General features: G+C 44.0%; 1 protein-coding gene across 1 annotated transcript; it reads left to right on the top strand.

Annotated features, from left to right (window-relative positions):
• Positions 1–40338: 40338 nt before the first annotated feature.
• On the top strand, positions 40339–52645 carry LOC118374412 (adenosine receptor A1-like). The gene is made up of 3 exons (XM_035760824.2): positions 40339–41451; positions 49491–49785; positions 51469–52645. The coding sequence occupies exons 1-3, from the start codon at positions 41111–41113 to the stop codon at positions 51850–51852; spliced, it is 1020 nt and encodes a 339-aa protein (XP_035616717.1). The 5' UTR covers positions 40339–41110; the 3' UTR covers positions 51853–52645.
• Positions 52646–72089: the final 19444 nt, after the last annotated feature.

The following is a 72089-nucleotide window of genomic DNA, read 5'->3' as shown; positions in this document are numbered from 1 at the left end:
TGCAACGATATGCCATCCCATCTGGTTTGGGCTCAGTGGGACTATAATTTGTTTTTCAACAGGACGATGGCCCAGCACACCTCCAGGCTGTGTAAGGGCTATTTGACCAAGAAGGAGAGTGATAGAGTGCTGGATCAGATGACCTGGCCTCCACAATCACCTGACCTCATCCCAATTGAGATGGTTTGGGATGAGTTGGACTGCAGAGTGAAGGAAAAGCAGCCAACAAGTGCTCAGTATATGTGGGAACTACTTCAAGACTGTTGGAAAAGCTTTCCATGTGAAGCTGGTTGAGAGAATGCCAAGAGTGTGCAAAGATGTCAAGGCAAAGGGTGGCTACTTCTAAGTATCTAAAACACATGATTCCATATGTGTTATTTCATAGTTTTGATGTCTTCACTATTATTCCACATTGAGGCATGAAAGAAAAACAGCAACACTAAGCTTGATTATTTTAAAATAGATTATCAATATAGTTATTCTTTTTTTTAACAGTATCTGCTGGTATCATTTTCATTATTAAATAATAATTACTAGAACAAATTATTATACTGTACAATAATATATGCATGTATTTGAATTGGAGTCAAAATAATGTACATTTCAGTGCAGTGATGAACCGTCAACAACAAATCCTTAAAAAGAAAAACATTAAAGATAGATCTGTTTGATTGGACAAGATACATGACATGAAAGAAAATTAGAGTCATTGAAATTCAGCTGTCAGGAACGGGTTAGCGACGTCTCCATAGCCAGGTGTAACAATCTCATCTGTTGAGAGATGAGATGAAATGAGTTTGTCATACAGGCAAAGTAAAAACAATCACAGCACAACCACCAATCACAGCACTACAAGTGCTACAGCACAACCACCAATCACAGCACTACAAGCGCTACAGCACAACCACCAATCACAGCACTACAAGCGCTACAGCACAACCACCAATCACAGCACTACAAGCGCCGTTCCAGCTACAATAGTCATTTACAACATTAACAACACTGTATTTCTGATCAATTTCATGTTATTTTAATGGACCAAAAAAAAGTGTTTTTCTTTCAAAACCAAGGACATATTTAAGTGACCCCAACCTTTTGAACGGTAGTGTGTATGAATTAACCATTGATACTATGGATCACATGGATTTTCTGCATCGACTGGTTGGGTTGGTGTGTATTCAGTTATACTAAGAATGACAGCTGGGGTCTGTTCTGTACAGAACAGTCAGAAAATCTGTGGAGGGAGCTGAAGGTTCGAGTTGCCAAACGTCAGCCTCGAAACCTTAATGACTTGGAGAAGATCTGCAAAGAGGAGTGGGACAAAATCCCTCCTGAGATGTGTGCAAACCTGGTGGCAAACTACAAGAAACGTTGGCAATCACAGAGGTCAGACAAGAGTTTTGCCACCAAGTACTAAGTCATGTTTTGCAGAGGGGTCAAATACTTATTTCCCTCATTAAAATGCAAATACATTTATAACATTTTTTGACATGTGTTTTTCTGGATTTTTTTGTTGTTATTCTGTCTTACTGTTCAAATAAACCTACCATTAAAATTATAGACTGATCATTTCTTTGTCAGTGGGCAAACGTACAAAATCAGCAGGGGATCAAATACTTTTTCCCCCTCACTTTATGTACACAGATGTATACAGTAGCAAGTACCTGCAGAAGCTAGGACACTGTAGCAAGGGGTTGCCCCGACAACGTTACTATAAATCAGCCATGCAGAGACAACAGGTGTAAAATTATAATGGCTTCATTTATTATTCTATCAATGTTTCATGGACCTTCTGATGAGGCGAGGCCACTGGGGTTGAAACAATGTTCCCAAATAATGTTCCACATGGACTGCTAAGAATGTACTACTGGGCAATGTTGCTAAGTACAAACAGCATGCAGCTATTCATTGGATATTCCACAAAAAAAAATCTAACTGTTTGAAGAAATGCAAAAGCCTATAGAAGGTACAACCTCTGGGAGCCTTCAGGTCTTAAGGAACGCAATACAATGACAGTAAACAACACATACTGTACCAAGCAATCTTAAATCGCACGCACGCACGCACGCACGCACGCACGCACGCACACACACACACGCACACACGCACACACACACACACACACACACACACACACACACACACACACACACACACACACACACACACACACACACACACACACACACACAATCTGTATGATGCTGCTGTGGTTGTAATAAATGAAGCATGCCATGCTGATTAGCTATGCTGTAGTGTCCAGTATGATGGCTAACATGCTGGTCGCTAGGCTACCAGCAACCCCTTGTCACCAGGCTAGCAGTAACCCCCTGGTCACTAGGCTAGCAGTAACACCCTGGTTGCTAGGCTAGCAGTAACACCCTGGTCACTAGGCTAGCAGTAACACCCTGGTTGCTAGGCTAGCAGTAACACCCTGGTCACTAGGCTAGCAGTAACACCCTGGTTGCTAGGCTAGCAGTAACACCCTGGTTGCTAGGCTAGCAGTAACACCCTGGTCACTAGGCTAGCAGTAACACCCTGTAAAACCCTGGTCACTAGCCTAGAAATAACAGCTGGGAGATCCAGGTTTCTTTGTTCTGGCGGAGCTGATGTGCTGTAAACACAGTCTTCTCTGTGATCCGATGGCAAGTGTGTGTGTGTGTGTGTGTGTGTGTGTGTGTGTGTGTGTGTGTGTGTGTGTGTGTGTGTGTGTGTGTGTGTGTGTGTGTGTGTGTGTGTGTTGTAAAAGATGACAGTTCCTGTGTACTTTATGTTGATTAGTATTCTCAGCACTGCGACACACTCCACATCTTCAACGCTGCAGCATTCTGGATGCTCCTTCATTTCACAGACCATCTGATTGCTATAAAATGATTTCATTAAGAGTCCTACTGTACGTCTTTGCTTCTAACGAGAATAGGAGGCTAGTCTGAATGTGAAAACCTTTTGGCCGCAAACACACACCACATTCTACTTCTCCACACTTCTCTCTACTCGTCTGTCTTTTCACCAGAACAGCCTGAACATTTCAGCAATGCAACCTTTGCCCATTTCACTGCTATTACATCGTTTTGGCAGGACCTCTACTGTTAGCACCACAGCAAAGCCTTTCAGAGGCTTGTCTGTAGCAGATAGTTGCTGTCAGATGCCCATGTATTGGAAAACATTAGAATGGTGTGAGACTAGACCAGTGAGACATGCAGGCTGAACGGAAACCCTGAATTAGCATTCTGGCAGTGGTGGAGATAAAATACACAGACATTATTGTCACACCATGGCTCTGGGATAAGGATGTCTGGTGTCGTGACGGCCATCGCCTCACTACTCGTTTCTGTTCCTCTTTGAGGGAGCAGTGAGGGGGAACAGTGGTGTTAAATGATCCTAAACAAGGACAAGAAAACAACAGCTTTATGAAGGAGATTTAGAAAAAAAGACATAGATATTTATTCACCTCCCCACAGCTCCATTCACACTTCCCACAACTCCAGAATGTTTGTGTTTAAACTCATTCTGTGTCTAGAGGACTGTTCTGTATAACAACAGGTAGACAGTCAAACTGGAAATCAGAGGGAGGGAGCAAGGGAAAAATATGGGTGTGAGTTAGACAGCAAGGAAAGGAGGGAGGGAGGAGGGAGGGAATAAAGGGAAGGGATGGAGGGAGGATGGAGGGAGGGAATAAAAGGGGTAGGAATGGAGGGGGGGAGGATGGAGGGAATAACAGGGGTAGGGATGGAGGGAATAACGGGTAGGGATGGAGGGAAGGGAATAACTGGGGAGGGGAGGGGATGGAGAGAGGGAGGAAGATGGAGGGAACAGCAGGGATAGGGAACTGGGGGAGGGAGGATGGAGGGAATAGGCAGGGGATAGGGAGGGAGGAAGGATGGAGGGAATAACTGGGGGGAGGGAGGAAGGATGGAGGGAATAACTGGGGGGAGGGAGGAAGGATGGAGGGAATAACTGGGGGAGGGGGAAGGAGGGAAGAAGGGTAGAAAGGAGGGACATGGGTGCACAAATACTCTCTGTCACACACAGATACACATGCACACATCACGCGGGGAGATTAGTAGCTAGTGGGCCATGTTGTATTGACATCTACCTGGGTCAGTTTAGCTGTGTGTTTCTTTCTATCACAGTTTTAATCCCCAACAAGATTTCACAGTTTGAAATGGGGGAAATTTAGACATTAACTCCGAATGATTAAGGTCCTAATGGGTTAAATGTTAAGGGGTCAAGGTTTGAGTGAGGGTTAAAACAAAAAAAACGAGTGCCTAGTACTGGGATTAAACACGGGACGCTTGGAGCTGGAGCTCGTGGATTACAAGGAATTTTGAGGATCACCTCTGCATGGGTCGCTGCGTTAGAGTAGAGATGAATAGGAAACCACTGGAGCGTGGCTCAAAACAAGCAATTACAGAGCAAGAGGAGAGGAAAGAACACGGGACCCTCTGAGCCGGAGCTCGCGGATTACGCCCATCCACCATACCCATCCACAAGCCTACTTGATGGTAATAGCGCTCACCGTTGCCCCTAGTGGCCAGTTTTGAAGGCTTCTCCTGACAAGCCTGGGGACCTGGACGACGTCGAATATCACCTTGGTTTTCAAGTGAACTGACTGTAATCCCACAGTGTTTGGACATGATAATTAGGACTCCATCCTCCTGTTTGTCTCTCTCTCTCTCTGTGTCTGTGTGTGTGTGTGTGTGTGTGTGTGTGTGTGTGTGTGTGTGTGTGTGTGTGTGTGTGTGTGTGTGTGTGTGTGTGTGTGCGTGCGTGCGTGCGTGCGTGCGTGCGTGCGTGCGTGCGTGTGTATGTTATCTCCACAGAAGGTATTAGCCAGCAGAACAAACACAGAGTTGAAGGGATATTGAGGATCACCTCTGCATGGGTCGCTGCGTTAGTCTAGAGATTAATGGGAAACCAGGGGAGTAGGGATCAAAACAAGCAATTAAAGAGCCACAGGCAAGACCAGAGTACTGAGTACCTTCTCAAAACCACTTTTATTAGCCATGCAACCAGTGGGAATCCTGTTACCATACCTGGCACTGCCTTTTGTGCCATTTAGGTCCAGGCCTCCTGTTGGTAATTAAAACTGAGGTGTGTCTTACTCTATAAATTATTTTAAACATAGATTGGTCCTCTGAGGCAAAGAGGAAGCACTTTGAAGATTTGTTAGTCTTCATGGTCATTCATAAATGCATTAAAATACTGTCTTATTATGCTTACGCAAAAGTCCTATCTAGAAACTGAAATGGTTCTTCGGCTGTCCCCATTGCAGAACCCTTTGAAGAACCATTTTAGGTTCCAGTAGAACACTTTTGGGTTCCATTAACTTTTCCCACAGAGTGTTCTACCTGAAAGCATCGAACAGGCCTCCCTGGAACCAAAAAGGGTTCCCCTATGGGGACAGCCGAAGAACCCTTCTGTGTGAGAGCTCATTAGTGAAGAGCTCATTAGTGAAGAGCTCATTAGTGAAGAGCTCATTAGTGAAGAGCTCATTAGTGAAGCTGGAGGTGTAAACAGGAGCATCTGGTTCTTCCAGAGTCACCAGCTGTGGTTCTCTTCACACATCTGGTTTATAGACCAATCAGCTCTCACAGTCTCACGTCAGAATTAGACATTCATCCATGTTTCTCAAACGTCAAATTTCAAAGTGTTTAAAGTTACGTTTAGGTATTAACTCCAAATTCTTAAGGTTTGGCATTAACTCTGAATGGTTAAGATAAGGGTTAAGGTTAGGCATTAACTCTGAATGGTTAAGATAAGGGTTAAGGTTAGGCATTAACTCTGAATGGTTAAGATAAGGGTTAAGGTTAGGCATTAACTCTGAATGGTTAAGATAATGGTTAAGGTTTGGCATTAACTCTGAATGGTTAAGATAAGGGTTAAGGTTAGGCATTAACTCTGAATGGTTAAGATAAGGGTTAAGGTTAGGCATGGTTAAGATAAGGGTTAAGGTTAGGCATTAACTCTGAATGGTTAAGATAAGGGTTAAGGTTAGGCATGGTTAAGATAAGGGTTAAGGTTAGGCATTAACTCTGAATGGTTAAGATAAGGGTTAAGGTTAGGCATTAACTCTGAATGGTTAAGATAAGGGTTAAGGTTAGGCATTAACTCTGAATGGTTAAGATAAGGGTTAAGGTTTGGCATTAACTCTGAATGGTTAAGATAAGGGTTAAGGTTAGGCATTAACTCTGAATGGTTAAGATAAGGGTTAAGGTTTGGCATTAACTCTGAATGGTTAAGATAAGGGTTAAGGTTTGGCATTAACTCTGAATGGTTAAGATAAGGGTTAAGGTTTGGCATTAACTCTGAATGGTTAAGATAAGGGTTAAGGTTTGGCATTAACTCTGAATGGTTAAGATAAGGGTTAAGGTTAGGCATTAACTCTGAATGGTTAAGATAAGGGTTCAGGTTTGGCATTAACTCTGAATGGTTAAGATAAGGGTTAAGGTTTGGCATAAACTCTGAATGGTTAAGATAAGGGTTAAGGTTTGGCATTAACTCTGAATGGTTAAGATAAGGGTTAAGGTTTGGCATTAACTCTGAATGGTTAAGATAAGGGTTAAGGTTAGGCATTAACTCTGAATGGTTAAGATAAGGGTTCAGGTTTGGCATTAACTCTGAATGGTTAAGATAAGGGTTAAGGTTAGGCATTAACTCTGAATGGTTAAGATAAGGGTTCAGGTTTGGCATTAACTCTGAATGGTTAAGATAAGGGTTAAGGTTTGGCATTAACTCTGAATGGTTAAGATAAGGGTTAAGGTTTGGCATTAACTCTGAATGGTTAAGATAAGGGTTAAGGTTTGGCATTAACTCTGAATGGTTAAGATAAGGGTTAAGGTTTGGCATTAACTCTGAATGGTTAAGATAAGGGTTAAGGTTAGGCATTAACTCTGAATGGTTAAGATAAGGGTTCAGGTTTGGCATTAACTCTGAATGGTTAAGATAAGGGTTAAGGTTTGGCATTAACTCTGAATGGTTAAGATAAGGGTTAAGGTTTGGCATTAACTCTGAATGGTTAAGATAAGGGTTAAGGTTTGGCATTAACTCTGAATGGTTAAGATAAGGGTTAAGGTTTGGCATTAACTCTGAATGGTTAAGATAAGGGTTAAGGTTTGGCATTAACTCTGAATGGTTAAGATAAGGGTTAAGGTTAGGCATTAACTCTGAATGGTTAAGATAAGGGTTCAGGTTTGGCATTAACTCTGAATGGTTAAGATAAGGGTTAAGGTTTGGCATTAACTCTGAATGGTTAAGATAAGGGTTAAGGTTTGGCATTAACTCTGAATGGTTAAGATAAGGGTTAAGGTTTGGCATTAACTCTGAATGGTTAAGATAAGGGTTAAGGTTTGGCATTAACTCTGAATGGTTAAGATAAGGGTTAAGGTTAGGCATTAACTCTGAATGGTTAAGATAAGGGTTCAGGTTTGGCATTAACTCTGAATGGTTAAGATAAGGGTTAAGGTTTGGCATTAACTCTGAATGGTTAAGATAAGGGTTAAGGTTTGGCATTAACTCTGAATGGTTAAGATAAGGGTTAAGGTTTGGCATTAACTCTGAATGGTTAAGATAAGGGTTAAGGTTTGGCATTAACTCTGAATGGTTAAGATAAGGGTTAAGGTTTGGGTTTCAAACAAAAAGATCATAAACAATTTTGTAACACTGGATTTGAACTTACAATATTTTGAACCAGAGACATATGCTGAAATGATCCACCAACCCCAATGCCCGATCATAACCGAAAAGCTATTCGATCGTAACGGCGCTCGCTGTTGCCCCGAGAGGCCAGTTTCCACGTCATCTCCCAACACCCTCAGACATGGATGGACATTGAATACTGACTTGTATCACGGGAGACCTGATATAGACCTAGCTCCCAATGGTTTCTGGATAGGGAATAGAGAATACAGTGGGTGATATTATGAACCTACAGAATGTGAGAGACGAATAGAGTTACTTTGTTCTAGAATTCTGGACTCTAGAATTCGGTCCATATCGGACATACAGATCCATCCCAGGTGTAATGTAGGACCATTCGAGGTCTTCGTTCATTCATTCATTCATAGCTATCAGTTGGGGTCTGATATGTAACAAAGTGGTCCAAGTGGTGTACTGTAATCTTCCCCACACACACAGGGTTCAGACAAAAGCAGCATAGAACTGAGTCTTATTTTTTTTATCTCCAGACCTTTGGTAAATCACCTGGACTGGGCGAACAGTTATCAACAATACAACAGACCTCATGACGTCCTTCACATCCTAATTGCCACTGTCTATCTGAACTGAGGCAGCTAGTGTTCTGCTCAGAACGAGGTTTATGATGGATGGAGGGGCATTGATCTGGCTTCATTTTTGTTTTGATAAAAAAAGAGCCCTTTTGAGACAGATCATCGCTTAAACTGAGATTTGAGAAGAGCAATTAACGGTTTAAATGGCGAAGTGAGCAGAGCGATCAGTGTTTCATCCTCCAAACATTCCATGACCATCACATTCACATGCTATATTACTTCATAACACAATTGTATACACTGCTGTTTCTTTCCTATCCTGTTCTCGCTGTTCTATTCTGTCCCTGCAGGGTGTGTGGCGGTGGTCTGGGGCTGCACTCACACTGAACTCTGCTGTCTATTTATAAAACCCAGACACAAAAACAATATGATAAACATATTCATCACAGGAAATATAAAATGAGGAAACCCCTTAGCCCTCACCTCTATCCATCTAGCCCACATATCCATCTGTCCCTGGGAGTCCGTGGTAAATGTGAGAGATCTGCAGCAGCAGAATAATCTAATGTCTCTCTGCTCTGCTCTTATTTGAATTATAGGGATCGGTCCTGGATATGGCGGCAGTGTACGAGTGCTTCCCAAAAGGAACTAGATATCCCTATATAGTGCAGTACTTTTGACCCGGGCCCAATGGGCTCATAGTGCAGTACTTTTGACCCGGGCCCAATGGGCCCATAGTGCAGTACTTTTGACCCGTGCCCAATGGGCCCATAGTGCAGTACTTTGACCCGGACCCAATGGGCTCATAGTGCAGTACTTTTGACCTGTGCCCAATGTGTCCATAGTGCAGCACTTTTGACCCGGACCCAATGGGCCCATAGTGCAGTACTTTAGACCCGTGCCCAATGGGCCCATAGTGCAGAACTTTGACCCGTGCCCAATGGGCCCATAGTGCAGTACTTTGACCCGGACCCAATGGGCCCATAGTGCAGTACTTTTGACCCGGACCCAATGGGCCCATAGTGCAGTACTTTACACCCGGGCCCAATGGGCCCATAGTGCAGTACTTTTGACCTGGGCCCATAGTGAATGTTATACAGAACAAGGTGTCTGGATCTCAGCCTAATACCAAATCAATGTAGAACTCAAACCTAAGGAACCCAAATGCCAAATCAATGCATAACTGAATCCTAAAGTCACTGTGCTTTTCATGTATTCACCCGGCATGACACACCCGTCTTCTGTCTTCTGGCTGCTAGCTGGTGACAAATGTGTTCTGTGGTGCTCTAGGCTTATGACCTTGGCCGAGTGAAGGGTTTATCTGCTCTTACAATGAACGGACAGGTACCTCGTTTAAATCTGTGACCACTCACTGCCCGACCTAGTCTACATCGTGCTCTGCATTAACCACAGGCCAGAAGTTAATCTTAGTGTACCTTCAGCATCCATAAGGTTGTAGTGTAATCATACTGCATAAGCAGTAGTATCCATGCTGTGGACATCACAACATAAGGTTGTATAATAGAAGGATGATTTCAGTATGACAGTGCTGTGGACACATTGACATCTGCTAAAATATCAAATCCAATTTGATTTGTCACATGCGCCGAATACAACAGTAAGGTATTCACCTTACTGTGAAATACTTATACTTACAAGCCCTTAGCTAGCAATGCAGTTAGCAGGAGTTAAAGCCAAGAGGTGTGTTTTTCTTGAAGTCTGTTTAATGTTCAGGTCTGTGTAGGTTAGAAAAAAAGGCATCTACATGGAACTCAAAATGGTTCTATCTGGAACAAAAAGGATTCTACCTCAAACCAAAAAGGGTTCTTCAAAGGGTTCTATGGGGACCGCCGAAAAACCCTTTAAGTTTCTAGATAGGAAATGTATTTGTGTTGTGTATAAGCTATAGTATATTATTAGGTACACCACCCCATTCACAAAAATGGCTCACTCCGACAGACAGTGAGTCACGTGGCTGTGGCTTGATTATAAAGAAGGCAGACAGGCATTGAGGCATTCAGGTATTGTTCGATTGAACTTTGAGCGTGGTATGATCGTCGTTGTCAGGCGTGCCGGTTCCAGTATCTCAGAAACAGCCAGGCATCCTGGACTTTTTACGCATAACAGTGTCTAGGGTTTACCGAGGATGGTGCGACAAATAAAAAACAGTCCTGTGCAGAACGACATCTCGGAACTCACAAGTCCTCAGTCCTTGTCACAGATGGGCTACTGCAGCAGACAATCACACTGGGTTTCACACCTATCAGCTAAAAACTAGAAGAAGCGGCTCCAGTGGGCACACGATCACCAACACTGGACAACTGAGGAGTGGAAAAACATTGCCTGGTCCGACGAATCCTGGTTCCTGTTGCGTCATGCTGATGGCAGAGTCAGGATTTGGCGTAGGCAACAACAGTACATGGACCTATCCTTCCTGGTGTCAACGACACAGGCTGGTGGCAGTGGTGTAACGGTGTGGGGAAGGTTTTCTGGACACCCGTTATGTCCCCTGATACCAATTTAGCAACGTTTCCATGACCCAAAGAATTCAGGCTCTTCTGAAGGAAAAAGGTGGTCTGACCCAGTACTAAATGGTGGTACCTAATAAACTCACTGAGTGTACAGTATATGACCATATTTGTAACCATTGTGTATAAGGCATAAGAATTTTGTGTCTCAACTGCTCTCACAGCATATCACAATCACATATCACAATCACTTGTCACTTGTCAGCTCAGCTGCAATCATCTCCCCCAAAAAATGAAAAATAAAGTTAAATAATTTACACAATCACCTGTCAGCTCAGCTGCAATCCCATATCACAATCACCTGTCAGCTCAGCTGCAATCCCATATCACAATCACCTGTCAGCTCAGCTGCAATCCCATATCACAATCACCTGTCAGCTCAGCTGCAATCCCATATCACAATCACCTGTCAGCTCAGCTGCAATCCCATATCACTATCACCTGTCAGCTCAGCTGCAATCCCATATCACTATCACCTGTCAGCTCAGCTGCAATCCCATATCACAATCACCTGTCAGCTCAGCTGCAATCCCATATCACAATTACCTGTCAGCTCAGCTGCAATCCCATATCACAATCACCTGTCAGCTCAGCTGCAATCCCATATCACAATCACCTGTCAGCTCAGCTGCAATCCCATATCACAATTACCTGTCAGCTCAGCTGCAATCCCATATCACAATTACCTGTCAGCTCAGCTGCAATCCCATATCACAATCACCTGTCAGCTCAGCTGCAATCCCATATCACAATCACCTGTCAGCTCGGCTGCAATCCCATATCACAATTACCTGTCAGCTCAGCTGCAATCCCATATCACAATTACCTGTCAGCTCAGCTGCAATCCCATATCACAATCACCTGTCAGCTCAGCTGCAATCCCATATCACAATCACCTGTCAGCTCAGCTGCAATCCCATATCACAATCACCTGTCAGCTCAGCTGCAATCCCATATCACAATCATCTGTCAGCTCAGCTGCAATCCCATATCACAATCACCTGTCAGCTCAGCTGCAATCCCATATCACAATCACCTGTCAGCTCAGCTGCAATCCCATATTACAATCACCTGTCAGCTCAGCTGCAATCCCATATTACAATCACCTTAAGGATATTGTTCCTGCTGGGATAGAGATGTTAAAAAGCACCAAGTCCTCCCTGTCAGAGAGCTGTTGGCATTAAAATATTAATAACGTGAATTATTGACCGAATATGAATCAATTATTCTGGTTGAAAATCTATCTAGCAATCACGTTTTCCACATCTAGTTTGAAACCCATCGGGCACTCTGCAGAAATGCCCTTTTATGTCCTGTTGTTTTCCTGGTTTCTATCTCTATCTATCCAGACACAGGCATTCCCATTTCAAAAACTCTCATTACATTTCCTAATATCATTTTTTTTCTGGGCAGAAGTACGTCTTGAAATATCAAAGAATATCAGCAAACAACGTACCCATACAAAAATATCAATCTCCCGTGGTTAAGGACTCTACTTTCTGATACGTTTTACAATCTTGTCACATAATGCCATTTTTTCAGAAGCAATTTCCTAATCTCAGGTTTGGAATATAGTGGTGGAATTGCCTCAATATGCAGCTCTCCCATTCAGATAGAGAATTTCACCTCATAACTAGGATTTTTGTCATTTTTGTTGGGTGTTGGCCCTATTACTATATATAGTTTTTAACAGCCCTTAAAGAATGTTTTACTGCATGTGCCAAATAGCCTGGGTGAAATTCCAATATTCAGCTAGATATTTACATTCTTTCACCCTAAAAAATAAGTAGGAGGTTTTCCCCAAAAAATACATATTTACCAATTATTATTCTCCCTCCCATTTCTCCAACAACACAATAACAACATACCAATGCTCCTGACATCAACACACACTATTGCTTTCAACAATGAATATGAGTTCAGAACACCAGCACAGAATGCATCTCAGCCAGTTCTGGGGGATTGGCAGTCACGAAGATTCTGAGGATTCCGAGGTAAGCAAGGGGATGAGCCTACAATTCCTAGTAAAATCTGTGTGCAGCAGCTGTCCCCACGTTGAGGTTTCAGAATAAACAAACACCCTGGTGCTCTTATCTCCTCTCCTGTTCCCTCTCTCCTCTCTCCCCCTTGGTCTCTTCACTCTCTCCTCCCCTCAGTCCCTCGCTCCTCTCCTTACATGATACCTCTCCTCATCCATCTCTCCCCTCATCCCTTTGTCCTATCTTTCATCCGAATCAGTTAGCTTCACCAGCCAAACCATCGTGACACATCATATTGTACACAATAAAGCAATACGGTTATGAATATGGTCACAGGTCAATGGTTTTACAGACCACAAGCTGATCCAAACTACCCGTTTTATCATTGTGATCATACACAGACACAAAACACAATTAAACTGCGTATTCGGCATGCATTCTAAGTGGTATGCTGACTGACAGAAGCTGTAGATAGATCCTAACAGGCAGGAATTTGACTCAGCTGGGTTTTTAACATGCACCACTGGGACGAACCAGCATCTTTTATTCAGTCATTATCTCTCCATCTGTCCTGCACTGCATCCTATTCTTCCCTCTCTTTGTCCTTCCTCCCCACTACCTTCCTTCTCAGCCACCTTCTCTTCTCTTCTCCCCTATAGAATAGAATACAACTTTATTGTCCTTCCAGGATGGAAATTGTTCTTTGGCATCAGCTTACATTAAAATGGTCACATACACATACATTGTCACATCACACACATTTAAAAGTGGTCATTCCATCATACTGCATACACTAACAACATAGAGGACATTGATACATTCACTCACGACTGACCGCTGTCCCAACTGCACTGGATAGATAAGTATATATTCTGATACAATTTACGTGGCATTTAGTAGTCCAACAGCACAAGGAAGAAATGATTGTTTGTAGACGTTCTTCTTGGCCATGGGCATTCTGAAGGGCCGGCCAGAGGGAAGCCTCTCAAACTAAGGGTGTAGAGGGTGGGAGGGGTTGCCAACGACAACCAGTGACTTCCTTTTGGTTGCCTTGTGGAACAGACTGCTCAACTGGGGCTGTGGTCGACCAATTACTTTGCTGGCTGTGTTTACTATTCTGGTCAGTTTGCTTTTGCTCCTCACGCTCACATTACCATACCAGACTGTCATATTGAACATGAGGATGCTCTCCAACAAGCTGCTGCACATCCTCTCCAGAACATTCTGGCTGCCCCAGAACCCCTTCCATTCCCTGATTATCTCTCAGTGTATCCCACCATAATCCTGCACTGCCGTCTTCCACTCCATTCCCATCCCTCTATTCTCTCTCTTCCTCTTCTTCCTCCTCCTCCTCATAAATGTTCCATCTTCCTCCTATCGTTGAGTGTATCCCAGCATACCCACTGGACAAACACTGGTTGAATCAACGTTCTTTCAATTTCAATGAAATGACATTAGTGTTCCTAATGTTTGGTTCACTTGGGCCAGTTGGACTCATTCCTCACTCATCCCTTATTATGTCTACTATATATTGACATATGTCATTATGTTGATGTCTTTCCTATGAAGGGTTAAACATCTTAATTTTCATTATGTGAAATGTAAAAAGAAAAAAAAGAAAGAGCAGGTGTTCCTAATGTTCTGTACACTCAGTGTATCTTCCTCTGTCGTCAGAGATAATCTTCACTCTGTCTGATGTTATCAAAGTTTCACTCCTCTGTTCTACTGGGAGTCTGCTCTGTATCAAAACAACACAAGTGACATCACTGCACAAACATGGGCAAGAAGGCAGGAACCTGGCCAGATATTATGTTCTTTGGATTAAGGGATTTTCTCTGGAAACATAATCACATGATGAAAGGTTTTTGGAATTTTAGCCACAGTGTTTACATGGTCTTGTATAATGGATGCATTTACAGGGTATCTGTTTTGAATGGGTGTCAAAGCATTTTACATTGCATGGGAGTTACTCAGTCACCGGGTCAATCAAACTATGCTGAACTCAGTTGAATGTTGCGTGGGCCGGTTTCCCGGACACAGATTACGCCAATGGAAATGTATTGAGCATGATTTGCAGTCCAGGATTAAAGAATATGTCCAAGAAACCTGGTCTCTTTGTTTAACTGTGACTCAATAATCATTTAATAACAGCTTGCTAGCCACCTCCTGGGGAAAAAATGGTTGAGTTTTTACCAAGAAGGAGATGCAAGGAACTTTCTGTAAACATGGATGAAGAAGTCAAGGTCTGATTTGTGTATGTGGCTTCACTGAGGGGAAAAGGTTTTGGTACAAGAATGTTTTGGAGCTGTGACCAACTCAGAGTTTATGGGGTTTTCTTTTCTATTTACAAGTCAACAAGTCTAGTGTTTCTAGCTTGTATCCAGTCTGTAACTGCAAGCTTAAAGTATCCAGCCACACCCCAACCAGTTTGTCTGGTCACTTCATATGGAGACATACTGCTGTAGAATGGACTTTAACTTCCGAGAATTGGCAGACTGTTTTCACTAACCCCCGGGAAAGAGCAAAGCATTCTACATGTAACCCCCTCCTAGAGTCTAAACCCGAGGGGGGTTACATATGGAATTGTTTTAAAGTGCTCATACCAAAGATCATTTAGATATTTGAATTTAAGACCCCTTTAGGTCAAAAAAATTATCAACTCAGCAAGAAAAGAAACGTCCTCTCACTGTCATCTGCATTTATTTTCAGCAAATGTAACATGTGTAAATATTTGTATGAACATAACAAGATTCAACAACTGGGACATAAACTGAACAAGTTCCACAGACATGTGACTAACAGAAATGGAAGAATGTGTCCCAGAACAAAGCGGAGGGGGGTCAAAATCAAAAGTAACATTCAGTATCTGCTGTGGCCACCAGCTGCATTAAGTACTGCAGTGGACTGCACCAGATTTGCCAGTTCTTGCTGTGAGATGTTACACCACTCTTCCACCCTGTTTTTCAGAGTCAGTAGAAAGGCCTCTTTAGTGTCCTAAGTTGTCATAACTGTGACCTTAATTGCCTACCGTCTGTAAGCTGTTAGTGTCTAACGACCGTTCCACAGGTGCATGTTCATTAATTGTCTATGGTTCATTGAACAAGCATGGGAAACAGAGTTTAAACTCTTTACAGTGAAGATCTGTGAAGTTATTTGGATTTCTACGAATTATCTTTGAAAGACAGGGTCCTGAAAAAGGGACGTTTCTTTTTTTGCTGAGTTTACATACAAATTGATGAACCATTGAGTTTGGCCTTGTTATTAGCCCATAGAAATGCCTTCAATAACAGATTCATACATGGAAAAACAGATAGTCAACACATTTATCAAAAGGAAGTGTCCTATATCTGAGAGATATAATAAAGATCAGGAAATTATTTGCAACTCAATATTAGGAAGGTGTTCTTAATGTTTTGTACAGTCAGTGTATACTTCCATTCCCATATTAGTGCAATGGAGGCTCCTCAAAAAGCAGGGATTGAATTGAGGGGGTATTGTTGTAGAGATGGGTTAAAAGCATAGGCTATTCCTTGATGTTGAGATGGGTTAAAAGCATAGGCTGTCCCTTGTTGTAGAGATGGGTTAAAAGCATAGGCTATCCCTTGTTGTAGAGACAGGTAAAAACATAGGCTATCCCTTGTTGTAGAGACAGGTAAAAGCATAGGTTATCCCTTGTTGTAGAGACAGGTAAAAGCATAGGCTATCCCTTGTTGTAGAGATGGGTTAAAAGGGATAGGCTGTCCCTTGTTGTAGAGATGGGTTAAAAGGATAGGCGTCCCTTGTTGTAGAGATGAGTTAAAAGCATAGGCTATCCCTTGTTGTAGAGACGAGTTAAAAGTGTAGGCTATCCCTTGTCATCTTATAAATTGTAAGAGAAAAATGCGGGTCTGGATTATATAAAGTGATCGAGGCTATAACAATGATTAACTCCACCACGCTTTCTGCAGTCTACTAGCCTATCGAAGGTCTTACTCAACCGTAAGATGGGTTCATGGTTGGCCTATAGGCATATCAAGACATTGACTTTTAAATGTATAGCAAGTATCATTATCCCACGGAAAATATGGTTGTTTTAACTGCTCCGGTATTGAGAATATTAGTGGTAGGCTTTGCCTATAGCAAAATATTTATTTTAAAGAAAGAAGTGGTATGGTGGCTTATGGGTCTATCCATAGACAAAACAGCTTAGCAGACTGCAGTAGCCTCAACAGCACTCTTTAGGGTATCACCATGGTGTAGCCGGAGGACAGCTAGCTTCTGTCCTCCTCTGGGTACATTTACTTCAATACAAAACCTAGGAGGCTCATGGTTCTCACCCCTTCCATAGATCTACACAGTAATCATGACAATTTCCGGAGGACATCCTCCAACCTATCAGAGCTCTTGCTGCATGAACTGACACGTTGTCCACCCAATCAAAAGATCAGATCACAAATCTAGTACTGAAAGCATAAGAGAGAGAGAGAGAGAGAGAGAGAGAGAGAGAGAGAGAGAGAGAGAGAGAGAGAGAGAGAGAGAGAGAGAGAGAGAGAGAGAGAGAGAGAGAGAGAGAGAGAGAGAGAGAGAGAGAGAGAGAGAGAGAGAGAGAGAGAGACATAAATGGCTACCCAAAGAGGAGCGTGTATGTGGTCACTGCATGACAGGGGAGGTAGAGACAGATGCACTTTCTCCTTTACTGTGATAAATATTCCTCACAATGAGATTCATTATTCACAGAAATGACTACATATATTCCACATTTTTACAAATTGAACCCAGAGGAAAAACTAAGAATACTCATGGGTGAAGGAGCAATGGCTCCTCTTGCAGCCAAATATGTATTTTCCTGCCATAGCCTGAGGGACACTGAATAATAACATCTGCATAGTAAACAGTAACTTACTTGTTGTTATTACTATAATTATTCATGTTTATCATTCCAAATATGGGTGGTAATGGTAGTGATAACAGTTTAGTGATGGTAGTAGTAGTCGTAGTAATGATGATTGTAGTTGTAGTACTGATATAAAGAAGAAGATGACCGTTATTTAGTTATAAGTTTCATTTTCCATAATTTGATTTTATATTTATTACATTTCTACTATTGACTGTTACCATTTTACTGTTATTATTTTTGTATTTAATTTTGTAATTACTACCATAGAGAGAGAGAGAGAGAGAGAGAGAGAGAGAGAGAGAGAGAGAGAGAGAGAGAGAGAGAGAGAGAGAGAGAGAGAGAGAGAGAGAGAGAGAGAGAGAGAGAGAGAGAGAATACACATATATATTGCGGTTGTAGCAAAATGCTTGTGTTCCTATCCCCAACAGTGCAGTAGTATCTGACAATACACAACTATAGAAACAAATCTAAAAAGTAAAAGAATAAAATACATATAAAAATATTAGGACGAGCAATGTTGGAGTTCGTATATATATATATATATATATATATATATAGGATGGGCTGTATAGACAATATGGACAGTATATGGATAGAATATGTAGTAGATCTGAAGAATAGTATATGTACAGCAATAGTTAGGATAGGCATTGACCAGAATACAGTATATATACAGTACCAGTCAAAAGTTTGGACACACCTACTCATTCAAGGGTCTTTCTTTATTTTTACTATTTTCTATATTGTAGAACAATAATGAAGACATCAAAACTATGAAATAACACATATGGAATCATGTAGTAACCAAAAAAAGAGTTAAACAAATCAAGAGAGAGAGAGTGTAAAGGTAGTGATTATAGGTATAGGTGAGAGAGAGAGACAGAGAGGCAAAGAGGAAGAGAAAGGGAGAGAGAGAGGGAGAGACATAGTTTAAAGGTAGTGATTATAGGTATAGGTGAGAGAGAGAGACAGAGAGGGAAAGAGGAAGAGAAAGGGAGAGAGAGAGGGAGAGACAGACAGAGAGGGAGAGAGGAAGAGAAAGGGAGAGAGAGAGGAAGAGACATAGTTTAAAGGTAGTGATTATAGGTATAGGTGAGAGAGAGAGACAGAGAGGGAGAGAGGAAGAGAAAGGGAGAGAGAGAGGAAGAGACATAGTTTAAAGGTAGTGATTATAGATAGTGATTGTAGGTTGTGATTGTAGGTTGTGATTATAGGTAGTGATTATAGGTAGTGAGTAAAGGAACAGATAGAGAAGGGGTTGAAGAGGCCTTGATGATGCCAAAGATATGACTTCTGAGCCAGATAATTAATTACTTTAGCCCACATCTTTCCACGTAATACATCAACAACAGAGTGTGCATGTGAGGACAGGCTCGTACCACGGTGGTCAAACAATACCCTCTATTCACCAAGAGCCAGAGAGGGGAGAGGGGGAACGCACGACCCTCTCACTGTTAAACGTTCTCTCTCTCTGGCCTGAACTATCATCACGCCTCAATAACCTCCAGAACAATCTGATCCCTCTCAACTGTCCCATAGTCAACTAGGACAACAACCAACAACACCAACACTTCAGTTTGCAGCTCTATAACGGTTTAAAACATATGGCCGATGTGAGTAGCCAATATGAGTAAGACCTTTAAACAGGTCAACATTCACAAGGCTGCAGGGCCAGACGGATTACCAGGACTAGTAGTCAGAGCATGTGCTGACCAACTGGCAAGTGTCTTCGCTGACATTTACAATCTCTCCCTGACCCAGTCTGTAATACCTACATGTTTCAAGCAGACCACTGTCACAGTGCTGACTTTTGCCCAATACCTGCAGCAAAAGCCTCTACCCCGTCCTCTGGCTGGGCAGAGTACTTTAGGACTTTAGTTACTTCGGTGTAACAAGGGCCTAGCCGTGCGGCCCTACGAACACTCCTATATATTCGTAATGAGTTGGGTTTGTTCCTTCGTTCACGTTGTCACTCCCTTATATTCCGGTCTAGTATGAGGCCTTGGATAGATACACTCCTATTTAAATATTCTTAAGCTTTATGGATTCCTCCTATATTTCCTTACCTTCAAGTTATCTTTACCTATGTATATATCAATACCTAATAACAACTCCTATTAGTTATTATGCTCGTCAGCTAGTAGTCACTCCACTCAGAAACTAGTATTGGTGTCACGCTCTGGTCGAAGTATTTTGTGTTTATCTTCATTTATTTGGTCAGGCCAGGGTGTGGCATGGGTTTTTGTATGTGGTGTGTATGTATTGGGATTGTAGCTTAGTGGGGTGTTTTAGTTAAGTCTATGGCTGTCTGAAGTGGTTCTCAATCAGAGGCAGGTGTTTATCATTGTCTCTGATTGGGAACCATATTTAGGCAGCCATATTATTTGAGTGTTTGGTGGGTGATTGTCCTTAGTGTCTTGATGTCCTTGGTCTGTGTGTATGTGCACCAGTATTAGGCTGTTTCGGTTTTCGTTACGTTTATTGTTTTGTAGTGTTTATAATTGATTCGTGTTTTATGTTTGTTCATTAAACATGGATCGCAATCTACACGCTGCATTTTGGTCCGACTCTCCTTCACATACAGAAAACCATTACAGAATCACCCACCACAGGACCAAGCAGCGTGTCAACAGGCAGGAGCCACAGGAGAAGCAACAAAGGCAGCAACAGCGGCGCAATGAGGAATGGACATGGGACGATATATTGGATGGCAAGGGTTGCTACACATGGGAGGAGATCCTGGCGGGAAGGGATCGTCTTCCATGGGAACAGGTGGAGGCAGTGAGGAGAGCAGAGGCAGCCGGAGAGAGGAGCCGGAGATATGAGGGAACACGGTTGACAAGGAAGCCCGGGAGTCAGCCCCAAAAATTTAGTGGGGGGAGGCTCACAGGGAGTATGGCTCACAGGGAGTATGGCTACGCCAGGTATGAGACCTGCGCAAACTCCCTGTGCTTACCGGGGGGCTAGAGAGACCGGGCAGGCACCGTGTTATGCTGTGGTGCGCACAGTGTTTCCAGTGCAGGTGCATAGCCCAGTGCGGTATATTCCAGCTCCGTGTATCACCGGGCTAGATTGAGCCTCGAGCCAAATGCCATGAAGCCGGCTCTACGCATCTGGCCCCCAGTGTGTCTCCTTGGGCCGGCTTACATGGCACCAGCCTTGCGCTCGGTGTCTCCGGTTCGCCTGCATAGCCCCGTGCAGGCTATTCCACCTCGCCGCACTGGGCAACCGAGAGCATTCAACCGGGTAAGGTTGGGCAGGCTCGGTGCTCAAGAGCTCCAGTGCACCTGCACGGTCCGGTCTATCCAGTACCACCTCCACACCCCAGCCCTCCGGTAGCAGCTCCCCGCACCAGGCTTCCTGTGCGTGTTCTTGGTCCAGTCCCACCAGTGCCAGCACCACGCATCAGGCCTACAGTGTGCCTCTCCTCTCCAGCGCTGCCGGAGTCTCCCGCCTGTTCAGCGCAACTAGAGCCTTCCTCCTCTACAGCGCTGCTGGAGTCTCCTGCCTGTTCAGCGCAGCCAGTACTGTCAGCCTGCATGGAGCAGCCAGAGCTGCCAGTCTACATGGAGCTGCCAGTCTGCATTAAGCAGCCAGAGCTGCCAGTCTGCATGGAGCAGCCAGAGCTGCCAGTCTGCATGGAGCAGCCAGTCTGCATGAAGCAGCCAGAGCTGCCAGTCTGCATGAAGCAGCCAGAGCTACCAGTCTGCAAGGAGCTGCCAGTCTGCAAGGTGCTGCCAGTCTGCAAGGAGCTGCCAGTCTGCACGGAGCTGCCAGTCTGCACGGAGCTGCCAGTCTGCACGGAGCCGCCAGAGCTGCCAGTCTGTAAGAAGTCGCCAGAGCTGTCAGCCTACATGGAGCAGCCAGAGCTGCCAGTCAGCGTGGAGCAGCCAAAGCAGCCAGTCAGATCTGCCAGTGAGCCAGACTCTTCCAGATCTGCCAGTCAGCCAGACTCTTCCAGATCTGCCAGTGAGCCAGACTCTTCCAGATCTGCCAGTCAGCCAGACTCTTCCAGATCCGCCAGTCAGCCAGACTCTTCCAGATCCGCCAGTCAGCCAGACTCTTCCAGATCCGCCAGTCAGCCAGACTCTTCCAGATCCGCCAGTCAACCAGACTCTTCCAGATCCGCCAGTCAACCAGAGGCTGGCGGATCAGTGCCGAGCTTCCCCTCAGTGCCGAGCTTCCCCTCAGTGCCGAGCTTCCCCTCAGTGCTGAGCTTCCCCTCAGTCCCGAGCTTCCCCTTAGTCCCGAGCTGCCCCTCAGTCCCGATCTACCATGCCATGGTCGGAGGCGAGGGTGGAGGAGGGACTAAGACAGTGTTTTGAGTCGGAGCCGCCACCATGGACAGACTCCCACCCGGACCCTCCCTATTGTTTTGAAGTGCGTTCGGGAGTCCGCACCTTAGGAGGGGGGTTCTGTCACGCCCTGGTTGAAGTATTTTGTGTTTATCTTCATTTATTTGGTCAGGCCAGGGTGTGGCATGGGTTTTTGTATGTGGTGTGTATGTATTGGGATTGTAGCTTAGTGGGGTGTTCTAGTTAAGTCTATGGCTGTCTGAAGTGGTTCTCAATCAGAGGCAGGTGTTTATCGTTGTCTCTGATTGGGAACCATATTTAGGCAGCCATATTCTTTGAGTGTTTGGTGGGTGATTGTCCTTAGTGTCTTGATGTCCTTGGTCTGTGTGTATGTGCACCAGTATTAGGCTGTTTCGGTTTTCGTTACGTTTATTGTTTTGTAGTGTTTAATTGATTCGTGTTTTATGTTTGTTCATTAAACATGGATCGCAATCTACACACTGCATTTTGGTCTGATTCTCCTTCACATACAGAAAACCGTTACAATTGGTATATGTTTTGACTATCTTAAAAATATATTATTGTCCACACAATGAAATATTCTTTAGTGCAATCACTTTAAAGCAAAACACAATAAATCAATAAACGAACAACGAAACGTGACTACGTGGTGCACATGCACAAACACAAAACAATATCCCACAAACACAGGTGGGAAAATAGCTACTTAAATATGATCCCCAATTAGAGACAACGATTACCAGCTGCCTCTATTTGGGAATCCTACGAAAACACCAACAGAGAATATAAACTAGAACACAACATACAAATATTAAACTAGAATACCCCCTAGTCACGCCCTGACCTACGACACATACAACGACACAGAGTTACACAAGGAGTAAAACAAACATACAGTCAATAATACAGTAGAAACAAGTTTATATACGATGTGAGCAAATGAGGTGAGATAAGGGAGGTAAAGGCAAAAAAGGCCATGGTGGCAAAGTAAATACAATATAGCAAGTAAAACACTGGAATGGTAGATTTGCAGTGGAAGAATGTGCAAAGTAGAGATAAAAATAATGGGGTGCAAAGGACAAAACGGATTGCACTGTGATAGACTGTATCCAATTTGTTGCGTAGGGTATTGGGGGCTATTTTGTAAATGACATCGCCGAAGTCGAGGATTGGTAGGATGGTCAGTTTTACAAGGGTATGTTTGGCATTATGTTGTGGCCACATTAGCTTTATGGCCCATTCCTTATACCCTCCCATCAGCCACCGGGTGGTCATGGGTTCAAGGGTATATCTAGCCCAATCGGCTAGAGAGGGATCTGTTCTAAGGGTCTGATCCCTGGTGCCAGCTATATCCCCTTGATTTACATGGAATTTAATTCCTCCATAGCATGCTAATTGTACGTATCCTCCGGTTAATAGAGTGGGGTCTAATGGGCGTTTATCCCATCCCATTGCTATTGGGTCAAATGTTTGGACACCGTGGTACTCTTCATACTAATGCTGGCTTCAAAGTGACTGTTTCATTCATTATTAATGCCTTCCTACTAATTTTACCCATGGTTGTATTCCATTTTTGCAGCATTAATCTCTGCATCCATATAAGGGTATCAGTGTTCAATCTTCCTATGGGGGGGGGACTATATCCAAATTGATGCACATGTTCCATTCTGAGATGTGCTCTTATACTCTTTATAATACCTCCTCCCGCCAATACTCTGGAGTGGCATGCACCCCGTGCGTTTACTCTGTCTACCAACTTTCGGTTTGCTTCCTCATTCCTGCCTGAGAAGGCCAGAGCTACCCCCAGCATTCCAGGTGAAGAATAATGTCCCCCTGACCATCTATAGAAGTGGGGGATTCCTGATTCTCTCAATATGCCATGGGCTGAGATGCAATGGTATCATGCCCAGGCCTCAGTTTTATTCGCGGGGGGTCTAACCCATTATGACCCATTGGTCATAATACTGTTGGGCGGCCTTCCCTCTTTTCCTATAGAACGGGTTATTTGGTTCTTGTCCCCAGTTCCATAATGGGGCTTTAGCACACATTCTTTGGGACATCTCAAGGCTCTGTTGATAATTTTCTTTCAAACTCCTAAGGTCCAGTGTTGTCCATGGGGTTGACCTGGGTTAGGCCTACCCTGGGTTTGTATTATTCTGTGTCGTAAGGCATACCCATCCTGAGGTGGAATACGTTATCGGTTTTTCTCCTGGCCTGGCAGAGTGGGGAATAGCATGTCCCCACACTCCATATTCCATCCGGTGGAATCTATCTAATGGGCCACTAGGAAATCCTGGATACCTATAGGTCCTATTTTTTGCATGTGGTAAAATAATAACCTTCCTTCCTCCCAGTATTCTATTATCCCATGAGGAGGAATTTCCAGGGTGTAGGTATAACACTATATCATTCAACCATTTAGCTTCAGGGCTTGGTCCTGTAATTCTCCTCTGCGTACTGCACCTTACTCGGTACCTGGAGCTATTCCCTTTCAGACATAATATATCTTAGCCCCCTTGATCCATACTCTGTTTTAGGCCCTCGGTGTGTGTTAGGTTAATTTCTGTTTTGTCGCGCGCCAGTGTGGTCGAGGGCCACTTCCCTTTTAGCTCGCTCTAGGGTGCTAGTATTGTTTTCACCTGGTTCACAGGGTGTTGTTATTGCTGCACTTGCAGATGCATGACTTGCCGATGCATGACTTGCCGATGCATGACTTGTGGTCATGCTATTTTTGCTCATCCGAGGCCAACGCGTTGGTTTCGTCCTCCTAGGCCAGGCCGAGGTGTTGGAAGCAGTCGTTAAACTGTGGCACTCAACACTTTCCCAAGGTGAACTGGTCGTACTTTGATCATAGATACATTTGATCTCCGTTATATTCTCTGCATCACCCAGCTGTCCCCTCCACTGGCCGCCTTTATATTAATTAATATATTGTCCATTCTCACATCTGATTAACTAGAACTGGTCCTTTAGTTATATTTACTATATACCCTTGGAGTGTGTTACTGGTAACTGATATCCACAACACCACTATGGTATTATTATGATCCCAGGTCAGATTCCATTTCGTAATATTATATCTCTGTTTTAACTTTACTGATGGATATCCAGGGCAGTCTGTTCTATTATTCGGGGTGCATTGTACTGGTACCCCCCATCACTTAGTAAATGCCCTGTATACAGGTATTGAATTCTGGCATCTTTCTTGTTCTATCTCTAAACCTTGTATAATTTCTCTTTCTTGTTTTTTGTATATTACCCCTAGGGTTAGTCCAAATACTATAGCGATTGGCACTATAATTATGGTGTAAAGAATACTTACCCACCAACACCATCCTATCTTACACTCCCTATGCCTGGTTCTATATTCCCCCAGTCTCACGCTTCCCTGTGGAGACAGAGGGGGTTCAAATTAGTGTTATTTATTTATTTATTTTTATAAATGGGGGACCTAGTATGGCCTCTATCCCTTTGTCTAGATGTGCCCTCTCCAGGGCCTTGTGTGCCTGGAGTTGGTTTCCTTTTTATTAGGTTAATAAACCTTCTCATTTTTCCTTGTGGACCAGGAGGAGCAGCTTCATTTCTACCCCTTCCCTCTCCATGAGCTGCTTTCCTGTCCACCAACATGTGGCATGAGTATACACAGTCCAATTTAGTCTTAGGGTCCTGGGCAATGTATATTTACCAGCCCAATTTCACCATATGCCTTTCTCTTTTGTCACCTCGGACGGGTGCTGTATCCTCTATAGCCATAAGCTTAGAGACACAGCACATTGTCTTCTCTTTCCTCATTAACCTACCCCAGTGACGTTCTCTCACTGGCTTATATGCTCCTTCCCACCAGCATCTTCTTATTACTCCATGGTGGTCGTTTCTCTCATGGTTATTGTCTAATTCATATTCATCATCTTGTTCCCGGTCACGTCTGTTTATCAGCATCTGACTAGGTAATTATAATATATATAATATATATATAATATATATATATAATAATCGTGGTCCTTCTGTGGCTCAGTTGGTAGAGCATGGCGCTTGTAACGCCAGGGTAGTGGGTTCGATTCCCGGGACCACCCATACGTAGAATGTATGCACACATGACTGTAAATCGCTTTGGATAAAAGCGTCAGCTAAATGGCATATATTATTATTATTATTATTATTAGGTAATTCCTAGGGTTCCATAGGGAAAGATTCCCGTCTACCATCATCCAACATTCTGGTTCTCCTTTACTGGTCCCATATCCCGTAAGGGGCACTGGGTCTCTTTCCCTGGCTTTTAGTCACTCTTCACTATTCCTATAGGTACCAGACCCTTTTGCCAACTGGTTGGTTCTCCACAGTTGTCACATGGTACAGTGCTCATATGTCCTGACCCTGTAACATCCATACACTTACGTTCTTGCCACAACACCTTTGTGTTTGCGGCCACCACCTCCCCAACCTTAACTAAATCCACATTCCAGGTGTGTGATGCAACCCATATAGGTTCTCCAGAACGGCGCACTTGCAGCCCTGACCTGCAGTTAAACAAATGCAGTCTGGCAACACCTCTGGGGGGACATACTTTCTTAAGTTGGGAGATATCTACTGTTATATTACTGTCTACTTTAACTGGGTTAGCACTGACAACCTCAGTTATTTGCTGTCTCTTTCCATTTTGGGGGGGAATTACTCTGTTCCCTGTATCAGCTCCTGGTGGTTTCTTGATCCTAATCCAGTCTCCCACCTTTAACACACAAGGTAGAGGGGGAGACTGGGTGTTAGCGATCTCCACCACTGTGCTGATCCCGGGTAAACCCATTAACTCTCTGGGGCTGGGTCCTGTATCTGTGGGAGTATGATTTAGCTCCACACAGGCCTGTGTCAACTTGGGTCCCCAGTCCCTACCTGCTTTCCACAACCCCAATGTTGTTTTAAGCTTTCCAATTGTTCTCTCCAAACAACCATTTGCTTGAGGAGTATAAGGAGGGGAGAATATGTGCGAGACTCCCTGCTCGGCACACCAATCCTCCACTCTCTTATTCTTATTTTGGGTCCCCATTGTCAGTCCTTAACAATGGGAATGGACCTAGAGCAAGGGTTAGAAGGTTAAGCATCTGCAATACTGGCACCGCATTGGATGAATTTGATGTGAGCACTATTGAGTATCCTGTAGCCATACACACCGCTACTATAGCGTACCTGTGCCCTAAGGAGGTGGCCACCTTCATAGGACCCATAGTATCTAATGCTATCTGCTTCATGGTGTGGTGCACTTAATGTGTTGACCTGCTATCCTGCCTAGGTTACTAACCTTTTGTTCTTGGCATATGATGCATCTCGTGCATATCTCTAGTACTTCTTCTCTAGTATAGAAAATGCCCTTGTCTGAAATTCTTAGGATTCAGGGCTATTTGCCTAATCCTGTTATTGGAGGGGCCGTCTGTTCCCTCTTGGTCAGTGGCCCCAGGGTATTCCTGGTACGCACATTGCGAGCTTAGTGCTGGGTAGACCTGCCTTTTGCCTGCGTATCATTTCCTGTTTTGTACCATTATTTTCTACCCTACTTTGCTCCTCATGAGCTGCCGTAGTATCTATGGTAGTTGCCATGGTTTTCTTTCTCTGGGTATATAGGTCCTTAACTTATTTAGTTTTCAGAGTATTATTACTATCGGTGCCCCACGTTGGGCGCCAAGTGTCACGGTGCTGACTTTTGCCCAATACCTGCAGCAAAAGCCTCTACCCCGTCCTCTGGCTGGGCAGAGTACTTTAGGACTTTAGTTACTTCGGTGTAACAAGGGCCTTCGGTGTGGCCCTACCAACACTCCTATTTATTCGTAATAGCCCTTCGCGTGAGTTGGGTTTGTTCCTTCGTTCACGTTGTCACTCCCTTATTTTCCGGTCTAGTATGAGGCCTTGGATAGATATACTCCTATTTAAATATTCTTAAGCGTTATGGATTCCTCCTATATTTCCTTACCTTCAAGTTATCTTTCTTTACCTATGTATATATTAATACCTAATAACAACTCCTATTAGTTACTATGCTCGTCGGCTAGTCGTCACTCGGAATCTAGTATTGGTATATGTTTTGACTCTCTTAAAAATATATTATTGTCCACACAATGAAATATTCTTTAGTGCAATCACTTTAACATATAGCCAGGGTTACTTTCTGCTCAGTGAGAGTGTCAGAGGTGTTTGCTCTCCAGATCGTTAATCTGGCCTAGTTGTCAAAGTTTCAAGCTTTTATCAAGACACTGTGTTTTTTGTCTTATACACATCATTACAATTCAATGGTTCTACAGTTTCTCAATACAACAATAATGCTCAATCAATCCTTAATGCTTTAAGCTATGCCAGACTTCTAACAATATTGACTAAATAGCAAAAATAGTTAAATTACCTTAAATGCTGAGCCCCTTGGTCACTTTCCTGTAATTGGTATTCTCACAGCTATGACGCTAGATTCCGAATTCCGATATCTCTATACACTTCCAACTCTGTGTATGGACTCAATATATTGTAACTGGTACTTGGCTGTTTTTCCTTGAATTGCTAATCACCTCTGGTTCCTGGTGTCAAAAATGCGAACGCCCGCTTTGTCTATGTGATCAAGAGGTGGTTAGACCTCTGTTTTTCAGAGACTTAGTCGGGTTCATAAGATTCGACCAGTTTCTTCAGATTGTGACCCAATAAGTACTTAAGCAGAATTATCCAGTTCTCAAAATATTGTTTTAGTCTATCAAAAAGTCTATAGTGCAATAGTAAATTTACCTATGATGATTCTCCATATGAAGTCTGTCTCATATGTTAGTGATGTCACGCCCTGGTCGAAGTATTTTGTGTTTATCTTCAGTTATTTGGTCAGGCTAGGGTGTGACATGGGTTTTTGTATGTGGTGTGTTGGTATTGGGATTGTAGCTTAGTGGGGTGTTCTAGTTAAGTCTATGGCTGTCTGAAGTGGTTCTCAATCAGAGGCAGATGTTTATCGTTGTCTCAGGATTGGGAACCATATTTAGGCAGCCATATTCTTTGAGTTTGTCGTGGGTGATTGACCTTAGTGTCCTTGTTCTGTGTGTATGTGCACCAGTATTAAGCTGTTTCGGTTTTCGTTACATTTATTGTTTTGTAGTGTTTGTATTTAGATTCGTGTTACGTTTGTTTATTAAACATGGATCGCAATCTACACACTGCATTTTGGTCCGACTCTCCTTCACACCTAGAAAACCGTTACAGAATCACCCACCACAAACGGACCAAGCAGCGTGTCAACAGGCAGGAGCAGCCCAAAGAGGAGATGCGTAAGAAGGAATTCTGGACATGGGAGGAAATCCTCGACGTGAGAGGACCCTGGGCTAAACCAGGGGAGTGTAGCCGCCCAACGGTGCAGGAGAAGAGGCAACAGGAGCAGCCCAAAGAGGAGTACAGTATGGACTATATTTCTTGGGAGGAGATAGACAGGTGGGCCGTCGACCCAGGGAACGGAAGCCCAAGAGTCAGCCCCAAAAATGTATTGGGGGGGGCTCACAGGGAGTAGGGCTACGCCAGGTAGGAGACCTGCGCAAACTCCCTGTGCTTACCGGGGGGCTAGAGAGACCGGGCAGGCACCGTGTTATCCAGTGGTGCGCACGGTGTCCCCATTGCGGGTGCATAGCCCGGTGCGGTATATTCCAGCTCCAGGTAAGGTTGGGCAGGCTCAGTGCTCAAGAGCTCCAGTGCGCCTGCACGGTCCGGTCTATTCAGTACCACCTCCACACCCCAGCCCTCCGGTGGCAGCTCCCCGCACCAGGCTTCCTGTGCGTGTCCTTGGTCCAGTACCACCAGTACCAGCACCACGCATCAGGCCTACAGTGCGCCTCGCCTCTCCAGCGGTGTCGGAGCCTTTCTCCTCTCCTGCGTTGCCGGAGTCTCCTGCCTGTTCAGCGCAGCCAGAGCCTTCCTCCTCTCCTGAGCTGCCGGAGTCTCCTGCCTGTTCAGCGCAGCCAGAGCTGCCAGCCTGCATGGAGCAGCAAGAGCTGCCAGCCTGCATGAAGCAGCCAGAGCTGTCAGTCTGCATGAAGCAGCCAGAGCTGTCAGTCTGCATGGAGCAGCCAGAGCTGTCAGTCTGCATGAAGCAGCCAGAGATGTCAGTCTGCATGGAGCAGCCAGAGCTGTCAGTCTGCAAGGAGCTGTCAGTCTGCAAGGAGCTGTCAGTCTGCAAGGAGCTGCCAGTCTGCAAGGAGCTGCCAGTCTGCACGGAGTCGCCAGAGCTGCCAGTCTGTAAGAAGCCGCCAGAGCTGTCAGCCTACATGGAGCAGCCAGAGCCGCCAGTCAGCGTGGAGCAGCCAGAGCCGCCAGTCAGCATGGAGCAGCCAGATCCGTCAGTCTGCCAGGATCCGCCAGTCAGCCAGACTCTTCCAGATCCGCCAGTCAGCCAGACTCTTCCAGATCCGCCAGTCAGCCAGACTCTTTCAGATCTGCCAGTCAGCCAGACTCTTCCAGATCCGCCAGTCAGCCAGACTCTTTCAGATCCGCCAGTCAGCCGGGATCTGCCAGAACTGCCAGTCGGCCAAGATCTGCCAGTCGGCCAGGATCCGCCAGTCAGCCAGGATCTGCCAGATCCGCCAGTCAGCCAGGATCCGCCAGTCAGCCAGGATCTGCCAGTCAGCCAGGATCTGCCGAAACCACCAGCCAGCCAGGATCTGGTAGATCCATCAACCTGCCTGAGCTTCCCCTCAGTCCCGAGCTTCCCCTCAGTCCCGAGCTTCCCCTCAGTCCCGAGCTTCCCCTCAGTCCCGAGCTTCCCCTCAGTCCCGAGCTTCCCCTCAGTCCCGATCTGCTCCTCAGTCCAGTGGGGTTCTGGGTGAGTACTACTAGGCCATGGTCGGCGGCGAGGGTGGACTATCCAAGGACGTGAGGAGGAGGGACTAAGACAGTGTTTGAGTGGAGTCCACGTCCCGCGCCGGAGCTGCCACCATGGTGGTGCCAGGACAACAATCTCTCCCTCAACATGAGCAAGACAAAGGGGCTGATTGTGGACTACAGGAAAAGAAGAGCAGAGCACGCCCCCAATACATCAACAGGGCTGTAGTGGAGCGGGTCAAGAGCTTCAAGTTCCTTGTTGTCCACATCACCAACAAACTAACATGGACCAAACACACCGTGTCAGTCATTAAGAGAGCACGACAAAACCTATTCCCTCTCAGGAGACTGAAAAGATTTGGCATGGGTCCACAGATCCTCAAAAAGTTATACAGCTTCACCATCGAGAGCATCCTGACTGGTTTGGCAACTGCTTGGCATTCCGCTACAGAGGGTAATGCGTACAGCCCAGTACATCACTAAGGCTAAGCTTCCTGCCATCCAGGACCTCTATACCAGGCGGTGTCAGAGGAAGGCCCTAGGCCCAAGTAATAGACTTTTCTCTCTGCTACCGCACAGAAAGCGGTACCGGAGCGCCAAGTCTAGGACCAAAAGGCTCCTGAACAACTTCTAACCCCAAGCCATAAGACTGCAGAACAGAACAGTTAATCAAATGGGTCATATAGTTTGAGTCATGTCATTGTGTTTGGTGAGCATGAGCTGTAGGCCTCGGACGGAATTTAACTTCTTGAACCCAACACAAAGACCACTGTCGCCACCTCGCTCTTCAATCCAACCAACATTCTCATCTTTAGTTTGAGTCTCTCTGTCCTTATTACAACATATTACTCAGGCTATGGCCCATCTGGTCAGACCACGGATGAAGGAAGTACGGTTCTGCGTAACCACGACTACCCTATACCCTATTGACAAGAACAACTCACACCACTTCTTATTTCTTCATGTTTCAATAGGGTAGTCGTGGTTACGAAGCAGCGTACCTGATCTTTGAACACAATACACACACACCACTAACCACTATGACTGTTCTCTTTACAGATAATTCTGTGTGTCTTCTCTGTAGCTGAACCATGGGGTTGTTCATGCAATGTGTTTTCCTGTGTGAGGAGAAGCATCAGTGTGCAGACAGACAGTGTGAATAAGGTTTAGCCAAGGGAAGCTCTGTAAATATCAAGATGTCCTGTGAGAATGTATATGGCCTTGGGAAGAAGACCCCAGGGAATGTTCTAGTCTAGTATGGGCCTGCTCTGCTTGTTCCTCCAGTATTTTTTTTTCTCCTGTGATCCTCGAAGAACTCTGTGTGTGTGAGCCATACTGACGTTCTTTGACAGAGTCATTAAGGACAACACCGCACGCACGCACGCACACACACACACACACACACACACACACACACACACACACACACACACACACACACACACACACACACACACACACACACACACACACACACACACACACACACACACACACACAGTCTCAAGCCCCCTGGAGATGACATCCTGCGTGTACTCAAATACCAAAAGCTGGAAGATACAGTAATTCAATTTTGTTGTTGTCTGGACTCGAACATCCTTGAGATCTTTATTTTCTCTGTGCTGGTGAGCGATGCTGGAGGTGTGATAACAACTGTTCGTGTCTTTCTGTGAAATCACAAAGAAATAATTAGAGCACACACTGAACAGAACACTTATAAAAAATATATATTTATTGAAGCGGTTCACAAACACACACACACACGAACATCGTACAGGCATGCACGCCCACCCACCCACAGGCACGAACACACACATCCTACATGCATGGACACATACACATAGGCTATGAAAACACACACACAGTTATTTCACTAATTGGCTTTGTTTTGTTGTGGGGTGTCGTGTCTGTATGCTACATCTTTAACTCGCTCTCTCTTTGTTCCTCTGTCTCGGGGGAGATCAACCCTTTGCTGGTCTGGAAGCCTATTTTTTCTTCTGGAGCCATCAAGCAACCTGGAAATGGGCTTTTCCACGGGATGAAACCGGATAAGTAGATGTGCAATGGATTATGGTCATTGTCGTTAATTACCACATTTTATGCGCTAACATATGTAGAATATTGGCCTGTTGGAAACTCCCTACTCCATCACACAGTTTAGGCTGGATCTGATTTATCTCTAGAGAAACTGAGCAATGTGCGCATTGAGCTCACAGAAGAAAAAACATAATGAAATGGAATTCAAATCATTTAACCAACTTCGGTCAATTAGTTGTTTAAAAACCGAAAAATAACTGAAATTTCAGTTAATGCTCAGCACTAACAACCATGTTGCCGATCTTGCCTCGCCATTTTGTCACAAGAGGACCACAATGGAAATCGGTCCCAGTTTTTATTGTGTGTTATCCTCAATGATTTTCCTCATGTGCATGTATGTCTTCTTCAAGTTTTGTGTGCTTGTTTTTAAAATGGTCAAATTAATCAAATAAAATAAATAGATACTGAGACAGAAGTAAGTTTGTCAGATGTTCTCAGACCGTAAAAGTTGTCTAATGTTGAGATGGGTCCATGTCTAGCTGTATCTATTGTGTAGACTCACATAGTTATAGGCACAGTTATATGCATAGTTGAACTTATTGAGTCTCTGTCTTTTAGATTAACATTATCCTAATTTACACAGACAAGGTACATTACATAGCTAAAAATCCTAGGTCTCCCTAAATACTTTATGTCATGACCAAGCAAGCTAACATTAGCTAGCTAGCTCACTTGCTGACGTTAGCCTAATGTTGTTATCTAGCCCAGATAACTTACATGGCTAGCTAGCTAGCTACCACCACACATAGTGACATTGACATGCTAGCCATAACTGCTACCATCAGCAGATGGTGGTTAGCCATGTAGCTAACTAGCTAACTTAGCTGCAAGGGTAGCGTGCTGACGTTAACATGCTAGACAACTAGGATAACTCCAAAGTATGTAAGTTAAACTATTAGATAGACAGCTATACTAGCTGCTAAAGCCATCCATTGTGACATTTTTGATCATTCATAGCTAGCTAGTTACCTTCCCTCTACAATGTTTCCTCAAGTTCGAGGCAGAGTTTTTGTAAGATGCCACCTCCTCCATCCTGGTTGCATTGCCTCTCCTGTGCTGGTCACAGCCATCTCCATCTTCATTGTTTTCACACACTGCTTTGATAAAAAAAAAAACACTTTTCTCTCTTTCACGAGACGTCTCAAATGTCTCAAACTAAGTTATTTTTGCCTTTTTGAAATCTTCTGACCATTATCGTTTGTTTGTATTCACAGCTTGATTTGATTGACCTATATTGGCGTGACGTGTGATATTTGATTGGATTGGTCACTGACTAAGCAACGATGAGCAGTTATGGACAGCCTACACAATTTTACTTTGTAATGGGTGATTTTAAAAAGGTAGCAAAGTACAACACGTCATTCAAAACATACTTAAGTAAAAGTCAAATTACAGACTGAAAAATACTCAAAAAAGGGACAAGTACTCTGAAAAGCTACTCAATTACAGTAACGAGAGAATTTGTAATACGTTTCTTCCAGCCCTGGTGGTATTGGTTGCAGATGAGCATGTACAGATAAATGGTTGAACTAATTCCTGCATTATTCCAGTTTTCGGTTGAATACCTCGGACACATCTTTGACGCTACTAGCCTTCACAAGGCTCCGTCCAAGGTCAAGGCTATTTTGGACAACCAGCTCCTCAAAACGTCAGCCAGCTGCATTCTTTCTTGGGGGTTACTATGGACACTTTATCCCGAGCTTCGCAATGAAGCTGCATCAGTTGCTTTTGTCTGCTGCATTAGTTGCTTTTGTCAGGACAAAACATGAAAATGGACAGAACAATGCGAGGAAGCATTTGTGAAAACAAAAACACTACTAAAATCTGAGGCACTGACACACTTTGGCCCATCATTGCCCATCCAACTAGCTTGTGATGCTAGTCCATATGGCTTGGGAGCAGTCGTTTCCCATATCATGCCTTCCTGTGCATCAAGGACATTGAACAAAGCAGAATGTAACTATGCACAGACAAAGAAGTTCTGGACATAGTTTTTGGAGTGCATCAGTGCATACATTTCACCAGTATCTGTAGGAAAGGAAATTCACCCTTCTTACAGATCATTGTCTACTGACAAACATTTTTTGGACTGCAAACTGAGATTCTGGCACTTGCTGCAAATAGAATACAAAGGTGGGATTTGCTGTTTTCAGCACACACCTTCGACATCAAATCAGAACTGAACTGCAATGCAATATGGACTTTCAAGGTTACCACTACCTGTGGTAAAGCCAGAGTCACTTCAAGTGGACATCTTCTACTTGTAATGCACCAGTCACTTCAGCATAAGTGTGGAGAAACACCAGAAACGACCCGGGAGTTATATGAAGTGATAGACATCATCCTGAAAGGTAAAGCCATAGGAGATGCTCCGGAATTGAAACCTTACCTTTTGAGGAAAACTGAGCTGTCAGTACTGTCCAGTATTCTGCTGTGGGGGAGGAGAGAGAGTTATCATTCCGCCTTCGCTGAGGAAACCAGTGTTGCAACAGCTACACTGAGGTCATTGTGGAATGGTTCTCATGAAGGAAATCATGCAAATCTACTTCTGGTGGCCTGGATTGGATGGAAGCATTGAGAGGAAATGTTCACAACGTACCTCAACTTGCTCCTCTTTATCTGTGGGATTGGCTGGAGGAAGTGTGGCAACGCATACACATACACTTTGCAGGTCCTTTCAGAAGGCAATGTTTTTCTCTAGGTCATGGATGCTCATAGCAAGTGGCCAGAGGTTGCCATGATGAGGTCTACTACTGCAGAGAAGCCCATTGAGAAGCTTGGAAAAGTGTTTCGATATTTTTGACCGCCCCTCCAACTCATTAGTGACAACGGACGGCAGCTGAATGGCGTACAACACATTAAGACGTCAAGAGGAGAGTGAAGTCAAACTGTCACACCCGGGATCTGTTTCACCTGTCTTTGTGCTTGTCTCCACCCCCCTCCAGGTGTCGTCCATCTTCCCCATTATCCCCAGTGTACTTATACCTGTGTTCTCTGTTTGTCTGTTGCCAGTTCGTTTTGTTTCATCAAGCCTAGCAACGTTTTTTCCCGTGCTCCTGTCTGTTTTTAGTTCCTGTTTTTTCCTGACTCTGCTCTGGACTACTGACTTCTGCCTGCCCTTGACCTGTCATTTGTCTGACCACTTGTTTTTGTAATAAACTTTTGTTACTTCGAAACTGTCTGCATCTGGGTTTTCTCCTGAGCCTTGACACAAACGTTGTCAACTGGCCATCATGGAAAATAAGAATTTATTCTTAACTGACTTGCCTAGTTAAATAAAGGTTAAATACAATTAAAACAGAGCAAAGAACAGAGCATTCAAACCTGGAGAAACTGTCTTAGTTAGGAAGTACCTCAATAGACCAAAGTGGGTTCCTGCTACAGTCATTGCTCAGACTGGTCCTGTGTGCTACACTGTCCAGACTACAGAGTACGTCACCTGGAAAAGGCACACAGATCAGTCACTGTTGAGTAAAGCAACACCGACAGAACCACAAATGGGTAGTGGTCCAGAACTGTTACTGGTTGACACTCTGACCCAGCAGTCATCACCTAGCGGCTCACAGTCAGGTTCTCACAAAAGTCACTCAGTCGCACACACAGTACATGACAAGATTGTGACACAGGCTACCCATATGCCTACATCTGTGTCAATGCCACAGTCTAAAGACATTGTTATTGAGAGTCTGGTTGACCACCGTTATCCTACAAGTGATAGGCGGGCACCTAGATGCTTGGACTTGTAGAACCGACTCTCCCGACGATTCATGTAGGAGGGGAGGAATTGTATTAGGGTTGTACCATTTGCACCTCCATACATACCGTAGTTGTATACGCAAAGCTTCATGGGTAATATTTGTTGATATGAGCACGTTTGATATAAATGGTGGAACTAATTCCTATCTCCTGTCTCATCATTACTGAATTGTTATACACTATATATACACAATAGTATGTGGACACCTCTTCAAATTTGTGGATTCTGGCTATTTCAACCACACCCATTTCTGACAGGTGTATAAAATCGAGCACATAGCCATGTAATCTCCATAGACAAACATTGGCAATAGAATGGCCTTACTGAAGAGCTCAGTGACTTTTAACGTGGTGCCATCATTGGATGCCACCTTTCCAACAAGTCAGTTTGTCAAATTTCTGCCCTGCTAGAGCTGCCACGGGAGTTTCATGAAATGGGTTTTCATGGACGAGCAGCCGCACACAAGCCTAAGATCACCATAAGCGGCACCTCCCGAGTGGTTTAAGACACTGCACTACAGTGCTAGCTGTGCCACTAGAGATCGATCGCCAGGTGTACAGTGTTTCCTCCAACACATTGTCAAGAAGCTGTGCGGTTTGGCTGGGTTGTATTTCGGAGGATGTCCTCGGATGCGAGGAGAACGCTACCTGGCCCAATGCATAGTGCCAACTGTGAAGTTCGGTGGAGGAATAATGGTCTGGGGATGTTTTCTGTCAGGATTTGGCCAGGGTTGTTCCGGTTTTTGGTCACTAGATGCCCCCATTGTGCCTTTTTGACCTTTTGTTTTCCCTTGATCCCCATTATTATTTGCACCTGTGCCTGCCCCTGATTGTATTTAAACCCTTTGTTTTCCTCAGTGGTTTGCTCTGTGTTTGTATGTTAGCACCCAGCCCTAGTACTCAGAACTCTTGTTGATCCCGGTGGACTCTCTTGTGGAATTCTGTTTTTTGTTCTTGTTTGTTTGTTTGTTTTTGAGTATCTTTTTGAGGCTTTTGTGCTATACCTTCCACCTTGTGGATTTACCTTTTTGTCTTTATTATTCAACCATGCTGGTCATTTATGAACATTTGAACATCTTGTCCACGTTCTGTTATAATCTGTTCCGGCACAGCCAGAAGAGGACTGGCCACCCCACATATGCTCTCTCTAATTCTCTCTTTCTTTCTCATCTCGGAGGACCTGAGCCCTAGGACCGTGCCCCAGGACTACCTGACATGATGGTTCAACATCTGTCCCCAGTCCACCTGACTGTGCTGCTGCTCCAGTTTCAACTGTTCTGCCTTATTATTATTTGACCATGCTGGTCATTTATGAACATTTGAACATCTTGGTCATGTTCTGTTATAATCTCCCCGGCACAGCCAGAAGAGGATAGCAACAAGCCCGGTTCCTCTCTAGGTTTCTTCCTAGGTTTTGGCCTTTCTAGGGTTATAGCAGCAAGTTTTCCTAGCCACCGTGCTTTTACACCTGCATTGTTTGCTGTTTGGGGTTTTAGGCTGGGTTTCTGTACAGCACTTTGAGATATCAGCTGATGTACGAAGGGCTATATAAATAAATTGGATTTGATTTGATTTGTCTTGGCGGATTACCTTTGTTCTTGTGGAATTCCTTTTGAGGTTGTGGAGTTATATGTTTTCCTGAAGAACTTCACTTTTACTTCATTAAATACACCGTCTCAAGTACTGCTGTGTCTGCCTCATCTTCTGGGTTTGCCAACTACTCGTGGCTCAGTTGGTTAAGTGACTGTTTCTCATGTTCCGGAGACCCGGGTTGGAAAGCCGGGTCCCCAGTTTTCATGGTTTGGTGAAGGGAAATGTTAATGCTACAGCATGTCATTCTAGATTATTATGTGCTTCCAACTTTGTGGCAACAGTTTGGGGAAGGCCCTTTCCTGTTTCAGCATGACAATGCCCCCGTGCACAAAGCGAGGTCCATACAGAAATGGTTTGTCGAGATCTGTGTGGAAGAACTTGACAGGCCTGCACAGAGCCCTGACCTCAACTCCATCGAACACCTTTGGGATGAATTGGAACGCCGACTGCGAGTCAGGCCTAATCGCCCAACATCAGTGCCTGAGCACACTAGCAAGTCCCCACTGCAATGTCCCAACATCTAGTGGAAAGTCTTCCCAGAAGAGTGGAGGCTGTTATAGTAGCAATGTTCCAACATCTAGAGGAAAGCCTTCCCAGAAGAGTGGAGGCTGTTATAGTAGCAATGTTCCAACATCTAGAGGAAAGCCTCCCCAGAAGAGTGGAGGTTGTTATAGCAACAATGTTCCAACATCTAGTGGAAAGCCTCCCCAGAAGAGTGGAGGCTGTTATAGTAGCAATGTTCCAACATCTAGTGGAAAGCCTCCCCAGAAGAGTGGAGGTTGTTATAGCAACAATGTCCCAACATCTAGTGGAAAGCCTTCCCAGAAGAGTGGAGGCTGTTATAGCAGCAATGTTCCAACATCTAGTGGAAAGCCTCCCCAGAAGAGTGGAGGCTGTTATAGCAGCAATGTTCCAACATCTAGTGGAAAGCCTTCCCAGAATAGTGGAGGCTGTTATAGCAGTAATGTTCCGGCATCTAGACAAAAGCCTTCCCAGAAGAGTGGAGGCTGTTGTAGCAGCAATGTTCCAACATCTAGTGGAAAGCCTCCCCAGAAGAGTGGAGGTTGTTATAGCAACAATGTTCCAACATCTAGTGGAAAGCCTCCCCAGAAGAGTGGAGGCTGTTATAGCAGCAATGTTCCAACATCTAGTGGAAAGCCTTCCCAGAAGAGTGGAGGCTGTTATAGCAGCAATGTTCTAACATCTAGTGGAAAGACTTCCCAGAAGAGTGGAGGCTGTTATAGTAGCAAAGGGGGGACGAACTCCATATTAATGCCCATTGTGTTTTGGAATGAGATGTTCGACGAGCAGTTGTCCACATACTTTAATTCATGTAGTGTAGATGGGTTAAAGTCCCGAAAACAATGCACAAACTTCAAAGGGGCAGAAGTCCATGAGTTGTTATGATTCTGGATGGCCAGGTAGCTACCAACAATGACAAGACACTGCCATGTAGGGAATGGTAAGTGACTTGTTTAATGTAGTTAAATCTTGTTCTTGATACTATATCTTGTTTTGGGGTGTTTTGGTTGATTTCTAATTAATGCTAATATGTTTTTAAAAATATGCTATAACCAACAACTGCAACAATGTATTTGATAGACAACAAGTGCTCATTGTGTAAATGTATTTATGTTTTCAATCAATTTTGGAGATAAAATATAGATTACATACTGTTAACAATCTTAGCCAACCCGGTCTGTCTTGCCCCATAGTTGCGCATGCGTAGGTTTTGTTGCTGGTTTTGTTGCTATACAACCAAGCCCTCTATAAAGACAGATGTGGTTATGAAACCCATGAGACATACTGTAACAGTATGGGGAACTAATGACAATGTCCTTTATTACGTATTCTTTATTAACATTGTGTGCCATTATATTTCGCCTCTTATAGCCTTCTAGCATAAAAATAAGGAGCATTTCTCAATCACACCAAATGGTCTTATACACTACCATGACCTTGACAATATGAATTGCAAGGGCAATCCAGTAAATAAACCATATGCTAGGCCATGATCGAATTAAAATTTTTCTCCATCTCTCTAGATGGCCGGCACCAAGCCGCACCAACACCCACCCCCCTCTTTTGTCCATTCGGATTGGTGAGCACAGAGGTCCGCCGGCGCATGTGACTTCACATGAAGTAGTATGCAGAGAGAGCGGAGCAGAGAATACACTCGCTGCTAATAACCAGATAGCCTATTGTATTGTAGCTGAGCGCACCGTCAATGAGTTCGGGACAGTTCGGTTCATTTGATTATTTTTCCTATTTTGAAAACCATTCTACCAAACAAACGTTTTGGCAAAGAAGACTGGATTTTACGCGAAAGCTTGCATGTGAAAAGAAGCTGAAAATCACAATTGAATGAGAGGAGAATGGGTCATATTTAAGCTGATTAATAGTTCGGGAAATGCGTTACCGTTATTATTTTCATTCCCTGACAGCTTTAACTGTTGATGACACCAGCCTCAGATATTTTATTTTTCAACTTTCTACTCTGACTAATGATGACGACTGGTGGTGAGGCGAGCTGAATTGGGAAACTGTGGACAAGGACCTCCGGCGCCAGTTTGACTCAATCACACTTTTACTGGACAAATTGTTCTTCCTCATTTTTAGGGAGTGGTTCACCAAGGTAACCGACTTTTCACTGACACCACAGGACGCATGATGTGTCCAAAACAAAGTCCATATTATGCTCAGTAAAGCAGTCTCCAAAAGGACTGCACAACCTTAGTGCAATGATATCTAGGGCAATATCCTCCTAGGACGGATCGAATAAGACAGAACGCCATGCGTAAACAAGAGTTCCAGTGGCTCCCCGAATTCCATAAAGGAATACTAGAACTTCTCCATCCTGTCTTTCTAAAGTACTAACAGAACCAGACAACCGGGCCGCCAGGCAACCGACAGGATGCCGTCTGGTCTGCCGCCTGCCCAAGCCCTCTACATCGGGATGGAGGTGATTATCGCCGTGTCCTCTGTGATCGGGAACGTGATGGTGGTCTGGGCGGTACGGATAAACCGTTCTCTGCGGGACACCACCTTCTGTTTCATAGTGTCTCTGGCTTTGGCGGATATTGCGGTGGGGGCTTTGGTCATCCCGTTGGCCATCACCATCAGCATCGGGCTCAAAACGCACTTCTACAGCTGCCTGCTGGTCGCATGCACCGTGCTGGTGCTCACGCAGAGTTCCATCCTCGCCCTGCTGGCCATCGCTATCGACCGTTACCTGAGAGTCAAAATACCCATGAGGTAAAAAATGAGAGAAAGAAAAGGGATAGCCTTTATATTGTGCTTTTCTTTTTGTCTCTGTTTGAAAGCTTTCGTTTTCCAAGGTCACCGGGTTTAACATCTGTCTCGTTTGTTTGTAGGCAATGGCATCTGAGATATTTTGTTATTTTGCTATTTTGTTGCTTGATTTCCTGAATAGGCTATTTATTATAGCTTAAACAATACAGCCTATTGGCAGTTTTGCCAGACAGGCACAGTCAGCTCTCTGAAAGAGATACTAACACAGAGATACTTCACCCACAGACAGACCATACAGACATTGTTATGTTCAATACATAGCCAGTCTCAGTTGAGGTCAAGTCCATGTTCATCATAGTCAAGGTGAGATGTGTGTAGCATACCTGATCTATTTGCCTTTGAGGGAATTTCATAGCTGTTGAATTCCACACCAGTTTTGAGGTATGCTCTCCTAAAGAGAGTTAAAACCTTACCATGTGTTGACCACCTAGTCATAGACTAGGCGCAACATAGTAAACGTAAATACAGGACACTCAAATTAGTATTATACTGTATGTTAAATTTGGTATGGTTACGCAACACAAAAGGTTACTTATGGGTGGTTAGTTGGGGTGAATGGGGAAGCATATGACGTGAACGTCTAGCAACCTGAAGGTTGCGTGTTCAAATCTCATCACGGGAAACTTTAGCATTTTTCCTAATTCGCAACTTTGCAACTACTTACTACTTTTGAGCTATTTTGCATGTTAGCTAACCGTTCCCCTAACCTTAACACTTTATCCTAACTCCTAATCCAAACCTTAACCATAACCTTAAACCATAGCCTAGCGCTAGCCACCTAGCTAACGTTAGCCACAATAAATTGGAATTCGTAACATATCATAGTTTTTAAAATTTGTAAAATATAATATAAATTCGTAACACATCATAAGAAATGGATAATCCACAAATAAATATATACAGTTCATTCGGAAAGTTTTCAGACCCCTTCCCCTTTTCCACATGTTGTTACATTACAGCCTTATTCTTAAATGGATTACATAAATGTTTTTCTCATCAATCTACACACAATAACCCATAATGACATCACAATACCCCATAATGACATCACAATAACCCATAATGACATCACAATACACCATAATGACATCACAATACACCATAATGACATCACAATAACCCATAATGACATCACAATACACCATAATGACATCACAATACACCATAATGACATCACAATACCCCATAATGACATCACAATACACCATAATGACATCACAATACACCATAATGACATCACAATACCCCATAATGACATCACAATACCCCATAATGACATCACAATAACATAATGACATCACAATACACCATAATGACATCATAATGACGTCACAATACTCCATAATGATGTCCCAATACCCCATAATGACGTCACAATACCCCATCATGACGTCACAATACCCCATAATGATGTCCCAATACACCATAATGACATCACAATACACCATAATGACATCACAATACACCATAATGACATCACAATACCCCATAATGACATCACAATACCCCATAATGACATCACAATAACCCATAATGACATCACAATACACCATAATGACATCACAATACCCCATAATGACATCACAATACACCATAATGACATCACAATACCCCATAATGACATCACAATACCCCATAATGACATCACAATAACCCATAATGACAAAGCGAAAACTGTTTTTAGAAATAAGTATTTAGACCCTTTGCTATCAGACTCGAAATTGTGCTCAGGTCCATCCTGTTTTCAGTGATCATCCTTGAGATATTTTTATACAACTTGATTGCAGTCCACCTGTGGTAAATTCAATTGAGTAGACATGATTTGGAAAGGCACACACCTGTTCTATATAAGGTCCCACAGTTGACAGTGCATGTCAGAGCAAAAATCCAAGCCATGAGGTCGAAGGAATTGTCAAGAAGAGCTCTGAGACAGGATTGTGTTGAGGCACAGATCTGAGGAAGGGTACCAAAAAATGTCTGCAGCATTTAAGGTCCCCAAGAACACAGTGACCTACATCATTCTAAAATGGAAGATGTTTGGAACCACCAAGTCTCTTTCTAAAGCTCGCCACCCAACCAAACTGACCAATCAGGAGAGTAAGGCCAGCGAGCTGACCAAGAACGTGATGGTCACTCTGGCAGAGCTCCAGAGTTCGTCTGTGGAGATGGAAGAACCTTCCAGAAGGACAACCATCTCTGCAGCACTCCACCAATTAGGCCTTTATGGTAGAGATGGACCATTGCTCAGTAAAAGGCACATGACAGCCTGCTTGGAGTTTTCCAAAAGGCACCTAAAGACTTTCAGACCATGAGAAACAAGATTATCTTGTCTGATGAACTCAAAATTAAACTCTTTGGCCTGAATGCCAAGTGTCACATCAGGAGGAAATGTGGCTCCATCCCTTTGGTGAAGCAGGGTGGTGGCAGCATCATGCTGTGAAGATGTTTTTCAGGGACTGGGAGATTAGTCAGCATCGAGGGAAAGATGAACAGAGCAAAGTACAGAGAGATCCTTGATGAAAACCTGCTCCACGGTGCTCAGACTGGGGCGAAGGTTCACCTTCCAACAGGACAACAACCCTAAGCACACAACCAAGACAATGCAGGATTGGCCCAGCCAGAGCCCGGCCTTGAACCCGATTTAACATCTCTGGGGAGATCTGAAAATAGCTGTGCAGCGACACTCCCCATCCAACCTGACAGAGCTTGAGCGGATCTACAGAGAAGAATGGGAGAAACCCCCCAAATACAGATGTGCCAAGCTTGTAGCATCATACCCAAGAAGACTAGAGGCTGTAATCGCTGCCAAAGGTGCTTCAACAAAGTACTGAATAAAGGGTCTGAATACTTATGTAGATGTATTATTTCAGTTTTTTGTCTTTAATACATTTGCATGACATGTCATTATGGGGTATTGGGATGTCATTATAAGGTAGTGTGATGTCATTATGGGGTATTGTGATGTCATTATGGGGTATTGTGTGTAGATTGACGAGGGGAAAAAACCGATTGAATCAATGTTAGAATAAGGCTGTAATGTAACAAAATGTGGAAAAAGTCAAGGGGTCTGAATACAATCCTAATGCACTGTACCAAACATATCATACTAATTGGAGTGTCCCGGATGTACATGTACTATTGTTACTTCTACCCGAGTCCAGGTTGCTCACACATGTCCAATAGCTTACACGTGTAGAAGTAACAGTCAGACAAAATAAGAAATTCATTAAATTATCACGACACGTTCCATGTTTAATTATCTCGTAGGCTACATGTAGGTGTTAGCAAGTCGGAATGTTCAGAACTCAATAGCCTCAGTGGCTTAGTTTGATAGGTTTAAGAAGGTTTTTTATTTCACCTTTATTTAACCAGGTAGGCAAGTTGAGAACAAGTTCTCATTTACAACTGTGACCTGGCCAAGATCATTTGATTTGAGTTTGACTGAATATTGAGGAAGATTCAATAGAGGAGAATTTGTGGAGAAGTTATTTTCTTAGTTGGTTTTCCAGGTTCGGGGGGAGATTAAATGGAATGTCTTGCTCACTTGAACGAGCAATAAATCAGACGCTGCAATCAACATAAGATTGTTTTGACAAGCTACATTTTTACAGAGCACTGAGCATTCATCTCAGACAGTAGCAGGGGTGATGACCAAATAACCAGTAGGAAAGAAAATACACAGAAAATATAGATTTACACATCTTGTAGGGTAGGTTAATCAATGTGTTTGGAGAAATATGAGAGGTTTAGAGATATGATAGAGAAATTATAGAGATATTATAGAGATATAATAAAGAAATGATAGATGTGATAGTGATATGATATATATATGATAGAGATATGATAGAGAAATGATAGAAAAATGATAGATATGATAGTGATATGATACATATATGATATATATATGATAATATGATAGTGATATGATAGAGATATTATAGAAAATGATAGATGTGATAGTGATATGATACATATGTGATATATATATGATAGAGATATGATAGTGATATGATATATATATGATAGAGATATGTTAGAAAAATGATAGATATGATAGAGATATGATATATATATGATAGAGATATGATAGAGATATGATAGAAAAATGATAGATATGATAGTGATATGATACATATATGATAGAGATATGATAGAGATATGATAGACAAATGATAGATGTGATAGAGAAATGATAGAGATATGATAGTGATATGATATATATATGATAGAGATATGATAGAGATATGATAGAGAAATGATAGAAAAATGATAGATATGATAGTGATATGATACATATGTGATATAGATATGATAGAGATATGATAGAAATATGATAGAAAAATGATAGATATGATATAAATATGATAGAGATGATAGAGAAATGATAGAGATATTATAGAAAAATTATTGATATGATATATTTATGATAGAGATATGATAGAGATATTATAGAAATATGATAGATATGATAGTGCGTGAAAAATGATAGATATGATAGTGATATGATACATATGTTATAGAGATATGATAGAGATATTATAGAAATATGATAGAAAAATGATAGATATGATAGCGATATGATATAAATATGATAGAGATATGATAGAGAAATGATAGATAAATGATAGATATGATAGAGATATGATAAAGATATGATAGAGATATGATATAGAAAAAACATACCACACACACTGGCATTCTTGTTCACTCGAGAATACTTAACGAACTGTCTCGTGCCAGAAACATTGGTATAAGTTACCCATTCATCCCCACTGGGCAAAAAAAATGGTTAAATCAACGTTGTTTCCACGTCATTTCAAACCAAAACATCTATGTGAATGTTGAATCAATGTGGGGAAATGATTGGATTTGAAAAAAGGTATCAACGTAAGGGCATTTCATATACATTTGAACCTAAATCCAGTGACATGTGTTGTTGATTTCACGTTGAATTCACGTTAGTTGACAACTCAACCAAATGTAAATCAAAACTAGACGTTGAACAGACGTTTGTGCTGAGTGGGATGCATTATAGATCAGGCAAGTACATCAGTATATTGTTATATAGTCAGTACAGATGATCTTTTATAACATCACCAATAACCTGGCTGCATTTGAGATCCTTTACAACAACAACAAAACAACATGTTTGTAAAAGGAAGCTACAGTTCCTTTGCCATTGAACGCACAAATGATCAATGTGATTATTGTGGTTGGTTGGCTGATCTGAACATGTCATGTCTCAGGCTGCCACGGACTCTGAATTTAACATAGGATGCATCCCAAATGACATCCTATTCCTTATGGGTCCTGGTCAAAAGTAGTCAATTATAATGGGGAATAGGGTGCCATTTGGGCCACTCCTCATTTATTAGAGTAGTTGATAGTGAAAGGGACCATTTAGTCAACAAAGGTTGCCAGAAACGTTTCCCTGCATATGAATGCACAGGGAAACATTAAACGTACAGATCAATGAAAGGAATTATTGAAGAGCTATTCCAAAAGCAACCTCTACTGTATCATTTATACGCACTTAAGGAAGATAGCCTAAGCACTCATTGACCGACTGCTTCTTAGGAGATTGATGGTCTGTGAATGTGTGTGTGTGTGTCCTCAGTGACATTATGAGACTGGTGTGTGTGTGCGTGTGAATACGCACATACTGTATGTGTGTGCGCTTGCGTATGTGTCTATGTTTGCGCCTGTGTGTGTGTGACATTGAGTGGCAGCGAGTGTTTTATATCCTGCCAGCCCTGTGGCAGATTACTCAGTGGGTTCTCCTTCCAGCTTCCTGTGAGAGACCATTTATCCTCAGAAGTGGATGCATCACACCACCCACTGTGTGTGTGTGTGTGTGTGTGTGTGTGTGTGTGTGTGTGTGTGTGTGTGTGTGTGTGTGTGTGTGTGTGTGTGTGTGTGTGTGTGTGTGTGTGTGTGTGTGTGTGTGTGTGTGTGTGTGTGAGAGAGAGAGAGAGAGAGAAAGAAAAAGCGAGAGGGAGGGAGAGTGTACGTGAGAGAGAGTATGTGTGAGAGAGGGAGAATGTGTGAGAGAGAGAGCATATGTGTGAAAGAGAGAGAGAGGGAGAGGAGAGAGTGTGTGTGAGAGAGAGAGCGAGAGAGAGGGAGCGAGAGAGAATGTGTGTCTGTGTGTGTGAGAGAAAGAGCGAGAGAGAATGTGTGTGTGTGTGTGAGAGAGCGAGAGAGAGGGAGCGAGAGAGAATGTGTGTGCGTGAGAGAGAGAGAGAGAGAGAGAGAGAGAGAGAGAGAGAGAGAGAGAGAGAGAGAGAGAGAGAGAGAGAGAGAGAGAGAGAGAGAGAGAGAGAGAGAGAGAGAGAGAGAGAGAGAGAGAGAGAGAGAGAATGTGTGAGAGAGAAAGAGACAGAGAGAGAGAGAGAGAGAGAGAGAGAGAGAATGTGTGAGAGAGAAAGAGACAGAGACAGAGAGAGGGAAAGAGATTGGAAGGGGAGAGAATGTGTAGAGAGAGTCAGTAGGGTTGGCAAAGAGACAGCAAATGAGTATGTGTTTCTGTGAGTGTGTGTTAAAGATGTGTGGGTATATGTAGGTTTGTCTTGAGATTATTTACTTGTTGTCTGAGGGTGTGTGTGTGTTGTACTTTCACACCTCAGAGAAGCAACTCCTTCAGCAAACTCACACTAACCAAAGATATATATGTCTAACAGCAATGCTTCCTCTGCTCTGGTGTGTGAGCAGAGCACATCAGTTCATTCCTCTTGTATCATGACTCAGCGATGACCTTCAAAAGGAGGAAAGAATCCCAGATTTGAATCATAAACTTGGATGTAATTCAGAAGTTTGACGGAGTTGTAGACAGTCTAGTGAGGTACCGACATACTGTACCGTGGATTGCAGAACACGGTGGACACAAGCCAATCGCAGTGATTCTTTTCTCGGAACATTAGTCAGTCAGCCAAGATTTGGAGCTTGTTGGATATACTCTCATATCCAGCAGCGGGGCGTGGATCAAAAAGCACAAGTAGCACAAGCACATCCATGCAAAAAGCACAAGCACATCCATGCAAAAAGCACAAGTAGCACAAGCACATCCATGCAAAAAGCACAAGCACATCCATGCAAAAAGCACAAGCACATCCATGCAAAAAGCACAAGCACATCCATGCAAAAAGCACAAGTAGCACAAGCACATCCATGCAAAAGCACAAGTAGCACAAGCACATCCATGCAAAAAGCACAAGCACATCCATGCAAAAAGCACAAGTAGCACAAGCACATCCATGCAAAAAGCACAAGTAGCACAAGCACATCCATGCAAAAAGCACAAGCACATCCATGCAAAAAGCACAAGTAGCACAAGCACATCCATGCAAAAAGCACAAGTAGCACAAGCACATCCATGCAAAAAGCACAAGTAGCACAAGCACATCCATGCAAAAAGCACAAGCACATCCATGGCTAATTTAGGAAATTGTCCATTTTAGCTAGCTAGCCACCGGAGGACAACACAAGGAGATGCAACAGTTTAAGTTGTTTCTGTCGATAACGTATGATCTTAATGCGATTTGATAGGAGTGACGCCAAAATCCAAGCTGGATCTAAAATATCATGTAAATGGGAACTAAAATATCATGTAAATGGGAACTAAAATATCATGTAAATGGGAACTAAAATGTCATGTAATGGGAACTAAAATATCATGTAAATGGGAACTAAAATATCATGTAAATGGGAACTAAAATATAATGTAAATGGGAACTAAAATATCATGTAAATGGGAACTAAAATATCATGTAAATGGGAACTAAAATATAATGTAAATGGGAACTAAAATATCATGTAAATGGGAACTAAAATATCATGTAAATGGGAACTAAAATATCATGTAAATGGGAACTAAAATATCATGTAAATGGGAACAAGAAAATGATGTAATGGGAACTAAAAGAGGTACAGCTCGGTCAGTATACACTAACACCTCACCCATTTTTTGTCTCCTGTCTCCATAGCTACAAGCGCGTGGTGACTCCGCGGCGCGCGGGTACAGCGGTAGTGGTGTGTTGGATGGTTGCCATCGTGGTCGGCTTGACGCCCATGCTGGGCTGGAACAACCTGCAGCGTCTCCGTGACAACGGATCCCTGGTGACCCCTGACCTCTTAGTGACGTGTCAGTTTGAGACCGTCATCAGCATGGACTACATGGTTTACTTCAACTTCTTCGGCTGGGTGCTGCCGCCCCTCATCCTCATGCTGCTCATCTATGCTGAGATCTTTTACATGATACACCGACAGCTCAACAAGAAGGTGACTGTCTACAATCTACAATAAATAGCCTTGTTAAAGATGACGCTCATTAGTTTATGTGGTTGGTTCATTGGTTTAACCAGGCTATAGAATCAGATGATCCACTGGCAGCTTGACAAGGAGCATAGCCTGGTCCCAGATCTGTTTGTTCGATCTTGACAACTCCTAGGGTCATTGTCACATGGCATTAACTAAAGGAGTTGAAAAGACAGCACAAACAGACCTGGGACCAGGATGAAGGTCACTATGAAGGTCACTTGTCTAGACTAGACTAGAGTCAGATGAATAGGACAGAATGAACTGAGTGTGTTTGATAAGCATAGCAGAGAGGTAGAAGGAGGTACGGGCATTATAGGGAGGTGGAGGGACTTGGAGGGAGGTGGAGGGAGGTAGAGGGAGGTAAAGGGAGGTAGAGGGAGGAAGACGGAGGTGGAGGGAGATAGAAGGAGGTGGAGGGCATTAGAGGGAGGTGGAGGGCATTAGAGGGAGGTGGAGGGAGGTAGAGGGAGGTGGAGGGAGGTAGAAGGAGGTGGGGGACATTAGAGGGAGGTGGAGGGACTTGGAGGGAGGTGGAGGGAGGTAGAAGGAGGTGGAGGGCATTAGAGGGAGGTGGAGGGAGGTAGAGGGAGGTAGAAGGAGGTGAAGGGCATTAGAGGGAGGTGGAGGACATTAGAGGGAGGTGGAGGGAGGGAGGGAGGTGGAGGGAGGTAGAAGGAGGTGGAGGGCATTAGAGGGAGGTGGAGGGACTTGGAGGGAGGTAGAGGGAGGGAGGTAGAAGGAGGTGGAGGGCATTAAAGGGAGATGGAGGGAGGTAGAGGGAGGTGGAGGGAGGTGGAGGGCATTAGAGGGAGGTGGAGGGAGGTGAAGGGCATTAGAGGGAGGTGGAGGGAGGTAGAGGGAGGTAGAAGGAGGTGGAGGGCATTAGAGGGAGGTGGAGGGACTTGGAGGGAGGTAGAGGGAGGGAGGTAGAAGGAGGTGGAGGGCATTAAAGGGAGGTGGAGGGCATTAGAGGGAGATGGAGGGAGGTAGAGGGAGGTGAAGGGCATTAGAGGGAGGTGGAGGGAGGTGAAGGGCATTAGAGGGAGGTAGAGGGAGGTGAAGGGCATTAGAGGGAGGTGGAGGGAGGTAGAGGGAGGTGGAGGGCATTAGAGGGAGGTAGAGGGAGGTGAAGGGCATTAGAGGGAGGTAGAGGGAGGTGGAGGGCATTAGAGGGAGGTAGAGGGAGGTGGAGGGCATTAGAGGGTGGTGGAGTGAGTTAGAGGGAGTTGATGGAGGGAGGAAGGAGGAGGCAGGTAGAGGGAGGTGGAAGGAAGTGGAGGAGTTTACATTTGATGTAGAAATCGGCAGTCCTGTGGCACACACCAGAAAGGTAACAGAACAGGTTATCCCCCTCAGGGCTGACAGCATAGACAGACATTATTGAGCAGAGGTGCTGATTGTCGGCTGAAATTACAGGTTTTTAAATCAAGTGGCAACTCACTCCACCCAGGACACACTGCTGTGCAAATGAAACACACTTAGAATACAATACAATGGAATAGAATAACTTAGTTTTTACCAGAGATAACATTGGTTAACTTGTAAGAATGCATTACAGAAATGTATAATGCTCTAAGGTTTTCCGAAAGACCAACCTCTGAATCTGAAGTCTAAATCGCCTTCCTCTTCTCGATCCTATCCCAGGTGACGGCGAGCCACACGGACCCAAGCCGTTACTATGGGAAGGAACTTAAACTAGCCAAGTCCCTGGCCCTGGTCCTCTTCCTGTTTGCCATCAGCTGGCTTCCTCTACACATCCTCAACTGTATCACGCTGTTCTGTCCGGACTGTAAAAAGCCCATATTCCTTATCTACATCGCCATCCTGCTCACGCACGGCAACTCTGCCGTCAACCCAATCGTCTACGCATTCCGCATCAAGAAATTCCGGAATGCGTTCCGTAAGATCTGGGAGCAGTATGTGCTGTGTAGGGACCCGGTGGGCAAGCTGCCCCAGAGAGGAAGTCAGAGGGGCCAGAGTGGAGTGGAGAGGAGGCTGAGGGCGAATGATGACGACGATGACGTCTGATCTGGTGATGAAGAGGTCGGGATGTGAAGACACTGGATTATTAGTTCAGACGGATGTACATGAGAACGGTTTCTATGTTGATTTGCCTGCTGGTTAGAGAAAGATGTGGAGGTGACGGGAGGGACCCTAACCTCAGTTTGACCCCACACAGTGAGGGTGTTCTTGAAAGGAATGTTACAGACTGAGTGTTGAAATGTTACCTCACACAAGGTGGACTGGATTGGCTGAACTATCCACCGGTGACTAGGTTCTGACACCATTGGTTGTCTGATCTCTCTTCATTCTCGAATGCAGCAGAATGTCGTCACTCCTATATGACATTATCTGACCTGACGTAAGACAATGCAACTAAACAGAACAATAGCATCATCAGGTCACCATGGTGATTAGGATTCCGAATTAAAAGGAATGGCGGAACTACTAACAATGACTAACCATCTCCTATTGGCTTAGGGAACAATCATGTCATATGGGCCAAAGGGCTTCCAGAAGGTACCGATAATAACTTTTTGAACTCAATCACTAAGTGTTCGTTAGTAGCACATAATGAACACTGCGCTACTTTTAAACATGACCCACATAGTCTCTGGTCAAAAGTAGTGCACCCTATGACTACAGTATCAGTGTCAGATGGTTGGAGGGCAGGGCTTCTCCATCTGTGAACTTTGAACTGAACTAAAAACACATGGCCTTTCTATACGGACAACCTCACATGATCGCAAAGCTAAATCTCTCTCTCATTCTGTATAAGGAAGAGAAAAAGCTCATTCCTCCGATACTGAAATGTTATATTCCATAACCTTACACACCACAGGGCACTGTGGGTCAGAAGCCGAGCCATATAGGCCTACTTTATATACATATACAGCTCTGGACAGAAGGACAAAGAGAGGGTTGTTTTGAAATTAAGAATTCATTTCCAAAAATGCGATATCCACCAATTTTTCACAGTTGTGTTTTTTCATCTAAAATGATTGCTTATGGGTACCTTCATGTGTCTGTGTGTGTGTGTGTGTGTGTGTGTGTGTGTGTGTGTGTGTGTGTGTGTGTGTGTGTGTGTGTGTGTGTGTGTGTGTGTGTGTGTGTGTGTGTGTGTGTGTGTGTGTGTGTGTGTGTGTGTGTGTGACATCAGATTTTTAATTCATAGATTTTAGATGTGAATTAAATTGTGTGTTTTTTTTTCAAAACACTATATATCCATTGTTTAGCTGGAATGGAATGTTTGTATCCTGTATATTTGACTGTGACATGTGTTGTCTCGCCTAATTAGCTTAATATGAATGCACTAACTGTAAATCACTCTGGAGCATCTGCAAAATAATTAAAATATCTCATGTAAATGTTTTACATACAGATCTCATATTACTGTATGAATTATAAAAATGATGTATAATTTGTATAGTGCTTTATTAAAAATGTAGTTATTAGTTACATTAGACTGTGTAAAACCTATCAGTACCACTTATTTCTCTGAGAGTGAGGCAGATATATAGCATTTTGCAAAAAAAGTGTATTGTCTCAACCGTGATTAGTGAGAAAAAAGTGAGAGAAAAAAACTCTCTCCCTTTCATAAGTAATTTAAACAATAAAAGACAATTGACCAACATTTCTGAAAACAGATATATAGTGTTTTGGAAATAAACTCTTCTCTCTCTAATCTAGCCTGCACTCACTTTTCTATTTCGCTTCAGATATTGTAATATGTGACGTTTATTATGGCACAGTACAGCGCCCTTAACCACTGCTCCACCCGGGAGGCTATTTCACCAAGATACAGCGGTTTGACACATACAACGACACAGAGTTACACATGGAGTAAAACAAACATACAGTTAATAATACAGTAGAAACAAGTCTACATACAATGTGAGCAAATGAGGTGAGATAAGGGAGGTAAAGGCAAAAAGGCCATGGTGGCAAAGTAAATACAATATAGCAAGTAAAACACTGGAATGGTAGATTTGCAGTGGAAGAATGTGCAAAGTAGAGATAGAAATAATGATGTGCAAAGGAGCAAAATAAATAAATTAATTAAATACAGTTGGGAAAGAGGTAGTTGTTTGGGCTAAATTATAGGTGGGCTATGTACAGGTGCAGTAATCTGTGAGCTGCTCTGAGAGCTGGTGCTTAAAGCTAGTGAGGGAGATAAGTGTTTCCAGTTTCAGAGATTTTTGTAGTTCGTTCCAGTCATTGGCAGCAGAGAACTGGAAGGAGAGGAAGAAGGCCAAAGGAAGAATTGGTTTTGGGGGTGACCAGAGAGATATACCTGCTGGAGCGTGTGCTACAGGTGGCTGCTGCTATGGTGACCAGCGAGCTGAGATAAGGGGGAATTTTACCTAGCAGGGTCTTGCAGATGACCTGGAGCCAGTGGATTTGGTATGAAGCGAGGGCCAGCCAACGAGAGCGTACAGGTCGCAGTGGTGGGTAGTATATGGGGCTTTGGTGACAAAATGGATGGCACTGTGATAGACTGCATCCAATTTGTTGAGTAGGGTATTGGAGGCTATTTTGTAAATGACATCGCCGAAGTCGAGGATTGGTATGATGGTCAGTTTTACAAGGGAAGGTTGGTGAGTGAAGAATGGTTTGTTGCGAAATAGGAAGCCAATTCTAGATTTAACTTTGGATTGGAGATGTTTGACGTACGTAGAATGTATGCACACATGACTGTAAGTCGCTTTGGATAAAAGCGTCAGCTAAATGGCATATATTATTATTATTATTATTATTATATTATTTGATGTGAGTCTGGAAGGAGAATTTGCAGTCTAACCAGACACCTAGGTATTTGTAGTTGTCCACATATTCTCAGTCAGAGCCGTCCAGAGTAGTGATGTTGAACAGGCGGGCAGGTGCAGGCAGCGATCGGTTGAAGAGCATGCATTTAGTTATACTTGTATTTAAGAGCAATTGGAGGCCACGGAAGGAGAGTTGTATGACATTGAAGCTCGTCTGGAGGGTTGTTAACACAGTGTCCAAAGAAGGGCCAAAAGTATTCAGAATGGTGTTGTCTGCGTAAGAGGTGGATCAGAGACTCACCAGCAGCAAGAGCGACATCATTGATGTATACAGAGAAGAGAGTCGGTCCAACAATTGAACCCATAGAGACTGCCAGAGGTCCGGACAACAGGCCCTCCGATTTGACACACTGAACTCTATCAGAGAAGTAGTTGGTGAACCAGGCGAGGCAATTTGAGAAACCAAGGCTATCGAGTCTGCCGATGAGAATGTGGTGATTGACAGAGTCGAAAGCCTTAGCCAAGTCAATGAATACGGCTGCACAGTATTGTTTCTTATCGATGGCGGTTAAGATATCGTTTAGGACCTTGAGCGTGGCTGAGGTGCACCCATGACCAGCTCTGAAACCAGATTGCATAGTGGAGAAGGTATGGTGGGATTCAAAATGGTTGGTAATCTGTTTGTTAACTTGGCTTTCGAAGACCTTAGAAAGGCATGGTAGGATAGATATAGGTCTGTAGCAGTTTGGGTAAAGGGTGTCCCCCCCTTTGAAGATGGGGATGACCGCAGCTGCTTTCCAATCTTTGGGAATCTCAGACGACACGAAAGAGAGGTTGAACAGGCTAGTAATAGGGGTGGTAACAATTTCGGCAGATAATTTTAGAAAGAAAGGGTCCAGATTGTCTAGCCCGGCTGATTTGTAGGGGTCCAGATGTTGCAGCTCTTTCAGAACATCAGCTGACTGGATTTGGGAGAAGGAGAAATGGGAAATGTTTGGGCGAGTTGCTTTGGGGGGTGCAGTGCTGTTGACCGGGGTAGGGGTAGCCAGCCGTAGAAAAATGCTTATTGATATTCTCAATTATAGTGGATTTATCGGTGGTGTCAGTGTTTCCTATCTTCAGTGCAGTGGGCAGCTGGGAGGAGGTGTTCCTTTTCTCCATGGACTTTACAGTGTCCCAGAACTTTTTTTCTGCTTGAAAAAGCTAGCCTTTGCTTTTCTAACTGCCTGTGTATATTGGTTTCTAGCTTCCCTAAAAAGTTGCATATCACGGGGGCTGTTCGATGCTAATGTAGAATGCCATAGGATGTTTTTGTGTTGGTTAAGGGCAGTCAGGTCTGGAGAGAACCAAGGGCTATATCTGTTCCTGGTTCTAAATTTCTTGAATGGGGCATGCTTATTTAAGATGGTGAGGAAGGCATTTAAAAAAAATAACCAGGCATCCTCTACTGACGGGATGAGATCACTATCAGAGGTGTATTTAGAGGGCAAGTTGGTTAGGATGATATCTATGAGGGTACCCGTGTTTACGGCTTTGGGGTGGTACCTGGTAGGTTCATTGATAATTTGTGTGAAATTGAGGGCATCAAGCTTAGATTGTAGGATTGCTGGGGTGTTAATCATGTTCCAGTTTAGGTCGCCTAGCAGCACAAGCTCTGAAGATAGATGGGGGGCAATCAGTTCACATATGGAGTCCAGAGCACAGCTGGGGGCAGAGGGTGGTCTATGTCAGGTGGCAATGGTTAGGGACTTGTTTTTTAGAGAGGTGGATTTTTAAAAGTAGAAGTTCAAATTGTTTGGGTAGAGACCTGGATAGTAGGACAGAACTCTGCAGGCTATCTTTACAGTAGATTGCAACACCAGGATTCAGACACAGCTAGAACATCTGGGTTGGCAGAGTGTGCTAAAGCAATGAATAAAACAAACTTAGGGAGGAGGCTTCTAATGTTAACATGCATGAAACCAAGGCTGTTACGGTTACAGAAGTCATCAAAAGAGAGCGCCTGGGGAATAGGAGTGGAGCTAGGCACTGCAGGGCCTGGATTCAGCTCTACATCAGCAGAGACACAGAGGAGGAGTAGGATAAGGGTACGGCTAAAAGCTATGAGAATTGGTCATCTGGAACAGAGAGTAAAAGGAGGTATCTGGGGGCGATAAAATAGCTTCAAGGTATAATGTACAGACAAAGGTATGGTAAGATGTGAATACAGTGGAGGTAAACCTAGGTATTGAGTGATGATGAGAGAGATATTGTCTCTAGAAATATAATTGAAACCAGGTGATGTCATCGCATGTGTGGGTGGTGGAACTGAAAGGTTTGATAAGGTATAATGAGCAGGGCTAGAGGCTCTACAGTGAAATAAGCCAATAAACACTAACCAGAACAGCAATGGACAAGACATATTGACATTGAGGAGAGGCATGCTTAGTCGAGTGATCATAAGGCTCCAGTGAGTAGTGAGTTTGGTTGGGGTCACAGCGATTCAGACAGCTAGCCGGGCCATCGGTAGCAAGCTAGCACAGGATGGAGGTCTGTTTTTAGCCACTTCGTGTGTTTCCGTCGGTAGATTAGTGGGGTTCCGTGTGGTAGAGGGGATCAATCCAAATGACAAAATAGATATAGTTATAGTGATCCAAGAAAATTGTCCGATAGACCTATTCAGATAGCAGCCGATAAGACAGCTAACAATTAACGGGCTGCAGATGGGCGTTCAGGTAACGTCGCAACGGAGGGGCCAGTTGGATAACTCCCTCGGGCAGATAACGTCGGTAGTCCAGTCGTGAAGGCCCGGTGGGGCTCCGCATCCGCAGTAAAATGGGTCCGGATAGGTGATTGTAGCCCAGGAGTGGCTGATGGAACTCTTCAGCTGGCTAGCTCCGGAATCATTAATATTTGCTCCAGGATCGACGTAAGCCAATAGTCACACGGATAGCAGCTGCGAGATCCAGGTGTAAATGTCCAGAGCTTGTGGTTGAAATCCGGGGATATGGAGAGAAAAAATTGGTCCAGTATGTTCTGGTCTGAGTCGCGTTGTACAAAACTGGCGATAGCTTTTCGAGCTAAAGGATAGCTGATGACCACCAACCGTGGTTAGCTGAATACTAACGTTAGCCAGTAAACAGGCTAGCTTCTGGCTAGTTTCTATTGTGGATTTCAGATTTGACGTAAATAATACTTTTTTCTTTTAATTGGTGAGGCAGGTTGCAGGAGAGTGTTTTGAAGTTGAGTTTTTGGAAAATAAAATATTTTAAAGATATGCGAAGAAAGGAGTACATATATATATATATATATATACACGGGACATGAAAAGACGAGGACAAAGGACGTCTGACTGCTATGTCATCTTGGGTAATAAGTATAATCATAAATATAATGGTAAATGCAGCGATCAGGCTGGTTCAACCAGGCTAGGTTATGAAGGTGAATTGGGACAAAACTCGACTGTTTTGACCAGGTAAAATGTCACCAACCTGATTCAAGTGTCCTCCCTTTTCCATTTATCCAGGCTGCATCACAGACGGCCGGGATTGGGGGTCCCATAGGGCGGCGTACAATTGGCCCAGCGTTGTCCGGGTTTGGCCCGGGGTAGGCCTTCATTGTAAATAAGAATTAGTTCATAACTGACTTGCCTAAATAATAAAAAATAAAAATAAATTTACAGGAAGGGCATGTCTGGGTGATGCCAAGGTTCCCCTTGCAGTGCTTTCGCCTACAGGGCTACATTATTATGGAATGGTCTGCCTATCCATGTGAGAGACGCAGACTCGGTCTCAACCTTTAAGTCTTTATTGAAGACTCATCTTGTCAGTAGGTCTTATGATTGAGTGTAGTCTGGCCCAGGAGTGTGAAGGTGAACGGAAAGGCAGGTTCCCCTCTCTCCACTGGGATTCTCTCCCTCTAACCCTATTACAGGGGCTGGGTCACTGTCTTACTGGTGCTCTTCCCTAGAAGGGGTGCGTCACTTGAGTGGGTTGAGTCTCTGGCGTGATCTTCCTGTCCGGGTTGGCGCCCCTATTGGGTTCGTGCCGTGGGGGAGATCTTCATGGGCTATACTCAGCCTTGTCTCAGGGTAGTAAGTTGGTGGTTGAATATATCCCTCTAGTGGTGTGGGGGCTGTGCTTTGGCAAAGTGGGTGGAGTTATGTCCTGCCTGGTTGGCCGTCTGGGGTATAGTCGGACGGGGCCACTATATCTCCTGACCCCTCCTGTCTCAGCCTTCAGTAATTATCCTGGGTCAGTCTGTTATATCTGGAGTATTTCTTCTGTCTTATCCGGTGTCCTGTGTGAATTTAAGTATGCTCCCTCTAATTCCCTCTCTCTTTCTCGAGAGAGAGCCCTAGGACCATGCCTCAGAACTACCTGGCCTGATGACTCCTTGCTGTCCCCAGTCCACCTGGTCGTGCTGTTGCTCCAGTTTCAACTGTTCTGCCTGTGGCTATGGAACCCTGACCTGTTCACCGGACGTGCAACCTTGTCCCGGACCTGCTGTTTTCGACTATCTCTACTGCACCTGCTGTCTCTAACTCTGAAAGCTCGGCTATGAAAAGCCAACTGATATTTATTCCACTGTGATTATTATTATTTGACCCTGCTGGTCATCTATGAACGCTTGAACATCTTGGCCATGTTGTTATAATCTCCACCCGGCACAGCCAGAAGAGGGCTGGCCACCCCTTAGAGCCTTTTATTTTTTATTTCACCTTTATTTAACCAGGTAGGCTTGTTGAGAACAAGTTCTCATTTACAACTGCGACCTGGCCAAGATAAAGCAAAGCAGTGTGACACAGACAACAACACAGAGTTACACATGGAGTAAACAATAAACAAGTTAATGACACAGTAGAAAAAAATAAAGTCTACATACAGTGTGTGCAAAAGGCATGAGGTGGTAGGCAATAAATAGGCCATAGGAGCGAATAATTACAATTTAGCAGATTAACACTGGAGTGATAAATGATCAGATGATGATGTGCAAGTAGAGATACTGGTGTGCAAAAGAACAGAAAAGTAAACAAAATAAATACATATGAGGTAGGTAGATTGGGTGGGCAATTTACAGATGGACTATGTACAGCTGCAGTGATCAGTTAGCTGCTCAGATAGTTGATGTTTAAAGTTGGCGAGAGAAATCAAAGTCTCCAACTTCAGCGATTTTTGCAATTCGTTCCAGCCACTGGCAGCAGAGAACTGGAAGGAAAGGCGGCCAAATGAGGTGTTGGCTTTGGGGATGATCAGTGAGATATACCTGCTGGAACGCGTGCTATGGGTGGATGTTGTTATCGTGCCCTGTGAGCTGAGATAAGGCGGAGCTTTACCTAGCATAGACTTATAGATGACCTGGAGACAGTGGTTCTGGCGACAAATATGTAGCGAGGGCCAGCCTTGATTTTGGATTGGAGATGTTTAATATGAGTCTGGAAGGAGAGTTTACAGTCTAACCAGACACCTAGGTATTTATAGTTGTCCACATATTCTAGGTCGGAACCGTCCAGGGTGGTGATGCTAGTCGGGCGGGCGGGTGCGAGCAGCAAACGGTTGAAAAGCATGCATTTGGTTTTACTAGCGTTTAAGAGCAGTTGGAGGCCACGGAAGGAGTGTTGTATGGCATTGAACCTCGTTTGGAGGTTAGTTAGCACAGTGTCCAGGGAAGGGCCAGAAGTATACAGAATGGTGTCGTCTGCGTAGAGGTGGATCAGGGAATCGCCCGCAGCAAGAGCGACATCATTGATATATACAGAGAAAAGAGTCGGCCCGAGAGTTGAACCCTGTAGTACCCCCATAGAGACTGCCAGAGGTCCGGACAACATGCCCTCCGATTTTACACACTGAACTCTATCTGCAAAGTAGATGGTGAACCAGGCGATGCAGTCATTAGAAAAACAAAGGCTATTGAGTCTGCTGATAAGAACACAGTGATTGACAGAGTCGAAAGCCTTGGCCAGGTCGATGAAGACGGCTGCACTCTACTGTCTTTTATCGATGGCAGTTATGATATCATTTAGTACCTTGAGCGTGGCTGAGGTGCACCTGTGACCGGCTCGGAAACCGGATTTCACAGAGGAGAAGGTACGGTGGGATTCGAAATGGTCAGTGATCTGTTTATTAACTTGGCTTTACAGATGTAGATTGACTGTAGATCCAGATTGAATTAGATTCAGGCCGGTGACGTTCCTCCTAGTTCACTCTAAAAAAAAAAGAATAACAAAAGATTTAGAGATGAGTTAACTACCACCATAGCTGCATCCATTATTTAGTTTTGCCCGAGACAAAACATAATACACTTGTATGAGCTACGAACTAATTTGCTAATCCGATTTGTAGGCTAACATTAGCTAGCCTGCCTCCTTAGCATTATCAAATGATAACGTTACATAACCAGCAGTATCTCGACAATAAACTTGTATGAGTTACAACTGAACTAAATTGTAATGCGGTAGATAACGTTAGCTAAAACATTAGCTACCCTGCCTCGCTAGCTAACCTTAGTTTATCTGTCCCGCTTTATTGAAAATATTGTTTTGATTTTTTAAAATTATATTTGAAATTACAATACAATAACAAAACAATATATATCAGACATCACTACACTCAGAGTTGGGTAGGTTACTTTTTAAATAATAATTAAAGTAATCCGTTAGTTACTAGTTACCTGTCAAATTGTAATCGGTAACGTTACTTTTGGAAACTCAGTAACTTAATCTAATTACATTCAGTACAAGTTTGATTACTTTCCCCTTAAGAGGCATTAGAAGAAGACAAACATCTATTTTACCAATTGAACCTAATGCAGGATAAGTAACCTAATGCAGGATAAGTAACCTAATGCAGGATAAGTAACCTAATGCAGGATAAGTAACCTAATGCAGGATAAGTAACCTAATGCAGGATAAGTAACCTAATGCAGGATAAGTAATGTTAATGCAGGATAAGTAACCATAATGCAGGTTAAGTAACCTAATGGGATAATGTAATTTTTAACCCAGGATAATTAACCTAATAGGATTAAATATATCTTTACAGGATAATATAACCTATGCAGGATGATGTAAACTACAATGCTTTAAGTCTTTCAAAAGTGTTTGAACATGTGTCCATTCGGCCTATGGATTTATTTATTTTATCAGCATGAATTAGATTGAGCAACAAAAGACCCATTTGTATTCCATAGGCTGGATCCACACTATGCAGCTGTTATTCTATAGGCTGGGATCCATACTATGCAGCTGTTATTCCATAGGCTGGGATCCGCACTATGCAGCTGTTATTCTATAGGCTGGGATCCCACTATGCAGCTGTTATTCTATAGGCTGGGATCCGCACTATGCAGCTGTTATTAATTTAGGCTGGGATCCAACTATGCAGCTGTTATTCTATAGGCTGGGATCCACACTATGCAGCTGTTATTCCATAGGCTGGGATCCACACTATGCAGCTGTTATTCCATAGGCTGGGATCCACACATGCAGCTGTTATTCCATAGGCTGGGATCCACACTATGCAGCTATTTATTCCATCAGGCATGGGATCCATACTATGCAGCTGTTATTCTATAGGCTGGGATCCGCACTATGCAGCTGTTATTCTATAGGCTGGGATCCACACTATGCAGCTGTTATTCTATAGGCTGGGATCCACACTATGCAGCTGTTATTCTATAGGCTGGGATCCACACTATGCAGCTGTTATTCTATAGGCTGGGATCCGCACTATGCAGCTGTTATTCCATAGGCTGGGATCCACACTATGGAGCTGTTATTCCATAGGCTGGGTTCCGCACTATGCAGCTGTTATTCCATAGGCTGGGATCCACACTATGCAGCTGTTATTCCATAGGCTGGGATCCATACTATGCAGCTGTTATTCTATAGGCTGGGATCCACACTATGCAGCTGTTATTCTATAGGCTGGGATCCACACTATGCAGCTGTTATTCCATAGGCTGGGATCCGCACTATGCAGCTGTTATTCTATAGGCTGGGATCCGCACTATGCAGCTGTTATTCCATAGGCTGGGATCCGCACTATGCAGCTGTTATTCCATAGGCTGGGATCCACACTATGCAGCTGTTATTCCATAGGCTGGGATCCGCACTATGCAGCTGTTATTCCATAGGCTGGGATCCGCACTATGCAGCTGTTATTCCATAGGCTGGGTTCCGCACTATGCAGCTGTTATTCCATAGGCTGGGATCCACACTATGCAGCTGTTATTCCATAGGCTGGGATCCGCACTATGCAGCTGTTATTCCATAGGCTGGGATCCGCACTATGCAGCTGTTATTCCATAGGCTGGGATCCACACTATGCAGCTGTTATTCCATAGGCTGGGATCCATACTATGCAGCTGTTATTCCATAGGCTGGGATCCGCACTATGCAGCTGTTATTCCATAGGCTGGGATCCACACTATGCAGCTGTTATTCTATAGGCTGGGATCCACACTATGCAGCTGTTATTCCATAGGCTGGGATCCACACTATGCAGCTGTTATTCCATAGGCTGGGATCCGCACTATGCAGCTGTTATTCCATAGGCTGGGATCCACACTATGGAGCTGTTATTCCATAGGCTGGGTTCCGCACTATGCAGCTGTTATTCCATAGGCTGGGATCCACACTATGCAGCTGTTATTCCATAGGCTGGGATCCATACTATGCAGCTGTTATTCCATAGGCTGGGATCCACACTATGCAGCTGTTATTCCATAGGCTGGGATCCACACTATGCAGCTGTTATTCCATAGGCTGGGATCCACACTATGCAGCTGTTATTCCATAGGCTGGGATCCGCACTATGCAGCTGTTATTCCATAGGCTGGGATCCGCACTATGCAGCTGTTATTCCATAGGCTGGGATCCACACTATGCAGCTGTTATTCCATAGGCTGGGATCCGCACTATGCAGCTGTTATTCCATAGGCTGGGATCCGCACTATGCAGCTGTTATTCCATAGGCTGGGATCCGCACTATGCAGCTGTTATTCCATAGGCTGGGATCCGCACTATGCAGCTGTTATTCCATAGGCTGGGTTCCGCACTATGCAGCTGTTATTCCATAGGCTGGGATCCACACTATGCAGCTGTTGGAAGAACGCATAATCACTGGCTGTCCACTGTTTTGAAAAAAAAAATGATTGACAGGCACGTTAAACTTCTTGAATTCAACTATTAATGGGTTCAAACACACATTTACATTTGTGAACAGCCATCCACAACAACCACAATCCGTAAGGCATAAATAACTAAACGAGACAGCAGCAGTGTGATTCGCATCAATACGCTATGTAGATATAAAGTATCGTCTACGGCGATATCCGTATCGCCGTAGACGACACCACTGCTGTCATCCTTTCCTCAAAGCGTTTATTCCAGTTGTATAATCTTTGGATGCCGATAGCAGTCTCACCATTGGAAGACATAGCTTGGACTGTAACCTACAAAAGCCTATTCCTGCTCTTCCCATGATCAATCAAACACATTTGGTGCGACTTCATAGCGGTCAGACTCGCTCAGGTGGAACAAATTTAAATGTGCGCCTTTTTTCAATGCTTATCTGAATGTCATTGAGAAAACAGAGAAGTGTCAAAGATTTTTTTTCGCAAACAAACTCCACTCTGAATTTACAAGCAACCCTCGAAGTAATCATCTAGTTTTTCAAAAGTATCTGATACAATAATTTTGCTGGTACATAACGAATTAAAGTAAGATAATCAAATCACTACATATGAATTGAGTTAAAGTACCTAAAATAAAAAATAAGGTCAGGGGTTACAATTGTACGTACATATGATAGAGTTAAAAGAATACAGGTTTTTTTGTTGTTCTTCTTGACGAGTTCTAGAGATTTCAAGTAAAAATGTATTGCATTTGGGGACAGATTTCAAATATTTGTTTTTGTGTATATTACATTTACCAGAGAAAATGAAGAAATTAACAACTAATTTAATTTGGTTTTCATTTGAATAATAACATATTACATATTTCATTGTAAATACATTGGTCTTATTAATGAAATAAAAAATGTAGACACTCGCTCCAAAATAACTTTACAGAGTCACACTCATAGAAAATGTTTATTATAGTTTCCCCTTCTTAATCACAGAACAGGCACATGTTCTTTAAATCCATGAATGTATCATTGTGTAACAGGGTTATATTGGTGATTCCCTTGCCACTTTATTGTTAAGCCAATGGGTTTTTGGTTTGAGTTTGTCTTGCCTTCACCTACTCAACATGGCATCTTATTGGCTGGTTTGCGTAGCTTGCTTACGAGGGGGATGTTCCAGTTAGAATCGTCCCAGTGAACAAGCACCAAACCAGCGGTAAGCTGTTGGTTGCAAAGCACCGCACGTCAAAAGTGATTTTATGCTCTCAAGTGATGATTTAAATGTACAATTTATATCAAATAGTTCGTAAATGTTATTCAAACATCACACATAAGATGCAGGGGTTTTTGGAGAATATTTGTTGTGCATTTTGTTGTAGAGAATTCACGCCAGTATTAGCTAGCAACTTACTGTGTCTGGTGGGGGGTTCATATATTTTGTACAGTGCGTGAGTGCAGAGTTGGATGGTGAGACGGGCATTGCATGACGTGCAATCTTGTATCGTTCTTATCAGAATAAAGCTACATGATTGGTGCTACATATTGGAGTTTTGTGTCGATGACTGATGTACACAACGCCAGAAGAGTACTGTTACAGTGGTGCCGTGACTGTTCTTCTGGATCGGATCATCCTTCGTTGGATTTCCATCCCAGAACTTCGCCGTGGTTGCTGTTGAAGAATCAGATAAGACGTTGCTGGTGCAGTTTGGCGATATCGCATTTCGCCACAAGATGGCGCCACTAGAACGTTTTATTATGGCAATTGATAATTTCTCTGTCTGAGGCTCTTCACAGACAAAGGATAACTTTTGTGTTACTTGTTTATTTGCAATTCTGATGTATATCTGATATAAGTAGGGTGAGTTTTACCAGTGTACTAGATATAGGTGAGATTTAGGTGATATATTTATACATGTTTTGCTGTTTACATTTTCATTAGGGTGTTGATTTCCCATTGTTAAAATGGAAGGTGTTGGGAGAGGTAGGGGTTTCCTGTCATTTAATCTGTCACCATCTGTGGGTAGGGGGTTCAGCCAAAATTCCAGTTACTTCTACACCTATGCCCAAACTGGAGGGTTTTGATGATAGTTTATCCATGGACACGCCCAAGGATGTGTATGAAAGAGGTTTGCCAAATACAGGGAGTGGGGAGGTCTCCATGGATTTCATAGCAGACATAGTACAGCAGATTGGTCATTCCATTGGGGGAGAACATTGCCTCCTGTTTGGAGTCAAAGGCAATTGCTGGACATGTTGGGGACAATGTTATGGGGAGTGTATGCAGCTCGAGGGGTATGGATGTGTCAGGCCTGAACCTGGTATTGAAGTCTGATATCAGGGAACCGGTGTATTTTCGGGGGATGGCTCTGAAAAGTGCACAGTGCATGAGTGGGAGGATATGGTCATGGTTTACATGCGTAAGAGGGGCGTGTCTGTGATGGACCAAGCAGTTGAAGTTATGGGCAGGCTTATGGGAAGGGCCCGCGATGTTGTTAAAGTTGGCATACGCAGCAATCCCTCCATTGATTTATCTAAAGGCCCGAGTCCCATCTTTGACATACTGAAACAACATTTTAGTGACACTGTTTTTTCAAGCATGCCCCTTGCTGACTTTTATGCCACATTACCTTTGACTGATGAACAACCATTTGAATATTGGCTCAGACTGAACAGGGCTATGGAGGTTGCTGAAGATTGTCTAAAGAGACAGAAAAAAGTGTTGAAGACCCATCTCGTGAGCTCACAGTCATGTTTATCAGACATTGCCCTAATGCTGAACTGTCGCTATCTTTAAGTGCAAGCCATTACAGCAGTGGACCGCTGCAGATGTTCATGAGAGGCTGGATGAATACAGGAGGGAGCGGAGGTACTCTCACTTATCTACGGTGACCCCAGCCATCGCAACAATGAAGCAGGAAGTTGGTGCTGTCATGCCGATTACCATGCCTGCTGTGAGGTCCCACATTGAAGTACCCAATACGTTGCCTTACCCAGCCCAGCCTATTCAGGGCTCAGCTGAGCCCATGGAACGTATCCTTGCCATGCTGGAGCAGAGGCCACAACAGTCTGACCATAAGTTCCAAAAAGGGAATAGGAGCAAAGTGAAGTCTAATGGACCATGTAACGTGTGCGGGGATGCTGGACATGATACTTACTTTCACTGCAGGGCCAATCACCTCTGCTTTCTTTGTCATGTAGCTGGCCATGCACGCTCTCAGTGCCCCAAGGCCGCAGCTCTGAGCATAGCTAGTGGAGTCCCTACAGTAATCACCGCTCAGCTTCCGGGAAACTAGTAGGCCTGCATGTAGAAGGGGAGAGTGTTGGGCCTTTTGTAGAGTCCCCATCAGTGAGAGCTGTTGATTTGGAGTCTGTATATAAGTGTTTGTGACGAAATGGAGACTGAGAAGAGTATCATAATGCAGAACACACAGAGACTTTCCCCATATGATGATTTATTCTATGCCAAGGTGTTAATAGGAGGAGAAGTGGAAGTGAGTATGCTTGACAGTGGGTCCATGGCTTGTACCTTGAGCTCTAGGGTCTTACCTGAACTGTTGCATGCAGGAGTGTTGAAAAGTCCATCATTGAGTCCTACAGAGGTAGTCTTGGTTGGTTGTGGTGGGTTGAAGACGAGGCCTTTGGGAGTATGTGAGCTGGAGATGGAGGTGTACGGATGTAGAGTCGCTGTGCCTACACTGGTGGTTGAAGGCCAGAGTGATGACCTCATCTTGGGCAGCAATCTCCTAAAGCACTTGATTCGCCACCTGAAGACGGATGGAGATCTCTGGAAGAGGGTTTACACTCCTGTGTGTGACGGGGTGAGGGAGAGCAAGCTAATCGAGATGATGGCTAATGTGGAGAGATGGAGAGACAGTGAAGTACCTGACAAAGTTGGAACTGTGAGACTAAAAGGGCTGTGACTCTAGAGCCTATGCAGGAGCACTTAGTCTGGGGCAGACTACGAAACACTCAGAATCTATCAGCTGGCAGTGCTGTTGTCATTGAGCCCAGCAGTTCAAGGTCAACACCAAGGTCAATACTGGTAGGGAGGACAGTAGCTCTATTGCGGGGGGATGGGTGGCTCCCTGTTAGAGTGATAAACCCTTCTCAGAAGACAGTGACATTGAGACGAAACGCCACTCTAGCCGATGTCTTTCCTGCATGGCTCTAGAGGACTTTGACTGTTCGGGTGTGAATGATGGTTCATCAGCAGCTTTACAGCAGCAAGTGCAGAGAACGGCTGATATACTCACTGACTGCCAAGATGACTTGACACTGACTGACGGTTCCAGCCAACTTCACGATACTGACGGACCTGACAGTTCAAGCGAGTCTGAGGTCTTACGTGACTTAGGTTTGACTGATATTGATGTCTCCTCCTGTCAAGCGTCTCCTGCTGGTAAGAAGAAACTCACCCAGCTCATAGCTGAGTACCAGTCTATTTTTTCCAGGCACAAGTTGGATTGTGGAAAAGCATCCGGATGTCTTCACCGCATTCAACTGAGTGATGAGAAACCCTTTCGGATGCCCTACCGACGCCTTTCACCAAATAATTATGAGAAGCTCAAACAAGCATTGAATGAGATGGAAGAACGTGATATCATAAGGAAGTCTAGTAGTGAGTTCGCCTCTCCCCTTGTCCTTGTATGGAAGAAGTCTGAGACCTGAGACTCTGTACTGATTTTCGTTTTGCTCAATGCTCGCACCATCAAAGACGCCCACCCACTCCCTCACCAGGCTGACGCGCTGGCTGCGTTAGGTGGAAATGCCTTTTTCTCGACAATGGACCTTAACTCTGGCTACTACAATGTGGAAGTGCATGAGGATGACCGGAGATTCACAGCTTTTACGTCCCCATTTGGATTGTACGAATACAATCGATTGCCACAGGGGTTATGTAATAGTCCGGCAACCTTTTATGAGGATGATGCTAAACATCATTGGGGATCAGAACTTTCTTAGCCTGCTGTGTTACCTGACGATGTCTTGGTCTATGCGCCACTGAAGATCTGGCTATACAGCGCCTGGAAATGGTTTTTGAGCGTCTCAAGGCTCACAACCTGAAGTTGGCGCCAAAAAAAAAGTGTAACTTTCTGCAGAGGTCTGTGAAGTTTCTGGGGCATATCATTAGTGCGGATGGTGTAGCTACAGACCCTGAGAAGGTGAGGGCCATTACAGGAGTAACAGAAGATGATCTGATGAAAGATGGCACTGACATTCCATCTCAGAAGAAATTGAGGTCATTCCTTGGGATGGTGGTGTATTATCAACAGTTCATTGAAGGTTGCTCGACCATTGCAAAGCCTCTCTTTGGATTGACTACTGGACACAAGGCTCCACGCTGGAAAAAGAAGCGAAGCTCACCTGTCAGGAAGTTGACGGCTGCCGACTGGACAACAGAATGCAGACAGGCCTTATTCCAGCTAAAGCAAGCCTTGCTGGACCAGGTTTTGCTGGCCCACCCCAACTTTGAAAACCCTTTCTACTCTCGGTGGATGCATCCAGCAATGGCTTAGGTGCTGTGCTATCTCAGGTGCAAGAACCGGGAGCTACAGCGAGACCTATAGCCTTCTGCGAGCAAGTCCCTCAGTTATGCACAGTCAAGGTATCCTGCGCACAGGCTCGAGTTCTTTGCCATGAAATGGGCTATCTGTGACAAGTTCCACCACTGGCTACGGGGACAGCAGTTCACGGTATGGACGGATAATAATCCCTTGACATACATTCTGACCAAAGCAAAGCTTGATGCTTGTGAACAGAGATGGGTCGCTAAGCTGGCACCGTACAGAGTTTGACATTAAATACATCCCTGGAAAAATGAATGTTGTTGCAGATGCTTTGAGCAGAGAGCCCTTCGTACGACCCAGTGCACTCCATCGCCTGACAAGGGTCCCGTACGAGACCTTACTAGCTGAAGCCGACGCTGTGCGCACAGACAGAGTGCAAGATGTGTTTCGCTGGTCCAGCCACCCCTTTGATAAAGCCTCTGACTCAACGAAGTGGTCATTAGCTGTCAGGCTACTGTTGACCCCCATCTGGTGCTTTATCAAGACATGAAGTTGCAGCTGTTCTTCATTCACATAGGTGCTGGGTGGGTGAAGTGGGCTCACATGCACTGCTGTTGCCACAGCTCCCACAGGCTGTTATGCCATCAGAGCAGACCAATGTCGATGTTCTGCCACACGACCTACTGATGAGTAAGCAGCGTGATGACAACGTGATCAGCAAAGTAATCTTCTTTGTTGAGAGGGGGAGAAGACCATCCCGGAGCCCATGAGAGTGTTGAGGTTTTGGGTCTTCTCAGAAGTTGGGACAAGTTGACCATGAAGATGGGTGTACTGTATCGTGTTTCAAAGAATGTGGTTACAAAGAGGAAAATGTATCTGTATGTGGTTCCAGCCTCCATGAAAGCAATGGTGTTGAAGGGTGTCCATGATGAAGCTGGCCACCAGGGCCAACAGAGAACAGTCTACCTGACAAGACAGAGGTTCTTCTGGCATGGCCTGGAGAGGGAGGTAAAAAGCCTATGAAGTGCTGCAGGAGATGCGTGGTGAGCAAGACTCCTGATCCGGAAGCAAGAGCTCCTCTTGAGAGCATAATAACAACTGAGCCTCTTGAACTAGTGTGCATAGACTTCTGGTCTGCAGAAGATTCTTCAAACAAATCCTTGGATGTGCTCGTTGTTACTGACCACTTTACCAAATTAGCTCATGCCTTCTTGTGTCCGAACCAGTCTGCTAAGTCAGTAGCTCATCAGTTGTGGAACAACTATTTCTGTGTCTACGGGATGCCACGCCGTATACACTCAGACCAGGGAGCCAACTTTGAGAGCGCTTTAATAGCCAAACTGTTGAGTGTTGCAGGCGTTCAGAAGTCTCACACCACGCCGTACCATCCGATGGGGAACGGGTCCTGCGAAAGGATGAATAGGACTTGGGAAACATGATCCGGGCCCTGCCAATGAGAGCTAAGCACAGATGGCCTCAGGCGCTGAAGTCCCTTACGTTTGCATACAATTGTACAATCCACGAGACCACAGGCTTTGCCCCTTTCCTGCTAATGTTTGGGAGGATGCCAAGACTGCCTGTTGACATAGTCTTTGGCTCGGTCATAGAGAACCCAGAAGTTGTCGACTATGACCAGTTTGTTCAGTCTTTGAGGAGAGATCTGAAAGAAGCCATGAATGCAGCACAGGCATCTGCAGCGAAGCAGTTGAAGAGGCATGCTGACCTTTATGACAGAAGAGTCAGAGGAGCACCAGTGGAGATTGGGGATCGAGTATTGCTGGCTAACAAGGGGGAGCGGGAAAGCGGAAGCTCGCTGACCGTTGGGAGGATACTGTCTACCTTGTCACTGGATTGAATGCTGACAGTCACACTTTTTAAGATTCAGAACAGCTCCACTGGACGGGAGAAGACGGTACATCGCAATCTGATAATGCCAGTCAACTTTCTTCCTCTTCCCCATGCTGCTGTTGAGGAGGGAACAGACATGTCTGGATTAACAGAGTCTGAGGACATGAATGACAGCCTAGTGGTCTCAGCTGCCATGGACACTGCAGTGGATGATGGTGCTGAGTACAGAACCAGAGTGTGGGTGTCAGAGTTGTCTTCTGAAGGAACAGGTGACACAAGCCTGGAGGGTGATGTGCGATCCTTGGATGCTCAGGATATTCCACCTTTGGTTTCCATGGATGATATACTGCAGCTGGAAGGTCTGCCTCGATCAGAGAGTCTTCAAGAATCTGACCGAGACTGTAACAGTGTAGTGAGTGAGCTAATTGACCAGTCTGCTTACGATATCCGTACTGACCTACCAAACGCGGACCATTCCTTACCTGATCAGTTACGTACTGACTGTGTTGACGGACACACTATTGCAACAGTGCACAACACTGTTACCCCTTATGCAGTTGAAGGTAGTCGGGGTCATATTAGGACAAGGGCAGGAAGGCTATTTAAACCAGTGTCAAGACTGATTGAGATTATGAATCAGCAGAAAGTTAGATCTTGAAGGTAAAATATGTGAATAGAGGGTCAATGGTATTGACATCTTTTATTTGTTTTGCTTTTACATCATTGTGACCATAATTAGAGGTTGCAGGATGGTAATGTGACATATGATAAAGTCTCTTATGGTGGTTTATTTTATTACTTGGATGTTTTAAAGTCACCGAGTGTACTTAACATGTGACAGGGCATGTTTACCTATGAGGGCTAAGGGGTTTGATCAACCACTTTTCACTCTAATTCTCAAGGAGAATAGTCTAAGGACTGGAATATTTAGTGACTGATTTAAAGCAGGGTCTGCATCCTTGATATACACAGCGTTACCTTTTAGTTCTCTATTAGGTAGTACATTTTTTTTTTTCTCTGATTATTCTGTACATATGTTA

The sequence above is a fragment of the Oncorhynchus keta genome, chromosome 10 (genome assembly GCF_023373465.1).
Source record: "Oncorhynchus keta strain PuntledgeMale-10-30-2019 chromosome 10, Oket_V2, whole genome shotgun sequence".
In the NCBI taxonomy this organism is placed as follows: Eukaryota; Metazoa; Chordata; class Actinopteri; order Salmoniformes; family Salmonidae; genus Oncorhynchus; species Oncorhynchus keta.
This window is presented reverse-complemented; position numbering and strand designations above follow the sequence as displayed.

Bases quoted from the DNA above. Each gene is read 5' to 3' on its own strand.
- LOC118374412 (XM_035760824.2), top strand. From the start codon at position 41,111: ATGCCGTCTGGTCTGCCGCCTGCCCAAGCCCTCTACATCGGGATGGAG. The intron at 41,452-49,490 runs GTAAAAAATGAG...CTGTCTCCATAG, and splicing joins AGAGTCAAAATACCCATGAG to CTACAAGCGCGTGGTGACTC. The intron at 49,786-51,468 runs GTGACTGTCTAC...ATCCTATCCCAG, and splicing joins ACCGACAGCTCAACAAGAAG to GTGACGGCGAGCCACACGGA.